The following is a 72,089-nucleotide window of genomic DNA, read 5'->3' as shown; positions in this document are numbered from 1 at the left end:
TCATTTTGAGAAGTTTTACTCTTTATTGTCATGAATATTTACTCTGTTTGTTTTTTATGCAATATACTTTGGTAAATTTCGGTGAAAAGGGGAGTGTTTGCATTACTTTGTCATTGTTGGCAAAGGGGGAGTAGTATTGAAAATTTCATGCACATACTTGTAATTTTTGCAAAGGGAGTAGTGTATATGCTTAGGGGGAGTAATTTTGATTATGGCATCTGTTTTTGTTTTGTAAGCACTTAGATGTCAAAATTTTCCTAAGTGTTGCCATCAATGTGAAAGGGGGAGATTGTTGGTATTTTGATAATGTTTAAGTTGTGATTGTCATTGATGGACACACACTTATTTTATGTATGAGCTATTCTCCACTAGTAATATGTGTTGTGTTGTTCACATCGGTATTATATGCCATTGTATGTATAGTCTTTGTTTGTAGAAGACTATCGATTTTTTGTAGAAGAATCTCACTGGTCGTAACGGTGTGAAGACCTCAAGCGGTATGAAGACCTCAAGCGGAACAAGGACCCCTAGCGACAGTTAATCTTTTTGATCGGAACATTATGTTCTATTTTTTGAGTCTTTATTCATTAACCGGTAATCAGTATGTTGTGTTAAACCGATATAATTGTAAAGTGTGATGAGTTATCATCCACTGACACTTTAGCAGTGTTTCTGTGTCGTGTTACCAAATATGTCTAGATGCATTATACCTAGGAAATTGTAGTCTAATCTTATTGGACTGACATGAAATCAGATTCATATATGAGGACATCATGTCTAGGGTTTTGAAGTAGTTGATATGTGCGAGTATTGTAGAGCAGATTAGGTTTGTGTGAAATAGGTATCTCACTATAGAGATTGTGAGTGCAAAGGATAGAAAACTGAAGTAATGTTGCAATGCAGTAACAGAGAATTGTCAAGGATCTAATCAAGCATTCTATGCTACTTTCTAGATCATTCACTTGTTGATTACTAATCTCTTCAACAAGTCTGAAACCCTTAACTGGGTAGGCCCAACCAAGCCTATTGTAAATCCTCTAACAAGGTGGTTCATAGTTGTGGATATGAAATCCTTTAACAGGACTTATCTCCTAACAGAGATCTGGATTCCTAATAGGATCTGTTCTGGTGAAGAACATTGTAAGGCCTTAACCGGTCTGGTTACTATTCTGCAGATAGTTGACTTGTGAGTTTTACACCGTGGTTTTTCCCATTTGGGTTTCCACGTCAATATATATTGTGTTATGGTGATTGTGCTTCTATGGGTGAATGCTCTATTTTCTATTTGGCTTGTTTATGTTTTAACCGATTTGTTGTTTAAACTACTACACCAGTCTGCAGAAAAAATTGTTTAAGAGTTTGGTTAAGTTTTTAGGCATACTAATTCATCCGCCCCTCTTAGTATTCATCAGAGGCATCGCCCTGATCCAACCAAATTTTTCCCAAATGTTTAGGGAAGTAAGGTATTGTGATTCTAGATTCAATTCCAGAAGGATGTGACAATTCAAGGTGTGTAGGTATGAGAAATGGGGTCTTGAAAGTAGAAATAAGACATAATTAGGGCTTTTGATGAATGAATCAATTGAAAGATTAAAATAAAAAGGGGCACACTTAGGGTAAAAGACCCAATTTTATGATGTGTACAAGGGTGAAAGAAGACTTTGGATTTAGTCAAATTAATTAATTAAATGCTTAAAGGGAAATTAAAATGCAAGATGCAAGACACTAAGGCGGGTGGTAACCTAAGCATGGAATTATACCACCCAATTAAGGGTGTACAATTTACGATGCTATAGTCACAATAATTTTCTCCTAAAATTTGTTAATCAAATATGCAAAAACCTTGTGGAAAAAATATGAAGGGAGAATTAAGAAAAAAAAAAACAACAAAAACCAAATATCCATTTTACAAATCAATGCATAGCTTCCAACAAACAAAATTTTAGTATTTAGTGAAACGAAACATAAGTCTCTACCCTTATGGTTAGGATATGAAATAGATTTCCTCTTGAAATTATTAAAGAACATTTAAAAGTGTTTCATTCATGGCATTGGATGTATAGTTATCTCTAAAATTATATTATCAATTAAATCTAGATTCACAATAGAAGAATTGACATTGAAAGGAATTTGATTATTGTCGAGAATAATACTCTTGATCTCATAGACTGATGGTCTCATAAACATCATTAAAAATCATTCATTCATTATAGACTGTGAAGACTGTAGACTTGATCAAACAAAATTTATCACTAAGAAAAATGTGGGAAAAATAATTTGAAGCGTGGTGAGCCAAATGTGTCTCACCAAATGCGTTCTTTCCTATAATGAAGTAGTCCTAATTTTCCAACCAAACCAAGAAAACATGACGTGCTATGAGCATATGAAAGGATTGTAGAAAGTTGCTAAATGGGTTGAATTATATCTTGATTCTAGCTCATTATTCATCACAAAAAGCATGGAATACACAAACTGTTGGCATTGGAGTTGTCATTGATGTCAACATGTGTGTGTGCAGGGCTAATGAAGTTGCAAAAGAGTTGTTGTGATCAGGTTGAGGGCAGTGATCGGGTTGATTGATGTCATAAGATGGAGAGACTTGCACAGATCACAGTGATCTGATTGATGAAGATTGCAGATTAAGGAGAAGAGATCACACAAAACAGATTAATGTTGCAGACTCCCACAATGTCATATGAAGCGTTTATGAAGTTCTTGTTGGATCTCTTGAAACTAGCAGTAGTGAAAACAACATTTTTTTTGTATATCGACAAAAAATCACTATATTATAATGATCAAGTGTTGTGTTTCTCAAGTGATCATATCAGGATAACTAGCACCGATATGTGTTGTGTGGATATTTGCACAGGAGGTCATATTTGAATAACTATACCGATATCAAGTCACGTGGAGGAAAATGATATCGGTATAAGTTTGGCCGATGTGAGGTCATGAGGAGTCTCTTTGGTGTTGTGTAGGATTAGGATAGCAATACCAAAAACAAGGGCAAAGCCACTTATCGGGTTAGCTAACAAGGGTGGCATAACGATTTTATGTTATACCGATATCACTATATCGATATAGCTCAGCCGAAACAGTAACTTGGAGTACCTATCAGAATAATCTACAAAGGCAGTATAGCAATTTTGTGTAATGTCGATAGAGTAAACTAATTCGATGGAGCTTCTCATTGGTATAAACTATTCCAATGCAGTTTATCACTACATGTTTTAATCATCAAAATAACATATGCCGATATGGAGGAGGTCTTTGGAGTTCGATTTTGGATTAGCTATGTCGATGTTGGTTCATGTTTGGTCATCGAAATAGGTTGTTTTGATGGTATAGTATCCAAAAGCTAATTCGATAGAGATAGTTGTTCTGATGAGTTGCAACTTTGGAATACCTATGCCGATGTAACTTGTGAGTTTGAGTTTTGGGATATCTATGCCGATGAAGGGTAAGCAAACAATATGTCATCAGAGTAACTTGTTCTGTCATTTTGACAAGTTTTTCCTATGTTGATAGTTATGATTATTCCGATAAGTGGTGGTTTGGCATGAAGTTCATTAGTCCAGAGTAGCCTACACTAATGAAGGTTGTCACCACAAAGTTTGAGTATTGGGATATCTTATGCTAATGAAGTTAGTCATCATGGATTTTTCTTATCGGAATACCTATGCTGATGTACCCTATCACCACAAAGTTGTGCTTTCGGAATACCTATGTCGATGAAGGGAGGTTGATAATATGTCATTGGAATGACTTATTCTATCATTCTAGCACATTTTTGCTATGTCAATAGTGGTGGTCATACCAATAAGTGGGTGAGTAGCTTGAGGTCTTTTAGTTCAGGACAACTTATGCCGATTAAGAGTGTCAACATGGAGTTTATGCTTCGGGACAACCTATGGTGATAGTAGACAACAAAGGTGAGTTTTCTCATCGGAGTAACTCATACCAATGAAAGAGACCAAAGGTATCACAAGGTCATCGGGATAAGTTATGAAGGTTGAATAGAGACAAAGTGTTAACCCGATAGTTAAAACTATATCGATCGAGCCTTGAGAAATTGACATTGGGATTAATATGGCAATAAGGGAAATCAAAAGGGGGTTTCTTGTCGGAATAACTCATGCCGACAGAAGAAACCAAAGGCATCAAGTGGTCGTTGGGATAAGGTTTGAAGGCGTAATAGAAGTTGGATGTTAACCCGATAGTTAAAGCTATTCTAATAGAGCTTCAAGGAGATGTATCAGGAATGAGTCAACTCGATACGAGTAACATGAAAATAGAGTGGATCACTATAAGTATTAATAGGCAAACCGATGCATTTGCAGAGCATGCCTCCAAGTAACCCGATAGTCCACATCAGCCTTGACCAAATTTGACGAGACGACGTGGCATGTACGAAGAGAATCAGAGGATGCTTGTTGAAAAGATGAAAGGGTATTTTTGCTGACAAAATTGAAACTTGTGATCAACTTTGCAGTCATGTTTACAAGCCGATAGATTTAGAGGTCCACAAATGTTTTTATTAGGACTGATAGAGTGACTTGGACGAAGAATATGATGATATGTGTGCTCCAGGTGGTCAAAAATAAATATAGGGTTGTTGAATAAGGTGTTGACAGTGTAACGAAGTTTCGATTGATTCAAACAGGGCAAGTAGTCGGTGAATTCATTCTTTGAGGATTTGTAGAAAGACAGGTCTGTGGCTCAAGATGATCAACATGTAGGAGATCAAATCTTACAGACAATTGATGGGATCAGATAGGTAGGTGAAGCAGTTGAGCTTGCAGGGTTGTGTGGACAGATAGCAGAGATGACTATGTAGAGATAAGATAGCCATGAGACAACTGAGTTGGCAGATTTGTGTAAATGTTGCATGTGGAACCGCCACAATGATGGTTGCGATCAAGGCCTCCCAGTCGAATCCATCTGATCTACAACTTAGATTCAAATTTGATTATGAATATAGTTACATGGGTCTTTAATTTTGAATTTCCAACTTGGAGAATGAAAATTGATTGAATGGACGATCACAGTGGAGAGAAGAGTAGGGCAGTGAATGTCATTTGACTGGGGTAGTTGCCTCATAGTGAGAAAGAGGCAAGTTGCAGAAATAGAGTAGGGTGAGCTATAGAGGGAGGATATGTATGTGTGTGGTGTTGTTGATTAGTGAAGGAGGTAACTACCATGAACAGAAGTTGCAGAAGAACATATAGAACCAAAATAGAGAGTAGTGTTGAACTGAGTACAAAGAGCATATAACAAGACCAGAGAACACAGAGTGATGTGTTGTGGCTATAAGGTGCAACACATAGAAAGCTGAATAGAGAGAAACATCATAGAGAGCAGCAGCGATAAGAGTGCAGAAAGTGTAGCAGAAGGAAGGAAGAATAGAACAAAGAGAAAAGAACAAAGCATACGATAGAGAGATGAGAGACACAGAGTGCAACACGTTGAGATTGAAGCCTAGGGATATAGAGTAGAAAATAGATAAGTCAATCTCAAGTGTATATCTGTAAGGTGTTACAAAATCTCATTTGTAACAAGGTGCATAACTTGTTTTATAGTTATATTCATTGTATTCTCTAAGTGGGTGCTCAGAGCTAGGGGTTGGTGCTCGTTGGGTTGGTTCCCTAAAGATCAAGGGTTGGTGATCCTTTGGGTTGGTACCCATTAAAGTTGTAACCAGTGTTTTACCTGTGAGGATGGATTGGATCAGTAGACTCCAGAAACATTTCTCACCGAGGTTTTTACCCACCACGGGTTTTTCTCATATACACTTGTGTTATGTGATGTGCTCTTGTATGTGTGTGCTTATGTGTTTTGATATCTCTCCTCATAGTCTTGGATTGAAGTTATTATGCTTAGATATTTTAGAAGGTAAAATTTTTATTGATCACCACTGATTTACCCCCCCTCTTAGTGATCCATTGTGTTCCAACAATTGGTATTAGAGCCACAGGTTGCCAGTTAGAAAATTTTCCTCTAGCTTGGGTAGATTCTAGTTTGTGAGCACAATGGTTAATTTTGAGTCAATCCTTGCTCCTATATTTGATGGTTCAAAATATTTCATTTGGTCTTGTAGAATGAAATTCTATTTGTCCTCCTTAGGTTATGATTTGTGGATGTTGGTTTTTAATGGTTACTCAATTCTTGCTAGTCCTCCAACTGATCCTGAAGCAAAAATATATATGACTGCAATGCTGAAGGCATGAAGGCTATCCTCAGTGGGCTTTTTGATGAAGTATCTTCAAAGGTCGATAGATGAAAATATGCAAAGAGCTTGTGGGATAGATTAAAGAAAATATATGGTGAAGATCCTACCATAGCTGGATCAGATTGTGAAAGTAACAAGAAGAGAAAATATTGTAAAGGTACAAATGTGAAAAGGAGATCAAATTGTTGCAGCAGTGAGGATGAAAAATAGCTCAACTACTCATGGCACAAGGGACACAAGATGAGGAGAGAACATCCTGCTATGATAAAGTATCACCTTCCTACAGGAAAGGTCTGTTTGGTAGTGATGATGATGAAGCTGAGAGTGATGTTGAGCTTGACTTTGGAGGAGAACTACTATGTACCCTGGAAGAATGGAAAGAATTCAAATGTTATATGAAGTCAACCACAAAGGGACATGATTTGTTGAGGAAAAGATTTGAAGAATCAAATTTGCTATGACATCTAAATTAGAAGAACTCAAAAAGATGAGGACATAATGCAAAATGTATAAATATGTTGCTATTGAAGAACAAGACTGGCTGAATAAGTGTCTTAAAGAGTCAGAGAAAACTACTAAAAATCTGAAGGTACAATTGGATGATGCTAAAAGGATAAATGAAGAATCAAAATCATATTTTGATACTAAGAAGTGTAGGTGTAAAGAGTTAGAGTTAGAAGTAGAGTCAAAGAGAAAGGAGTGTAAGAACCTACAAGATGAAATGGAAAAGCTCACCATAGAACTTGAGAAGTCCCAAGATGAGCTCAGGACAAGAATCAAATATGAGGGTAACACTGAGGATTTGAAAAAAAAACAAAATCACTCCAAGGATACTAATGGTGTTGGATATGAAGTTGGCCAATGCTCAACAAGCAAGGATACCTCCAACAAAGAAATTCACTTTGTTTCCTCATGCAATAATGGTAATAAAAAAACCTTCACAGCCACTGCCCCAAAGAAAGAATGTAAGTGTGTTGCAGCTACAAGGAAGTATAATGTTGATAAGAAGGATAAAGGAAAACTAAATGAAGATGGATTCATCGGAGACATGGACTCAAGAAGGAAGTCTAGAAGACCTCCTGCTAGAAGAAAATCAAGAAATGTTGCTGCTCACAAGACCAAACAAGTTTGGAGACAAAAAGGATTTGAGGAAATGACTGCTACAAATGTACATCCCAAGATCAACAATAGAAGGAGAAGAAGTGGAGAAAACCGATCGACAAGATCTCCACATACTTGGCAAAACAAATTTGTAAGTTATAAGTCCTCCTTCTATGGTTATTGTTTTGCATGCAATGGTTATGGGCATATGACAAGTGATTGTTTGCATGAAGGTCATTGTAAAATTGCCTTTGGATATAGCTATGCATATCTGCATAGATAAGGTTGTGTACAACTACAAATGATGGAAACTATGTGTTGGCAGTCCACATTGTAAAGATGGTTGAGTGGTTGAAAGGATAGAGATTGCAAGAGGATTAATTGATGTTGCTGGCATGAAGGACAAAGATGTAGTGTTGAAAGGACATGTTAGGGTTTCAAGCAGATCCGAAGCAAATATGAACTAACAATTATATGCAGATTTAAATACAAAAGATAAAGAAATAAAACAGGACACAGATAACACAGAGATTTAACGTGGTTCACCCAGAATGGGTTACGTCCACCATACACAGTCGTCCAATCTTTCATATTATCCAGCAAAAATAGTACATCAACCTTACAATGCCTTAAGCATCCCAGCCACTTATAACATGCATTTTTAGGGCAACAAACAAAGTCAGCTTTTTTAGGGTTTTATAACAATGTCGATTTTCATCAACGAAAAACAGCAAATTTTTTTTTTCTCGAGGGCTACCGCCCCCGAACCCCTGCCCAGGGCCTGGCCTAGCCCCAGACCTCGGTGAGGATACGTGCTGAGTGTACAGTACTTTGCTGATCAGTCACCACATTTCAACAATCTCCCATTTGGAGACTGATCAGGCTCCACACCGAACAATCTCCCACTTGGAGACTGATACTACACGACACCACTGTACATGCAACATTCACTGGATAAAACACTAGGACTTGACTGGTATAAATTCCACAATTATCAATCAAGAAGACCAACATAAACTGATGAAGAAATCAGCTTCTCTTGTGGAACTGCCTTTGTGAACATATCGGCAGGATTCACACTTGTGTGAATCTTCTCAAGCCATAACTGACCCTCCTCCAAAACAGTCCGGATGAAGTGGTACCTGAGCTGAATGTTCTTTGTCCTTGAATGAAAAGTAGAGTTCTTTGCAAGATGAATGGCACTCTGGCTATCAGTATACAATGGGCTATCCTCCTGTGTCTGATCCAATTCCTCTAGAAAACATTGTAACCAAATCATCTCCTTGCTGGCTTCTGTAGCAGCAACATACTCAGCTTCAGTGGTTGAAAGTGAAACAACCTTTTGCAGCCTAGAAACCCAACTGACTGCAGTTCCCCCTATAGTAAAAACATACCCTGTAGTACTCCTCCATGAATCAATATCACCCGCCAGATCAGAGTCAACAAATCCACTTAGAGCAGCATTAGATCCTTTGAAACATAATGCCTTCGTAGTAGTTCCTTTCAAATACCGAAGAATCCATTTCACAGTATTCCAATGTTCCATACCCGGATTACTCATAAACCTACTCACAACTCCCACTGCATATGTAATATCTGGCCTTGTGCATACCATTGCATACATCAGATTGCCAACAGCTGATGAATACGGGATGTTAGACATTTTATTAACCTCTTCATGTGCCTTTGGGCACATCTCCTTAGTCAATTTGAAATGACTAGCCAAAGGTGTACTAACTACTTTTGCATCCTGCATGTTAAATCTTTTCAACACCTTCTTTATATACTCACTTTGGGACAAATTCAAGGTTCTATTTTTCCTATCCTGTGTAATCCTCATACCGAGAATTTGCTTAGCTGTACCCAAATCCTTCATAGCAAATGACCTGGCTAATTTCTGTTTAAGATCATTTATATGTTGCATGTTAGACCCAACAACAAGCATGTCATCAACATAAAGCAACAAGATAATATAGCTGTCATTATCAAATCTCTTAAAATATACACAATGATCAGAATGACATCTATGATAACCGTGTTCAGCCATGAAACTATCAAATTTTAAATACCATTGTTGGGGTGCTTGCTTTAGGCCATACAGACTTTTCTTCAACCTGCACACCAAGTTCTCCTTACCTTTGACCTCATATCCCTGTGGTTGCAACATGTAAATTTCCTCCTCCAAATCTCCATGGAGAAAAGCTATTTTGACATCTAATTGTTCACGATGTAAATCATTTGCAGCCACAAGACTAAGTACAGTTCTAATTGAAGTCATTTTTACAACTGAAGAAAATATTTCATCATAATCTATACCCTTTTTCTGTGCAAAACCTTTTACCACAAGTCTGGCCTTATATCTTTTCTGACCTCCTTCCTCCACCTTCAGCCGATAAACCCATTTGTTAGGCAAGGCTCTTTTTTCTGTAGGTAAAGGGACTAAGTCCCAAGTCTTATTTTTCATCAAGGAGTCCATCTCCTCTTTCATGCCTAGCTCCCACTGTTGTTTGGCATCTACCTGCATTGCTTCTTCATATTCTTCTGGTTCACCATAATTCGTTAATAAAATAGAATACAAAGAAGGAGAAAATATTTCAGGGGGTCTACTTGTCCTTGTAGAACATCTAACACTTGCAAGAGTTTGTGGGACAATCTGTTGTTGCTGAGCATCAGGTACTTGTGGCATTTCATTTTCAAGAATCTCATCCAACACCACATATTCTTGTTTGTCCTGTTCATGCTTCTTTTCCTGCATCTATTCTTTATACATAACCTTCTCATTGAATATAACATCTCTACTTCTAATTATTTTCTTATTTTCAAAATCCCATAACCGATAGCCATATTCATCTATCCCATATCCAATGAAGGTACATTTCTGAGATTTAGCATCAAGCTTGGTTCTATTTTCTTTATCAACATGGACAAAAACTTCGCAACCAAAAGTTTTTAGAAAAGAATAATTTACCTTTTTACCAGTCCATGCCTCCTCTGGAATACCACCATCCAAAGGGGTTGAAGGTCCTCTATTTATCAAATAGACAATAGTATGTACAACATTTGCCCAAAAATGTAAGGGCAATCCAGCATGCAATCTCATGCTCCTCACACGTTCCATGATGGTCCTATTCATTCTCTCTGACACACCATTTTCCTGTGGAGTTCCTAGAACTATCTTCTACTTTCGAATCCCATTTAAGGAACAATAATCTTCAAATGCTTTTTTGCAATACTCACCTCCATTATCCGATCTGAGACACTTCAACTTTTTTCCTATCTCATTCTCAACCAAAGCTTTCCATTTCTTAAAAGTTTCAAAAACATCTGATTTTTGTTTTAGGAAATATACCCATGTTTTTCTGGTTGAGTCATCAATAAAAATAACATAATAACAAGAGCCACCAAGAGATGATACCTGAGCTGGTCCCCATACATCTGAATGTACAAGCTCTAACTTCTCACTCTTCTTCTCTTTCCCAACCTTGAGAAATCTGACTCTTTTCTGTTTATCATAAACACAGTTTTCATAGAACTCTAAATCAATCTTCTTTAGTCCTGGCAATAGATTTTTGGAGTGAAGGATTTTCATCGCTTTCTCACTCATGTGCCCAAGCCTATGGTGCCACATTATCAAATATGTTATTGCAACATTTATTGTTGTTGTCCCTGCAGTAACTTTATCTGTAGCAGCTAAGGTAGAGTAAGTGTTACCAGTACACATATATAATGTGCCTACCTTCGCACCTTTAGCTACTACTAATGATCCTTTAGTGACCTTCCACATACTGTCTGAGAAGGTAACTATGCAACCTTCACTACCTAGTTGCCCTGCAGAAATTAAATTTCTTCTTAAATTAGGAACATGTCTTACCTCCTGCAGAAACCAGTCATTACCATTCTGCAACTTGATCTTTATCTTTCCTTTTCCAACAATTTGACAGGCTCATCATCACCCAAATATACCTGTCCAAAATCACCTTGAACATAATCTAGAAAATATTTTCTATGGGGTGTGGCATGAAATGAAGCCCCAGAATCTATTACCCAGGAATCATTAACATTATCCAAACATAAGATTAAAGTATCTTGTAAAGTATTACTTGCAATATTAGCTTCCTTACTGTCATTTTCATTTTTGTCTCCTTCTTTGTTTTTCTGAGACCAACAGTCTTTCTTTAGATGACCAGGCTTTCCGCAGTACCAACAATCTTTCTTTCCTCTAGATTGAGAGCGTCCTTTCTTTGACTTCCCTCATGACTTCTCATTCCCAGGGCCTTTTCCTCTTTCCTTTGATCTTCCTCTGTTCTCCACATTCAAAACACTACCCGATGGTGTTGAAGTCTCACCTGTGCTTTTCCTTCGCATTTCCTCACTTAGGATAACACCAACAATATCATCAAATACCAAAGTATTTTTACCAGAGATAGAGTTACTTACAGCCATAACCAAGCTATTCCAGCTTTCTGGCAAAGAACATAAAATCAAGAGAGCCCTAACCTCTTCTGCAAAGGTAATTACCGAAGACAATTGACTGGTAATTGTATTAAATTCATTTAAGTGCTCCGCTATAGATCCTCCCTCACTCATTTTCAAATTAAACAAACGCTTCAAAAGAAATACCTTATTCGAAGCCGAGGGTTTCTCATACAACTTAGCCAATGTTGCCATCAAATCTACAGTCATTTTTGCTTCTGTTATATTGAATGCTACAGACAACGCAACCCACAATCGAATGGATCCCAGTGCCTTTCTATCTAAAATGTCCCACTCTTCATCTGATATTATGGTCAGTTTCTTTGCCTTTCCTTCCAATGGCCACCACAAGTCCTTTTGATACAGGTAATCCTCCATCTGCATTTTCCATAACTGATAATTCTGGCCATTAAACTTTTCGACCTTGAATTTGGAATCCTCCATTGCTCCCACTCAAATCTGAAAGTCCTGCCAATTTACAGAAAACCTCGCTTTGATACCAATTGTTAGGGTTTCAAGCAGATCCGAAGCAAATATGAACTAACAATTATATGCAGATTTAAATACAAAAGATAAAGAAATAAAACAAGACACAGATAACACAGAGATTTAACGTGGTTCACCCAAAATGGGTTACGTCCACCATACATAGCCGTCCAATCTTTCTTATTATCCAGCAAAAATAGTACATCAACCTTACAATGTCTTAAGCATCCCAACCGCTTATAACATGCGTTTTTAGGGCAACAAACAAAGTCGGCTTTTTTAGGGTTTTATAACAATGTCGGTTTTCATCAACGAAAAACAACAATTTTTTTTTTCTCGGGGGCTGCCGCCCCCGAACCCCTGCTCGAGGCCCAGCCCGGCCCCGGACCCTGGTGAGGATGCGTGCTGAGTGTATAGTACTTTGCTGATTAGTCACCACATTTCAACAGGACATACATAATAAAAGTGTGAAATGTGTAGTCCAAAAGAGAGACCAACAAGAAGACAGATGGAATAAAGTAGGGAAGATGAAGTTATTGGTTATAGTTCCCAGGGAGAGACAAAATGCATATGATGGTAGTAAATCAAAGGCAGAGCTAAGGAGACTTGATCATAGATTTTTTTGTAATGTTGGATCATTTCCAACATATATTGTAATAATGGTTCATCTAGCATATGGGTAGAAGAGGTGCAAACAATCATAAAAGCGCATCGGTTGTAAATGTCTCTTGCTCAAGGGGATCTTATTAATTACTGCCTTGTTCATCCTTCAACATGTGTGTGTACTTCAAAGGAGATAGATCATAGAAGTTATTTATCTCATGGGGAGATCATTTTTCACAGGTCAACAAGAATGAAGATGGAAGAAATATTGCAAGATGTCTCAGCATGGCAGTTGCAGGTCTTAGGGGGAGACAAGTGATTTTGATAAGCACTATTGGCACTACTTCTTATATTGTAATATTGGCTCATCTGGTTGTAGGGAGGAACACTCTCATGTGTCAAGGGGGGAAAGTGATGAGAAGCATTCATGTTGGTATCAGAAGTTATATGGAAGCCAACCCCTGTGCCATTGTTGTCAAAGGGGGAGAGTGAAGATTGGTGTTGACATCAATGCCAAAGGGGGAGATTGTTGGCATTGGAGTTGCCATTGATGTCAACATGCGTGTGTGCAAGGCTGATGAAGTTACAAAACAGTTGTTGTGATCAGGTTGATTGACATCATAAGTTGGAGAGACTTGCAGAGATCACAATGATCGGATTGATGAAGATTGCAAATTAAGTAGAAGAGATCACACAAAACAGGTTGATCTTGCAGACTCCCACAATGTCATATGAAGCATCTATGAAGTTCCTGTTGGATGTCCTGAAGCCAATAGTAGTGAAAACAACAATTTTTTGTATATCAACAAAACCTTGCTATGTTATATTGATCAAGTGTTGTGATTCTCAAGTGATCTTATCGAGATAACTAATACCGATCTATGTTGTGTAGATAATATCTTCTTAGGAGGTCATATCGTAATAACTATACTGATACCGAGTCGTGTGGAGGAAAATGATATCGACATAAGTCTAGTCGATGTTGGGTCCTGAGGAGTTTATTTGGTGTTGTGTAGGATCAAGATAGTAGTATTGAAAATAAGGGCAAAGCCACTTATCGGGTTAGCCAACAAGGGTGGCATAATGATTTTGTGTTATACCGATAGAACAAACTGTTTTGATATCAGTATATAGGTATAGCTCAGCCGAAACAATAACTTGGAGTACCTATCGGAATAATTGACAAAGGCAGTATAGCAATTTTGTGTAACGCCAATAGAGTAAACTAATCTGATGGAGGTTCTCATCGGTATAATATATGTCGATGCAGTTTATCACTGCAGAGTTTGATCATTGGAATAACATATGCCGACATGGAGGAGGTCTTTGGAGTTCGATTTTGGATTAGCTACGTCAATGTTGGCTCATGTTTGGTCATCAAAATAGGTTGTTTTGACGGTATAGTATCCAAAAGCTAATCAGATAGTGATAGTTGTTGTGACGAGTTGCAACTTTAGAATACCTATGCTAACAACTATGCTAATGTAGCTTGTCAGTGTGGAGTTTGAGTTTCAGGATAGCTATGTTGATGAACGGTGAGAAGATGGTATGCCATCGTCATTTTGACAAGTTTTCCCTATGCCAATAGTTATGATTATTCTGATAAATGGTGGTTTGGCATGAAGTTCACCAGTTCGGAGTAGCCTACACCAATGAAGGTTGTCACCATGAAGTTTGAGTATCAAGATACCTTACACCGATGAAGTTAGTCACCATGGAGTTTCCTTATCGAAATACCTATGCTGATGTCCCCTATCATCATGGAGTTGTGCTTTTAGAAAACCTATGTCAATGAAGGAGGCTAACAGTATGTCATCGAAATGACTTATTATGTCATTCTAGCACATTTTTTCTATGCCAATAGTGGTTGTCATCCTAATAAGTGGGTGAGTGGCATGAGGTCTTTTACTTTGGGACAATTTATGTCAATGAAGAGTGTCAACGTGGAGTTTATGCTTCGGGACATCCTATGGCGATATAAAAAATCAAAGTTGATTTTTATCATTGGAGTAACTCATACCGACGAAAGAGACCAAAGGTATCACATGGTCATTGAGATAATTTGTGAAGGCAGAATAGAGACAAAGTGTTAACCCGATAGTTAAAAATATACCAATGGAGCCTTGAGAAATCGACATCGGGATTACTATGGTGAGAAGGGAAATCAAAAGGGGGTTTCTTGTTGAAATAACTCATGCCAACAAAAGAAACCAAAGGCATGAAATGGTCGTCGAGATAAGGTTTGAAGGTAGAATAAAGGCTAGATGTTAACCCGATAGTTAAAGCTAATCTGATAGATATTCAAGGAGATGTATCAGAATGAGTCAACCTGATACGAGTAACATGGAAACAAAGTAGATTTCCATAAGTGTTTATAGTCAACCCGATGCATTTGCAGAGCATGCCTCCAGGTAACCTAATAGTCCACATCATCCTTGACCAAATATGACCAGATCATGTGGAATGTATGGAGCAAATCAGAGGATGCTTGTCGAAAAGATGAAAGGGTATTTTTGTCGATAAAATTGAAACTTGTGATTGACTTTCTAGTTATGTTTGCATACAAATAAACTTAGAGGTCCACAAAGATGCTTATTAGGATTGACAGAGTGACTTAGGCGAAGAATATGATGACATGTGTTCTCCAGGTGGTCAAACAGAAATGCAGGGTTGTTGAATAAGGTGTTGACAGTCTAATGAAGGTGTTGTTGTTTCAAACATGGCTAGTAGTCAGTGAATTCATTAATGGAGGATCTGTATGAAGACAGGTGCATGATTCAATATGATCGACATGCAGGAGATCAAATCTTACGGACAGGTGATGAGATCAGATAGGTAGGTGAAGCAGCTGAGCTTGCAGGGTTGTGTGGATAGATAACAGAGATGACCGTGCAGAGAAAAGATAGCCATGCGACAGTTGATTTTGTATATTTGTGTAAATATGTGGCGCATGGAACTACCACAATTATGGTTGAGATCAAGGCCTCCCCGTCGAATCCATCTGATCTACGACTTAGATTCAAAGTTGGTGATGAATACAGTTTTGCAATTCTTGAATTTTGAATTGTCAACTAAGAGAATGAAAACTGACTGAATGGATGATCACATTGGAGAGAAGAGTAGGGCAATGAATGTGAACTAACTGGGGTAGTTAGCTCACAGTTAGAAAGAGGCAAGTTGTGAAAACATAGTAGGGTGAGTTGTAGCCAGAGGATATGTCTGTGTGTGGTGTTTTTGATCAGTGAAGGAGGTAACCGCCATGAACAAAAGTTGCAGAAGCACATAGAGAGCCAGAATAGAGAGTAGTGTTGAACCAAGAACAGAGAGCAGATAACAAGACCAGAGAACACAGAGTGATGTGTTGTGGTTGTAGGGTGAAAAACACAAAAAGTTGAATAAAGAGAAACCGTATAGAGAGAAACAATGATTAGAGTGCAGAAAGTGCAACAGAAGGAAGGCAAAATAGAACAAAGAGCAAAGAACAAAGCAAAAGGTAGAGAGCTAAGATACACAGAGTGCATCAAGTTGAGATTGAAGCCTAGGGATAGAGAGTGGAAAAGAGATAAGTCAATCTCAATTGTAGATCTTTAAGGTGTTACAAAATGTCATTTGTAAGAAGTTGCATAACTTGTTTTGTAGTTATATTCATTGTATTCTCTGAGTGGGTTCTCAGAGCTAGGGGATGGTGCCCTAAAGATCGGGGGTTGGTGCTCCTTCGGTTGTTGCCCTAAATTCAGGGGTCGGTGCTCCTTGAGGTGATGCCCTAAAGATTAGGGGTTGGTGCCCATAAAATTTGTAACCAGTGTTTTACCTGTGAGGTTGGATTGGAGCAGTAGACTCCAGTAGCATTTCTCATCGAGGTTTTTCCACATCGTGGGTTTTTTTCATATACACCTGTGCTATGTGATGTGCTCTTGTGTGTGTGTTCTTATGTGTTTTGATATCTCTGCTCATAGTCTTGGTTTGAAGTTATTAATGCTTAGATCTTTTAGAAGGTAAATTTTTTATTGATCATCGTTGATTCACCCCCCCCCCCTCTCAGTGATCCATTATGTTCCAACACAAACAAAATATGTGATTCAATTGCAAGGAGGTAATGCTTATGTACACAATTTATAATGCATGGTGATTGTTAACAAGCATTGCCATCCTAAAACAAAACATAACAAATACAAATAAAAATAAAAATGAGGAATAGAAAGGGTGTTATCTAAACTATGCCTCACAATGAATATTGAAAAATTTAGGATCCGCAGATGCAATACTTGTCACAATTACATGGGTGACTGTATTGATTTCCTAAAATCCATACAAACCAAATTTAATTACATTGACTTCTTGAGACACCCATTTCTTTCTTGAAAGGAAAAAAATAAACATAGTTACATAGGCTATGAGAGTCTGTGTACAATCTAAATTTAAAACTGAACGTTGTGTTGCTTATTGCGTCAAATATCTCACAAGTAAAAAACTAAAAAACAGGGCAAAAAGTCTCACCAATGAAAAAAAAAACCAACTTTTATTTTGTTTTAAAGCGTGTCATTTAGCTTTTTTTTCGGGGATATATTCATGTCCTCTATTTTACATTACATTATTTATTTTCACACCTCAGAAGAATTGTTTGGACTATCAACAACGACAATAATTTAACATCTCAATAGAGGTGTTTGGAATCAACATCATATGTTAAATTGGTTCTCTAGAGGGCTAAAATCAATACTTGTAAATTGAATTTGAAGCATCCACAGTAGATGGTGACAGAAAAGTGGTCCTCTGGCCTATGCGCTTGCTACAAAGACCCTTCTAAATGTATAAACATCCATCTATTTGTTATTCTCATCCACTCTCCTCTCTCTTATATGATCATATTTTATTATAAAATAATGGAAATGTTGTGTGACTGCACTTCAATTACAGGTTGCCTCACATGCTACTTCCCCTACGTCAATTTTGGGTAAATAGCAGAGATAGTGGATGAGGGTTCTAAAGGTGAGATTCATATAAATAAACTGCAAGAAAGCAATTTACATTTATTGGATGGAAAGGATGAATGGTTGAAATTTCCATAAAATGCCACTGGCCAGAGGGATTTATGTACGTTGTGCTTTTATACAGGGTGGTGTGCGTGGTGTTATTCATGGTTGTACCGAAATAAGATGCGAGAAATTTATAACTTGTCGGAGAGCCCCTATAACGATTGTCTGGTCCATTATTGTGAATCATGCATGTTGTGCATGTTAGATATTTGGTTAATCCCAAAGACACTGAGAGGGGAGGTGAATCAGTGTCTAACCAGTTAATGAAAGGTTTAAACTTATTTGCAACTTTATAACTGAAATTAATATACCAATAACCAAATAATAATGCAGTAAAGAGAAACAAAAGAATCAACATCAATGCACACCATAACACAGATATTTTGGCGAGGAAACTCGGTAAGGGAAAAACCTCGATGGGATTTGTGACCCACAATATTTACTCACTAACCAATATGAATAAATATACTCAGCACAATAGAGGTCTACACATGCAGGAAGGCCAACTACCTAGAGCTCACTGCTCAACAAAAAAAATGAAGTCTCACTGACTACACAATTGGAAGGTTAAATCCAATAACAATGTACTGCTTCAAAATAGCATCTGCAATGCTGGATTTAGTACTAGTTTAAGCTTTGTTTGATACCTCTGCCAAAAACCTTGTCGGTAAATGATTCTGCTTTCACAGAATAGTCTTCACTTTTCTTTGTTTCTTATTCTCTCTCAAAATAAATACATCAAAGTGCATAAACAACTATCTGATATCATACATACATTTCATTACATTCCTTCGCATACAACTCCTCACAAAATGACCTACAAGATCTCATACATATATGCGTCTTTACAATACATCATGTCAGCTATACAAATATAATTTACATTAAAATACATTTTGCATAAACAATATTATTGCCAAGTCGGATTTAGATGTCGGTATGATCTGTTGCTGATGTAAAATGGATGTCGGTGTGAATAAACCTTGTAGTATCTGTCGGTGTTGGTATGTGATGTCTTTTGCCAATATACCCTGTGAACCATGTTGAACCTTGTTGCCACTTAGTTGAACCTAGTTTCCATTAATGACAACATCTACCATTCTCATCTGAGTGTATAATGCCAACAATCTCCCCCTTTGGCATTGATGGCAACACTCATGAGAAAAATCAAAACTGAAATCCAAAACTGAAAGTGCTCCCCCTGAGAAAATGATCTTCTTTTGTTCACTTGTCACCATGCCTTACACTGTGCATTTTTCTCATTATACCACTCTCCCTTTGACATCAATGACAAAGGATTTCAAAAGTATCAATTTTTTTTAAAAATTACTTAGAACCCTGAAGCTGGTTATGTACAATCTGAAAAATATCTGCCAAAACTATGTTAAGACTCTGCAAAAACTTTGTACTGTAAAAAATTATTGTCTCTGTCTGCCTGATCATCCCAGTGAGATAATGCATCTATTTCTTCGGTGATCTATCTCCTTGAATTGTTGCCTTGGATAGTTCATTCTAGTGTGTTAATAGATTATCCAATCTAGGACCAACTTTATTCTTCAACTCTCGAGTTTTCATCTTCAACCTTGCTTTCTCTCTTTCCAGTTTTTCAATCTTCTCTTCATAAATAGCCATTTCCTTATCTAGAACTGATGTTAGTTCCAAAGAACCAATTATGTTATTTGCATTGTCATCAATCTCTTTCTAAGTTTTCTCTATCTGTTCATCATTGTCTTTTGTTAAATGATGAGGTTTGCAGGCTTCCCTGTACAATTCCTTGTATTCCAAAATGGTGGAATTCAATGCCGGTAGCAATGAATCAATCTGTTTTGTACAATCCTTTATTGTTTTATCAAAGAAATCTTCCTTTTCCTTATTAACTCTTTTTTGAATAGCTTCCTCATTTATTTTATCTATTGACTGAATGTTAGAAGAAATGAATTTGGACAATGTGTCCAATTTACCTATTGAGCCAACAATGTGATCTACCTTGCATGTTGGTGCAATCATTTGCAAAATTGGTAGAGTGTCATATATAGCCTTAAATGCTAAGACATTGCATTCAGTTATCTTCTTTATTGAATCCAATACTACATCAGTGACATTTGTCGGTCTGAAATCCATAGTGGAAGTACTGGGAGAAGTGTTAGGTTCTGCAATAATTTTATTCTCTTCTCCAGATACATGTTCAACCACTTTAACCACTTCCTTATTCACTTTCTCTTCCTTATTCTCATTCTTATTCTCATTCTTACTCTTATTCGGTTCAAATTCAGTTTGTTCTTGTTCTGTCGGTATCTCAATATTTTGTTGAGTGTTAACTACCTTTACCGGTGATTCAAATTTCTTTTTCTCAGCAATTTCTTTATCCAATACAATATTGATGTCCTGAGTGTCAACATTCATTGTGAATAGAAAATTTGACTCGGTATCAACATCATTCGCTTTCACTTCCTCTGACTTCTCTTCAGACTGATTTTGCATTTCTGTCGATTCCTCTGCTACTGTCAGTAGGGTGTCCTGTGCCGGTGGAGGTAAGTTATCTTTTATGGTGAAATCAGGAACACTGCCAACCTTACTCTTATCCTTATCTGCTTTCTGATATACCTTAGTGAAGGATTTATCAACCTTTTGTCTTTCATTTTCTTATCTTTTCTCTTTTTCTACAAAGAATATGTCCCACTTATTTGTTGTTTCATCTGCTATTTCTTTTAATCTGTCAGCCATGAGGCTAACTTGCTGGTGACCACTTGCAAAACAGTCCTGTTAGCTTCCAATATCAAATCATCAATTTCTTGCTTAGACTTAATAGGATGAACCGCTAACAGTGCCTCAACCTTCAATTTCTTATCTAGTTCCATAATAGACATTCTCTTAGCTTCAAGTCTCAGACATAAATCATTTGGAAGAACATCTATAGCTTCAATAAGAACCTTCTTATAAATATCTAGATACAAAATTATACTCTCCTCAATGGTATCCTTATCAGAATCATTAAAAGAATGATAGAACTTACTAAAATTACCAAGATTTCCTTGTTGAGTTATTTCATTGATAATTTATGTCAGTGAAAGAGTATCAGACACCTTTTGTTCTGGTTTCTTCTGTGTAACTTTCTTCTTCTTCCTTTCCACCCTTTTGAATTTTGAAGCCTTATCACTATCAGAGTCGAATGAGGTAGCTAGAGGAGAAATATGTGCTACCGGTTGTTGTTCTTATTTTCTTTTTTGTTCAGCAACACTACTCATCGGATCAAGTTTCAACGATCCCTTTTTAACAACTTCAACATACTTCGAAGCATCATTTATTACTTTGTCTCTTTTCTTCCTCTTCTTTTGCATTTCAACACCTTTTTCAATAGTTTCAGCATTTCCAAAAATATTTTCAGTCGGTTCCGATGGAGCATCTAGGAGTATCTTGGCATAAGATTCCAAGATGTGTGAACCCACTTCATAACCCATCTCAGTTATCCAGAAAATTCTAGGTCTAACTGCCTCCATCCATACTTCATCTCTTTTAATTACAAAGCATATATGTTTGTCACATTTGTCAACAATGCTTTGACCTGGATTCTTTCTCTTTGTCTCATTTTATCTTGAAAGTCCTTGAAATACTCTTTTACCTACTTGTGACCATCTAAACCCATGCCGGTAATTGCCTCCTTTATTTGTTTTCCAACAGAAATATCATAGGCAAAGTCTTTGTGGCCTATACCGGGAATTACCTTTGAGAAATATAGCATTAAACATACAAGTAAATTGCCAAATTTGAAAGTTCCCTTCTTGTCACCTTTAATCTTATCCAAATTTTCTATCAATTCATCTTTCAACCACTCACACAAATCAATTTTAGCATTATTCATTATCATCTCATAGGCACTATGAATGCATAGACTTGAAACAGAATTTAGCCTATTAGTATGTGCCACCTTATATCCAATAACCATACTAGCATATTTGACATTGTTATCAGTTATATCGCTAACCCTAAGTGATCTATTATCTGATGTTGCGTTGGTTAAGTTCATAACCTCTTTGTTTGGAATTTACTTTTTCTTCTCAGGCTTAGTGTCGGTAGAAGGTAAACCAGTAATAGCCTTAATTGCTTCCTTAGTGATTTTGAAAACTGAGCCTAGCCATAAAAATTCACCGTGAACCCTGCTAAGAACATAAAGGGACAGTCTCATCTAAAAATTCAGGAATGTGAAGGATGTCTATGAACCCTAAATCTTCCACAATCTTGCGTTTTGGTTTGACTACACCTTGGTTGTCAATGATAACATTCATGAACATGATCTTTATATCTTGGGACCCTAAATCTTCAATGTTAAAGTGAATGTATGCCCTAGGGTCTTCAACAAATACAACTCCCTTCGGGATTTTTGAAAATGCACCAATGGAGTCATCAACTTAGCTATCTTAGGGATTATCTTAAAGACTGGTCTAGGGCACTTGATATTTTCCACAATAATAGGGTTTGCAATGAATTCAGGAATGGAAGATGAAGAAGCCATGTCGTAAGATAAATACTTTTTAACTGAAAACCTTGGATGCCCTGAAAAATCCTTGTTGCTTCACTTCTTGAATGTTGGTTCTCAACTTCTGCGCTCTACGAATGCTTGAATGTTTTGGTGAATCAAAATAAGAAATTATAGTGCTTTATAACCAAAAAGTTAACTTACAGCCACATTAAATGCTTCGTCGGTTAAGTGAATTTTCAACATATCTATCGATAAAGAAGAATTATGACTTCTTACCACTATCTGAGGGTAAAATGCATGATCTTCAATTAGTTGCCTTACCCCTAAGGATCATTCCATAGTAAGATGAATAATCTCCTATCGGTGCAGGATTACTCTGTTCTGCCGGTGCAGAGCCAGAATCATCATTTCTCTGAACTCTCTTCCTGACCCATTGTTTAGAGAATTCTTGCTTGATTTCATTCACCTTTTCCTTGCCTTTTTCATTAGATCCTTTGTTGTTTGTTGGTACATTCTTGCTTCTGCAAATTTTTGCAATATGCCCAATCTTGTTGCATGCATAACAGGTTACATTGCTTCTTTGAATAGCTTTTCCATAACCTTGCCCAGTTTGAGTTCTCAATTGATTAGATAGATGTCAAAATCTACCAAAAACATAGCATTTTACATTCATTCTGCAATTGTCTGAGTTATGACCATGTTTATTGCATTTGGAACATTGATCGGTGGATGAGTTTGTATTCTGATTATTCCTAAATCTACATTGATTTTCTCTATGACCAAATTTGTTGTAATTAAAACATTTGCCATTGAATTTATAAGAATTAGGTTGCCTTACTGGTTTGCTTTGATCATGATTATTTGCAATTCCAGAACTTTCTCCATGTTTAAATCCAAGTCCAACTGTTTCTCCATCAATTTTTTAACTTTTCAGCATATCATCAAGCTTGTGTGAACTCTTTTTGAATTTATCCTTGTATTCATTGGCAGTGACCAACTCACTTTCCAAAGTGCCAACTTGTCTCATAAGTTCCTCTTTGTCATGTTGCATGTGAATCAATTATATTTTAAGCATATTATTTTCATAACTAAGCCTTAGAGATTCATCTCATCTTTCATTAAGTCTTCTGACCAAATCTTCCACATTCTTCTTTCTAACTTCAATATCCTTACATAGTCTCATGGTTAAGTCTTGCATCTCATTTTTCATGTTAATGTTCTCTTGTCTCAGTTTCTCTGCAATATCTCTGAGAGTTTCTTTTTCTTCATCATCTTGTTTATGTAGTTGCTCATGTAATTCTTTTCTCTTGTCTTGTGCCCTAGCCAATTTTTCTTAAAGTGCTTTGATGAATTCCTGAGTAGTTCTGAGTTCATCTTCCAGTTTGATATTCTTTAATTTTTCTGCATCAAAATCTTCAAGAGTTCCTTCCAACTGTTGTCTCAAACTTTCCATTGGTACCGGTTTCAGAATCTTCCTCAAGTTGTTAGGCTTTTGCAAATAGAGGACCAGGCTCTGATACCAATTGTTAGATATTTGGTTAATCCCAAAGACACTGAGAGTGGGGGGAGGTGAATCAGTGTCTAACCGGTTAATGAAATATTTAAACATATTTGCAACTTTATAACTGAAATTAATATACCGGTAAGCAAATAATAATGTAGTAAAGAGAAACAAAAGAATCAACATCAATACACACCATAACACATATATTTTGGTGAGGAAACCCGGTAAGGGAAAAACCTCGGTGGGATTTGTGACCCACAATATTTACTCACTAGCCAATATGAATAAATATTACTCAATACAATAGGGGCCTGCACATGTAGGAAGGCCAACTGCCTAGAGCTCACTACTCAACAACAAAAATGGAGTCTCACTGACTACACAATTGGATGGTTAAATCCAATAACAATGTACTACTTCAAAATAGCATCTGCAATGTTGGATTTGGTACTGGTTTAAGCTCTGTCTGATACCTCTGCCAAAAACCTTGTCGGTAAATGATTCTGCTTTCACATAATAGTCTTCGCTCTGCTCTACTTCTTATTCGCTCTCAAAATAAATACATCAAAGTGCATAAACAACTATTTGATATCATACATGCATTTCATTACATTCCTTCGCATACAACTCCTCACAAAATGACCTACAAGATCTCATACATATATGAGTCTTTACAATACATCATGTCGGCTATACAAATATACTTTACATTACAATACATTTCACATAAACAATATTATTTCCAAGTCGGCTTTGGATGCCGGTATGATCTGTTGCCGATGTAAATTGGATGCCAGTGTGAATAAACCTTGAAGTATCTATTGGTGCCGGTATGTGAAGTTTTTTGCCGGTATAACCTGTGAACCATGTTGAACCTTGTTGACACTTAGTTGAACCTAGTTGCCATCAATGACAACATCTACCATTCTCATCTGAGTGTATAATGCCAACAATCTCCCCCTTTGGCATTGATGGCAACACTCATGAGAAAAATCAAAACCGAAAGTGCTCCCCCTGAGAAAATGATCTCCTTCTGTTCACTTGTCACCATACCTTACTCTGTGCATTTTTCTCATTATACCACTCCCCCTTTGACATCAATGACAAAGGATATCAAAAGTATCAAAAAATCAAAAATTTACTTAGAACCCTAAAGCCGGTTATGTACAGTTTGAAAAATATCTGCCAAAACTAAGTTAAGACTCTGCAAAAACATTGTATTGTCAAAAATTATTGTCTCTGTTTGCCTGATCATCCCGGTGAGATAATGCATCTATTGCTCCGATGATCTGTCTCCTTGAATTGTAAGTAGTTTATATTGGTTTATTCATGTAGGTAATTTCGGAGAGGTGGTGTTCTATATGCAGGCATTACCCTTAGAGAGGCAATATTACAAATGTAAGTAGTTTCTTATCATTATTGTTGTGTTGATCTTTCTAGATGATGAGTGATCTATGTTTTTTTAATGGATTTTCTTAGCTTTTTGTGACGTAGATTCAAGCAACAATGATTACTTGGTTTCAATTAGTGTATCTTGGCCCATCTTTAGGATGAATTACAAATCAATATAGTCTAGGTAAGGGGTCCAATAAAAACTACAAATAGGGGTCCTCTAAATGGTCAAGTAATTCTTTGGTCCTACTAATAGAAATGATTGTGAGGATGTCTATGGTGACCAATATAGTAATTTGGAAAATTCAATTTCAAGTGTTAGGCTTTCCTAGGTAAAAGGGATGACCCAAAGCCATACCCAAGTAGAGCAAAATAAGCTCAATAGAAAAAATTAATGGTAAAAAAAAGGTAAGAAAATAGAAAAACCTAAAATCTAGCTATTTCAAGAAAAATCTAATTTCACTATTGTTTTCAACCAAATAATCTAAAATTAAAACTAGGTTTGGAAAAGTATTTTCTTGTTTTCGTATCTAGAGATTCACAAAAGGCTAAGAACAACCTATAGTCTCAATTTCCTTATCATAATTTCATCTTAATTTTTGCAATGATTCATTCACATAAATTCATCATTGTTTTCTTGATTTCTCTCATTTTTTTCTATTTTCTCTCCTCTTTTCTCTTCCATTATAAGTAGAAATGACCTTCATTTTTCTCTATTTTGATTTGGTGGTCTAGATTTTTTTCTTTCATTTAACTATATTTATCTTTTCTATTACAAGTCATCAAAGTGAAGTGACACAAAATGGCTAAAGAATATAAATACCATGTCATCATCCTTATTTCACACTTAACTTAGTTTATCATTTATCAATAAGAACTTGAGTTCATTTGTCGCTTTTGGTTTTGCATGTTACTAGGGAACAACATGCACAAAAAAGGTCCAAACATAAGATGAAAACAAAGGTAAGCGCACAAAACTATGGGTCGAGGAATGCTAAACTTGAAGAATAGTACCTAATTTTTATGTGGAAAACTACACCTAAGAGGGAAAATAGGTAAGTTCCTAATAGTTGCACAAGCTTCTATGACAGTTTGATGATAATAGTAATTAAATGTATGAACCACATGGTTTGACTTACCCATTCTCTTAAAAATTCCCAACTTGATAATAGTGTCCTTGCCTTTCTTAATCTTTTTTACACCTCATTTAACCTTCAAGCTCAATTTTAGGTATTTGCACAACACTACTAAAATAAATCTAATATTAAAGGGTTTCTTGGGAGATTATAGATTCACATAGGTAAGCTATGTTAGGTTTTAGGATCACATAGAAACCTACCCAAGAAAAAGGGTTGCAGGATGTCTAGTAAGGGTTGCCAGCCTATAATTGGTGTTTCAGTTTTCTGGCAAATGTATTTCTAAATATCAATGCAAGAGAATGCACAAAAACCTATATCTCTATCAGTGCATTGCAGGATTATGGGGATTTTGAGGACCAGATGGCATCTTGCATACTCGTCTCTATCTGTGCATTGCAGGATTATTCTGAGCACAAGAACTTCAATCGATTCTCTCATACATTTGGCATGGCATGGTACTATTGATGTTCTCTATTTATAGTGAAGATTATATATAGACCATGTCGAAATAAAACTCTTTTTCACTCAATGTTTATGCTTGAATGGAATGGTAGCGGTCAGGCAATCGTAGGGTAGGATCCACAGATGAAGGGCTTTTGTCTACTATTTCTTTACCCACATTTTAATTGTAAGCTTAACAGTCTTTTATTGAAAGCATTCATACTAGCATTCTGCTATCCATAATGTATGATGTATCATTTTCCTGGTTATATTAGTGTATTGCTAGTATCTGTGAGTTTTGAGCACACTAAATCATGTGTTAAAGATTTCATCAGATCATTATTTATATGTTATTGACGCTGAAGGTGTATCCCTATATGAAATCGGACGGGCTAGCTTTGACAATCGATGGTTGGCAACATCCTAAAATAATGCAAGATGATTCAAGGAGTAACAACCGTTGATTCTGGTGGTTTTTTCTCAATACTTTTACAACTGTTCAATTATTTTATTATTCACAAGCACGACAACCCTTTCCGTTCGGGACGCATATATTTTGGCTCCAAAAAGATAGTATGGATTGACTAACACGCGTGTTAGTTGCGGGTTTTACACCGTTGATTTTGCAATTAACGATTGTGATTGACTAACCTGTCACTAACACGTTGTACGAAAGATCTATTTTGGAGCTAGAATAGCCGGGCCGAAGCTATTTTGGCTCCAAAACAAACCTTTCGTACAACGTGTTAGTGACAGGTTAGTCAATCGCAGCCGTTAATTGCAAAATCGACGGTGTAAAATACGCGACTAACACATGTGTTAGTCAATCCGTACTGCCGTTTTGAAACCAGAATAGACACGTCTGAATAGCCGTGGCCCTTCGTTCGCAGCTATCTATACAACTGTTCAATTCTTTTATTATTCGCTGGACAACCTTGTCCGTTCGCAGCTATCTTTACAATTGTTTGCAAGAGCATTGGTTTGAGCTCTTTGTTTGCAACTCATACTCAAAATTATTTTTACCTTTTCGCTACCTTCTGTCAATTAAAAAAAAATGTGACCAGGTTTCCATGATATGAATGCAATTGTTTTTTTCGTGTTTCCGACTGCTTTTCCATGCGTTTCTCACTACTTTTTCCTACGATATTTAAGACCGACAAGGTTTAGACCTATGTTACCAGAAATGAGAAACGAGAAACGCTACGACATGACAGCGTGACGAGAAATGGAAGTTTAAAAGGTTGCGTATAAGAAACGGATAAGAAACAGATTTTTAATATATATATATATATATATATATATATATATATATATATAATAAAATTAATTTTAAAAATAAAAATTATAAAACATATATCTCTATAAAAATTTTAAACATTCTTTGATTTCATTCTTTCATTTTAAAATAATTTGTATTAAACATTTCACACAATAAGTATAATAAAACCAGGAGGACAAAAATAAATTTGTGTGATACTTAACTCGGCTTACAAAAATTGCAAATTAATGTAAACTCCAGCTTGAGCTTTATTCGCATTTATAAACTAATGTAAACTCCACCTAGAATTGGAGAAAAGATAAAAATGTCTAATTTTTTATTTAAATTTTAACGACAACTGCTAGAAAAATGAAAAACACGACTGAAACGACCGTCTGTAATGGGAAACCCGTTTCTGCCGTCAAAACGCGAAACAGAAGTCTCCCATCGCGTTTCTGGTAACTAGGGTTTAGACTGGTCCCAGTAGTCAAAATAGCTCGAATAACTTTAAAAATAATCCACCCTGGCGCTTAGAAAGGTGAAAATTTTCTACTCTAATCTAAAATTAATTACTCATCGAAATAGCATTCATGAGTTTCATTACATATTTAATTAGTTTTAATTTTCATTTTCATTTTATATAATTGAATTAAGTTATATTTTTTTTAAAGAATATTGTGAATATATTTATTATTCTATTATATTATATTTATATTAGAAATTATTGTATTTAAATGTAATATAATTTTTTTTATTTATTTTATTAAAGATCGAGAGTAAACAAAATACAACCAGTTGTAGATAGAGGAGGCTACACCTCAACCACCAAAACCAATGAGGAACTGTATGACATTACTGAAAGCAGTCCAAAGTCAAAAAAGGACAGTATAAAGGGGAACCAAAGCACTACTACAGAATGTGATTGAATGGATCGATCCAAGTGGTCCACCCTTGGGCCCCTTCCATCTAGATCACCTTTTTTCGATCCTGGATCTGAGACAACATGGCAATGTGGTCAGCCTCGGGCATCCCATTGTTGTTAATCTCTTTTTACAGCTTCTTTAGAGCCTTTTCAAAGGAAGACTGATTGTTCGCGAGCCTCCTCCACTCATAGCCATCCTTCATCTCATATATGAACATAGTGGCGTGACCATCTTGCAGGAACTGGAGGAACTTATGCCTTTTGACATTCATCAAGAAGCAGACCTGCGAAGCAATTTAAAAAAAAGTGAGTCTACGAAGAGACTCAGTAAGACATCTGCCATTGCCATTAAATTTGTCCTCATTTCGCAGCTTCCAAATGAACCAAAGAATATATGAAGATAAGATAAACCAGAATAAATTAGCATCCTTTTTTAGTCCATCAATATAACCAGTAATAATGTTAAAAATATCCACATGATTAGGAATGTAAAAACCAAACATTAACCAAACCTCCCTGGCAAAGGAGCAATAAAAAAAATGTGTCTGTCGGTCTCAGGTACTCTGCAAAGGGAACACATATCAGTACTGAGAGGATTTCTCCTTAATGGAAGTCTGTCAATAATAAGCTGCCATTTAAAACATTGAATTTTAGGGGGAATCGAGCTTTTCCATAGACGAGTAAAGCACTTATACCAAGAGTTGTCAGGCAAGTTCAAGTACCATAGGATGTTGACATGGTTAATAATAGAGTCATCATTGGAGATCAAGTCATATATGACACGGAATTTAGCATTGGGTAGGAGAGAGCCATCTTTCCATTTGAGAGTCAAGAATCAGTGAGAGTCCAGATCAGTACTAGAGGGCAGGGCAAGGGTAGCACATGCATTCTTTATCATATGGTATGTTCTTTTTTGGGTGGGAGGCAGATTGTAGGAAGCGTTGAGCTCTTCCCAGCTGATTAAGACACCGTTCTCAAATAAGTCCTCAAAGACCCTGATGTCGGCTCTGGCCCAAAGCTTGGCTGAGAAGCCTTGGGTGAGGGCTAAGGGTTTATTAGCACGAAAGAGGTTCCACCAAATTGACCTTTCCCCATGAATAGTACCATTGATGCTAACACTAAGACTGTCAATAAGATGTCTAGTATGCTCCCAGGCTTTCCAAATGGACTTAAAGACATATGAGCCTTGCATGGAAACATGAAAGCTACCTGTCACCAGGTCAGCAAGGGGAAGGGATTTCTAGGACTTAGCATTCTTAGGGACACCTCTCTCGATATTGTTTCTAATCAGGACTTTCCAGGGTTCCATGCCATCTAGTGAATGAAAAATCCATTTCACAGCAAGGGAAATACCTTGGATCTTGAGATCCTTTAGCCCAAGGCCACCCATTTTCTTAGTCATATGACACCATTTCCAATTAACCGCATGCATTTTTTCCCCACCTTTGCCATCAAACCAAAGGTACTACCTTATGGCTTTCTGGATATCAAGGATTTGATAATTATTGAACATCCAAGCGGAGGAGTAGTAGACACTATATGAGGAGAGAATTTTCTGACAGACCTAGATTTTTCCAGCAAGAGAGAGGAACCTATTATCCCATCTATCAAGTTTTTTGTCAATCTTATTCTTAATCCACTGCCACATCTCATTAAGAGAGGGAGAGACAAAGAAAGGGACACCGAGGTATCGGACAATTTTGTTGGGGCCTCCCTATTGAAACCCATAGGGACTAAGCCAGTCAGGGGGTTTATCTTTCCAGCCAAGGAGGGTAGACTTGGCAAGGGATATTTTAGCTCTAGACATAATACCAAAGGTTTTAAGCTTTTGAACAAGGTTGTCAATATTCTGGGGTGAAATTTCAAGAAATAGGGCAGTATCATCTGCAAATTGGATGTTGAGGAGGTTGGAGTCATCAGGGAGCTTAACTCCTTTGACACAGGGGGTAGAGAATTGTCCCTGAGAAGATAGTATAGAGCATCTGACGCAATGACAAATAAAGCAGGTGCAACTGGACATCCTTGTCTGATAGACCTGCTAAGTTGAAAATTTTGAGATAAGGATCCATTGACTTCAATTTGAGTCGAGGCATCCTGGAGAAGGACCTTAACATATTTACAGAAGTTAACCAGAAACCCAAAGGCTTGTAACATCATGATGACAAAGTCCCATTCCACACGGTCATAGGATTTTTCAAAATCCTGTAAAAACATAGCAGTGTCTTGGTTAGAAGCCCTAGCCCAATCCATGGCTTCCCAGCTCGTGATGAGGTTCTCAAGGATATATCTACCCTTGATAAAGCCTGTTTGGGTAGGGCAGATGAATTTAGGGAGGAGCTTTTCAAGTCGAAGGGCAACAACTTTAGCCAAAATTTTGTAGGAGATATTGAGGAGGGTGATAGGCCTCCAATTCTTGATTAAAGCTTTATCCCCATCCTTGGGTATCATCTCGATGATCCCCTTGTTAATATTAGCACCAAGGGTGCCATTATCGAAAGCTTCAGAGTAAACACCATGCAGGTCATTGGCAATCCATTCTAGATTGGCCTTATAGAATTCAATAGGGAGGCCATCCGGGCCCGGTGCTTTGTCAGATTTCAGGGAGTTAATAGCAGCAGTGATTTCCTCAACAGATACCCTTTGGTTTAGGAGGATGGAGTCTTGAGGGGAGATCCTAGTGGGGATCATGGTTCTGCATTTATCTCTAATGTCCTTAGCATTGGCATTATCTTCAGAAGTGAATAGGTTTTTGTAAAATAGTTCAAAAGCACCTTTGATACTGGGGAGGTCAATAATTTCCTTGTTGTCAATAATCAGCCTATAAATCTTTTCCTTGGACTATTTATGCTTAAGTAGATTAAAAAAGAATTTGGAGCCCTTCTCCCCATATTGTAGCCAATGGGTGCGGGCCCTTACCATAGCTCTGTTGGCATTACATTAAGTTTGTTGGTATGATGATATTGAGAAGTTTGTTGGAGATTGATGATATAATTGATAAAGGATGATTATTGTCTTAATGATATTATTTTGTCATTGATGTCAAGCAATTGATTTTCTGATTCAGTATGATGTTGCCATATCTTAAAAGTATGTTTTGATGAGTATAAAGATGTCCATAAGTGACATAGAAAGAATGTGAAAAGGAAGGAGAGTAATAATTTATTCAATGGGCAACTATTACCAAGTTAGACAGTGATGAGATTATGTTATTTTGATTGTTTTGATACCTATATATGTGTATTCGAAGATTGAATAAGGAGGAGAAAAGATTTCATGTAATAGAATGAGTAAAGGTTTGATACTATTCTATTTTACCGAGCAAGGAGGCAATCGGTAAATTCCAAGGTTATCGATGTCGGTTAAAGAAGAAAGAAGTCACTGAGTGTCATCATCAAGCAAAGCTACTGAGACAGTAACCGAGATGAATACAGAATGTCTACCGAGTAAAGTTCAGAATTAACCAAGCATCAACCGAGCAGTAACAGAATGCATTGGATGAATAAATACATTATTAAATAAAGGATGCCAATGAGCTGGAGATTTATAGAAGATTGGAATGTCGTGCAAGAAGTTTGTTAAGGATCAACGACAATGAAAATTCAAGAGTTAGATCTATAGCACAGATTAAATGGTCATAACCGAGCACAAGTACCAAGGAAGGAATACAAGTTTCAAGGCAAGATAAAACATTTTTTAGTTTGAAGGATTCAATGAACCTAGTCAAGTTTGAAGATCTGATGGCTAATATTAATCATGGGAAATGTGATTAAGGAGATTAAGTGGTTAGGAATTGCTTTTTAATAAGGAAAACTTGATGAACAATGTATGCGAGCAAATAGAAGAATAGTGATGTTGCTGAAGTGATTACAGAGTACAAAAGATTGAAGATCTAATTGAAGAACAGAGTGAGAAGCATAGCAAGGTTGAAGATAAGTCTTATGACAAGATTATTTTGAGCACATAGAGTCTGCCATAACATTTCAGATGTGAAGTTGCAGATATATTTTATTACTGTTATTTATTTTTGTAAGTGACAGGAAATCTCTTAACCGAGTGGACCTAACAGTCTTATTTGTAAATCCTCTAGCAAGGTAACATTCTAATTGAGTGTTTGAAATCTTTTGACAAGGTCACTTCTAACAAAGTGCAAGATTCTGATAGATCTGAGAGAAATACCTTGACCGGGTCACATATAGCAATGTGTTTATGTAATCTTTAACAGGATTGGCTTTTAACCGAGCATACTCTAGAAGAGTATATTTTATTTGTGGGTCTGAAATCCCATAGTGGTTTTTCCCTATTTGGGTTTCCACGTTAAATTTGGTGTTAAATGTGTTTTGATGTTTCAAGTTTATCAGTTTATGAGTTTGAATGAATTACAGTCATAGTTGCATGTCAAGTAAGTTTTACCGAGGTTGAATCTGATTAGAACATTGAATTGTGAGTTTATCTGATTCACCCCCCCCCCCCCCCCCCCCTCTCTCATTTAACTAACAAGCCCCATGAATCTTGACTTGCTAGAGTTTTCTAAGAGCTTCCCTAGCATGTGCAACATGAGTAGCCTTGATAGTGCAACTAGGGTTGTTTTGGATGTCAAGTTCTAAGGAATGTAGTTGGCTGGTGAGAGATTTTTCAGCAAATCTGAAGTCTTTTGCCTTTTTCTGCCCTATAGTCTGTAGGGTTTTGTGCCAGGAATTCACATTAAGGTTCCATGTATCAACATGAGAAGAGAGGAGCTTGTTCCGAAGGTTAAGGAGTCTGATGAGATGTAGGGCGGTCAAGACATCCTGATCCTCGAGGAGGGAAGTATTAAGCAGAAATTTACTGGACTTGTTGACATGGGTATTCACAACATTTCTAATATTAAGAAGAGCCATAATAGGGCGGTGCTTGGACAGGGTCGTAAGCCAAATAGAAACAGACCTACCTTGGGCATCAGGGAGGAAGGAGAAACTCTCTTTATTAGCATAGAAGTGATCCAGTCTAGAGTAGATTCTATTCTCTCCCTTTTGATAGTTGCACCAGGTGTGCCAAAGGTCGAGGGGAGAATGTCCAAGATCCTCCATTGGATCAAACGAGGATTTATGTAGTTTCAACCTGTTCCAGTGCTCTCTTTCCGAATTGTTCCATGCAAAAGGTAGGCCACTAGTTTTGTCGAAATTATTTTCAACCATGTTGAAATCCCCTGCAATTATCCAGGGAATGTCTGGGACAAATCTAAGCCAATCCCATAGAACAATTCTATCTCTATAATCATTAGCAGCATACACAGAACAAATCCCAAAATGAGTGCCTTTCAGGTTGATGGAGCTCCAGACAGCCCTATTATAGGGGGAGATACCCCTGTCAGTAATGAGACTGGACCACTTGGGATTGATAAGGAGCCCAACACCACCCTTGCCTCTAGGGTGATTAGAACAAACTTTAATGGCATCCTTCCAAACATAATCAAGTGTAGTTTCAAGAGTAAAATCAGTAGCTTTTAGTTCTTGTAGTAAAAGAAAATCTGTATCCTTATGTATGTCAAGGAATATTTTCACGATAAATTTATTGTCGGGTGACTCCAACCCTCTCACATTCCATGAAATACACTTCATCATTAATGAGAGGGGGTTAAGGAGTTGTCGACAGCCTTATAGCTACAAGGATTCATGGGAGTGTCAGGGATTATGGGAGGATTAATCCCTTCTTCTTATTCTTGGATCCAAAAGGTCTCCCTTTTTTCTTAGCCATAGAGATATGATCCAACAGGTCTTCCTCCTCCTCACTAGGGGAGGATCCAGTCAGGGGATCAATGATCCCTTCCCCATTCTGACCTAGGTGACTAGATTTACTAAAATTTGTGCAGGACTCAAATGTTGTATTGAAGGAAGGAAGCGTATTAGGGAACATCTCAGGAGCAGTTGTAGTATTAGCAGGAATGATTTGGATAACGCAGGAGTCATCAATTTCATTAAACACTTTGGGGACACTGCATTTGTTAGTAGTGTTATCGAGATCCAGAGGAAGTGCTAAGATGGGAATTGTAGAGGAGGAACTTAGGGGAGTTCCAGGTCTATGAGCCATTTTAACAGAGCCAGACCCAGAGTCCATAACAGTACTGCCAAGGTCGGTTCCCTCAAAATTCTTAATCATAGACTTGACCTTTGAATGGTTTGAGTTTTGACAAGCGTCCGAAGAGTGGGAGGAGGCATTTTTCCTAGAGTTACTCTGTTTATTACCAGATCAGATTTTTTCAGTCACAAGTTCCTGAGCATTTTTCCTTCGCCATTTCTTACTGATAGCTAATTGAAAGCCATCGACAGAGGGGGTTTCGCTAGTGTCCATGGCAAAGAAAACAGGGGGGTGGGCATGGGTTGGAGGGGGTTGTCATTGGAGCAACCCTGGCTAGGGTATCCGTTATTCAAGCTCGAGGCAAAGTTTCCAACCGCCCCTTTAAATGGATTATTCATAGTAATTATGGGGGGGTCGTTAGCAGGCGTGGAGGTGGTATTGGTTCCATTTACCAGTGGTGGCATGGAGTCAGTGTTTTTAAGATTCTGGGGGTCAACCTTAGAGGGGTCGGGTTTATTTTCAACATTTCTTTTCTTAATAATAGGGTAATTTTTACACTGGTGCCCTTCTTTCTTGCATAGAAAGAAAGCATTTAGCCCTCCTAGAGTTTCTAGAGGGCATGAATATACTTCGTCTTCAATCTTAAGATTCAGAGCATTGGGTATATCAATTCCCGACTTGATTGACACCAGCATTCTGGCATCAAGATGGGGGATAAGTCTGTTTGAGTCGTCCATCCTGACAAATTTGCCCACAGGTTCTATGATTTGGGGTAAGAAACGCCATAGGAATGGCAGAACGTTTTTAAGCAGAAGCCACCTAGGGCATGAGAGAGCCATAATTTCCTCATTGATGGCTTCAGGTGACAAAGAAAGGGCACAAAAGGAAGTGTTCCCTACGACCCAATATTGTTTTTTCAGGAACTCAACCTGTGTTTCCTGTGAGGTAAAAATAATAATAAACAAACCCTTCTAAACTTTCCTATAGAACAAAAATCTGAAGCCAAGTTTAATATTCCAAAAATTATAAAACCAATCATCCAAAAATTTGCAGGGGGGGCATTTTTCAACATCTACAACGACGAAGAAGATTGTTGTGTTTCTTAATCTATTCTTCTCAGATAAAATTTCTTTAGACATAGCATCATTAGGCGAAATGGAGAGATCTACGGAAATGGCCGAGGTCTTACCTTCTCCGTCGGGTCGAGCGAAGCCAACCACGAACTTAGCGTTCCTATCGTAGGTAACGCCATCCCTAGGGCCTGCGACGGTGTCTGAGAAGGATTTCTTTGGTTTCGGCAGTGAGAGGCTAGGGTTAGGCGGCGGGTCTGGGATAATAATGTCCTCAGGCTCCATTTAAGAGCCGAATGAAACACTCACGCGTTGGTGTACAATCTTAAATGCAAAGGGAGGTAAAAAGACAACTAGCAGAAATAAATTTAAGACAGGTTTGAGGGAAGAAAGCTCAAACCATGTGGAGGAGAGTGGTCTCCTCCACCACCTTTACTGGTGTACGCCTACGTGCGTAGGGGGTGTCCACATCAGCAGGGTCATTGCGTTCAGACTTTCGCATTCAAACTTTCGCCGAAAAAACGATCACAAAAATCTATAAAAAATATTTCATATAATATAGTGCAATATATAATTAATTTATTTTATATAATAAAATCAAATTATATTTTTTTTTTTTGCTCACTAATATAATTTATTTTATTGGAATCCAAAAAGAAAGTCTTACAACCAAAACAACATCTACCAAAATATTCAGAAGTCTCAATAAAAGTACCCCAACACACCTCCTCGTCAATTACAAAAAATCCCTACCACGAAAGCCAACTACAGTATCAACAAAAAGCTACCTACCCAACATCCCTTCTAAATTAAAAAACTAACTAATTTCATTAGAGTCAACAACAACAAATTGACAAAAACTACCCAGTAATTGGGAGAACAACACTCACTGTTTATGCCTTCTTCGCCAACCCATGACCACCCTTGTAGTGCTTTCCACTGCCACCTTTGGCTTCCTTGGCTGCAACACCCTCCGAGCATTCCCCTTCGCTTCTATCTTGGCAATTGCTATCATTACATCGAGCTCTTTTATCTCCACCACCAATTTGAGTGCGTCCTAGTTGCGCCTTGCCTCCTCCCTGCAATGTAACCTGCATAATCCTCTCGTCCATCTTAGGAAAGGAAACAAGCCTGCATTTCCTCCACCTTCTTTCGTCTCCATCTCCTCCCGCACCTCAAACCCAATGCCTGACTTTGCTCATTCCAGGAACGAGTCCATTCCTACCAGGAAGTCCTCATGAACAATCATCTCCATTACCTGCCTCATTGTTGCCGTGGACTCTCCCAACTCCAAACCCCATGCCATTATGAGTGAATAGATATCCATCATCGTTTTATACTTGTGTTTAATTAGGTTGATGGCTCCACCCATAATAATAGCCACACTCTGTGCCAGTAATTCATCCGAGAACCTGAACATTCCTTTCAATCTTTTGATAGTGACTTCCCCATAAAATGGATATAATTGCTTCTTACTCCGCAAAGTGAAATTTGCCTCCATATCAACCCCTTACACTGATTCACCACGTGCCCTGCTCTTGATTGTATCCCTCTGCAACAAACCCTCTGCAAAACTCGGCTTTCTTCACAATGAAACCTCAGAGGTTGATAATCAAATTATATATTATTATTATTATACTTATTATTATATATGAATTACATTATTAGATATTATATTTTAAAATATAAAATGTTAAATACAAATATAAAATTATTATATTCAAATTAAATTAATATAATAAATTTATATTATTATGTACATTTGTATAGTTAATTATATATAGCTATTATTAAAATTATATTTATTTTTATTTTTTTATGGGTATATTTATATTTATTGTTGGTATTGGCAAAATGTAATGGTTAGTTTGTGGTGTCGTGGTTCTTGTCTTCTTGGAGTGTTATTGTTGAGTTCTCATTTGATCTCTCTGATTTACGACGTCACTTTCATAGCTCCTAGTCAAAAGCATTTACCCTTTGAAAAATTTGGTTTTATTTATTGTTCTCTATTATATACTATATATTCATTATGAAATTATTTGAAAACTATTTATTTAATAATCATTTAAAGAACATAAGACAATATTTATCATATTTCTAAATATCAAAATTAGAATTAATGGTGTAATCTTTCTATGCCTCCACCTCTACTTCTCTTTCATTTAATTTAATCTAATATATATTAAATTATGATATAATTTGAAAACAACTAATTTTATAATTATTTTTAAAATATAAGAAGAACTAATGGTGTAATCTTTCCATCCCTCCATCTCTCACTCTCTTTATCTCTCGCTCTTTCCATCTTTATGCTCCCTCTCCCTCTACATCTTTATCTCCCTATCATATATCTCTTTTCTCTATCTTTACCTCTATCTCCTTAGCTCTCCCCACATCTCTCTCTCTCTCTCTATTACTTATCCCTATCACCTCCTATATATTCACATCTCTCCCTACCACTCCCTCTTTCTATATCTTTGTACTTCTTTCGCCTCTCTCTATTTCTCTTCCCCCTTTCTATCTCTCTTTTTCCATATCTCTCTCACTCATATACACAGTCCCCATTTCTACTGAAATGATGAAATCAAAATGGATTAAATGAAATGGTAAGAGAAATGCCCTATATTTATACACCATTCCTACACATGAAAAGAGGATAGAATGACTTAGTTATGGCATATATATTGAGTTGATATGATGTTAGCGTTACATATTAATACTTAACAAGACTGGTCTCACTAACATATCTTGGCCCTATAAAGGGTATGAGGTACAAACTAAAATAAGAGAAGAAAAAGCCCAAAGGTATACAGGATGTCATTATCCCAACGAAACCCATAGCAAAGAAGTAGAAAGAGGTGCAAGTCAAGATTACAATCTCCAACAAGTGGAAAGAAGTGCAACTAAGATCTAGCAATCAAATTTCATTTGGAATTTCTTAACAAATGAAATTCTCTAGTATTTAGTTGGTAGATATAATCGATGTGGAGACTAGGATATAAATTTTTATTTCAAATCTTTGATAAATATTTAGTTTTTTTTTTCATTTTAGTTTATTACATTGTATTTTGTATTCTGGCTTCTAGAAGTTTTCTACCACGAATTCTATTTTCCATTCATGGTTTGAGACAATTATGGCCTAATTGTTTTTCAGATAATGTATTTGGCAAGTTAAATGAACAATTTTGTTTTTAGTTGTTGAAAGACTTCATGGTTGTTTTTTGTTTGTTCTATGATTCTAGGTGGTTTTATATTGAAGAAACAAATGTTAGATGATAGATGATTTCCTAAGATGCATTTGAATTGATAACATCTCTTGCAAGTTGGTTTCCCCTCTCTATGGAAGTAAACATTTGAAGTGAAAACTTCTCCTCCTCTCTACCCATCTCTCCATCAATTGAGCTCACGTACAACAAAAATGTATGAAAAAAAATAGGCCAAATTTTTTGGTAATTGACCTTCTACACCTTTTCGAAATACCCATTGCACACAAAGGTGCAATTGCTAGTATAGTTATTTTTTGAATATTTCATATGCTCTAGTTGATAATCCGTCAATTACACGATCCTAGCTCATTAAGGTAAGGGCTCTTAGTGTCATTGGGGATGGGGTTTTATTTTTAGGGTTTTGGGGTTAGGGTTTGTATTGTTGGCGTGAGTGTTCTTTGAACTCTTCTTAGGGAGATTTACTTAGATTTGAGAGGAAAGTAGAGTGATTAAAAATCATTTATTATTTTACAGATTTTGCTTAAGATTTTGAATATCAGCATTTTGTTTTCTTTTAGAGATCTGCTGAATCTACAAAAACCCATCCCATCTTAGTGAAATTAAAACCCATTTTTCAAAAACTCAATATACTGAAAGCAATGCCCATATTACAAATACCCATTACTCTGAAATGAATGCCTAGATGGAAGACTCCCACTTTACTCAAACTAATGCCCACATGGTAGAAACCCATCATATTCAAACTAATGACCACTTGACAAACACCCATGGTAGGTACCTGGTGAAGAGGGTTTGGTTTCACAGGTCGTTCACCTACTAGAGTGGATGGGTTTTCAAGAGCCATCTATAGTTAGTCCTGAAAGTTATTTTATACTCTTTTCATGTCTTGGGAAAGCTGGAATGGCAGAATTTTTGTGGGTAGTGTTTGAGATTACACCAGGTGGAAGAGAATTTCATTCTGCCAATGTTTATAATGCAATGATTTTTGGCTTTGCATAATGCTCCAGGTAAGAAGGCATTTTTTAAGTTAATACAACTATAGATTTTTTCATTGTTTTTAAGAAGAACTTCATTTGCTACTGCAGATAAACATTTTAGGTTTATTGGGATCCCTTAAATTACAAATGACAAAATAAGTTATAAAATTTTGTTTGAGATTAGATGAGATTACTTAAAATACCCTTTTCGCCCAGTTTGTAGGTGTTTATCTACTTTCTAAGATGATTGTTTCTATAGGCATCCATTTTAAAATCAATTCTGCAAGGTCTATTTGATTTGTTTTAATTGTTGACTTCTTGCATTTGATTATGACTACAAGTGAAAATTATCTTTAATTCTCTTCTATTTCATTTAGGTCAAGCCTTTCATAAATTTAATGTTTTTTCAAGACATTTCTTGGTGAATTCATTTTCTGGTTTTATACAGGACTAATTAAGTTACCGACATGCAGTACATGGGATAATGTTACTTTGGATTTTTACTTGCAAAATTGAAATATGTTGAAATTTTTCATAATTAACTGGAATAATGAAGTTGAAATGCAATCAGTGATTCAACAATATACTTCACTCTAGAATCTAGAACTTCGCCTAACCTTTTATATGTTCCAATATATTTCTTTTTAACCATTTGAGAAGTCTAATAAAATAAACTAGTTAAGAAGGTTCCTAATATTTGATGCACAAATAATAATATTTGGTTGCAACTTATATAAATTTTTTCTTTCAATAACCATGTATTAGCATTGTAGTTGGGGTCTTGTGAAGGGATGGTTGGCATAGTTCTTTGTGTGCAGATATGACGATGCATGGAGATTATTTGAGGATGCCTATTCTATCAATGGTTGGCACAAGAAATATTATGTTACATTTGAGGACATGATTAGAGGACTTATTTGATGGCTTTTTTTGTTTAGAGATTTTTTTAAGGCTTTGATTACTCACATTTCTTCAGTCTTCAATACATATTTTTTTGTTCATTCATGTTATTTGTCACAATGCTCTGTTTTACTTGTACTCATCTTCTTTGTTCAATTCTTATTCATTTTCTAATCAACACCTAATCTCTATGGTATTGGAGATTGTTTCTGCAACGCATATCACAAACCTATATGTAAAGGCTAAGCGTGGAGGTTTTTAATGCCCCCATTTTAAATGTCTGGAATAAAGGCTATCTTTATATTTGGCTTGATGCCCTCATTTGACTCCACATGGCATATGAAAATATGGACGGTTAAATTGAGTTTTAATCATTTTTGTTTCTAAATCATCTTAAGTGCACCCACTCCCCTTAGATTTAGATGCAAATTTTGTAAACTCAGTCCTACATTCTTTGGCAAGAACTTTGCTTCTTTGGAGCTCTTGTTTCTATTAGATATTTAATTGGTCTAATTTGATTAGTATTCCATCATTTTCACTCATGATTAAGAGTTATTTCTGATCCTAATTAAGTCATGTCTCCTTTAACTCTTAATAAGCTATTAAGTGATATTAATCAACTCTATAGTATTCTAATAGTCATTTATCCAAAATTCGAAAGATTTAAACCTTTTTAAACTTATCTCCCTTAAATTTGAAATTAAAGAGATTAATTTTTTATATTGTATCAAGATTTTTCTAGAAGCTTTGAACTTCCTATTCCCTTGATTTAAAAAAAAAAAAAATTACCTTAGAGAGTTAAGTCTTTTATATTGCAGCCTCCCCATACATATTCTTATTCTCAACACAAAACTCTATGATCCTTTCTCCTTATGTATTGAAACTTCAGGTTCTCATATCTTCCAAGTAATATCTAATTCCCAAACCTAGAACTTCTCTACCACCATTATCATAATAGCAAGGTTCCAAAGAGGATTCCAATAAAAGTTATCTCTCCAAGGACACAAGCCACCACTAGTAGCTCCAAAATATTATGTGAAGCTTCTTGATATTATAGGTTTTTAATTTATTTTTTAAAATATTTTCTTAATAATGAGAAAATTTAAAATTCTCTAGGAATAATAAGTTTGTGTTGTCATTACTTGCTTATAATATGAGTCATTATTTTATTTAGAATTAGATTAGATTTACTTCTTTTATATAGAATAGATTTGTTGTAAATATTTCTTATAAAATTCCTTTTACCACCTTGTAAGGAATGTAAAATTAAGCCCTAAATTCCATCATGAGAAACTTTTAACAATTATTTGTTTTGAAATTCAAATATAAAAAATGAGATATTTAATATTTGACCAAAATTAAAAACTTCTAAAATCCCTTTAGCTCATTTAATTTATTTTAAAATTACAAATAAATTATTTTTATTTTTTATTTTTTTTGATCGGTAATATTTTTTGTATTATATTAATGCAAAATTTTAAGCAGAAATGTAGTCTCCCATAGTCCATTTACATACTGTAGGCAGCAAATCCCCATACTACCCACAACCATACAATGTCTTCTAAAAAACCATACAACCTATGCAAGTCCAAAAAGACCAGTTCAATGTTGCTCCTGCCAAACCCAAATATTACAAAAATAGTTTAGTTTTAACAGTTAACTATTATCAGAAAATTTGTAAAAGCATATAAAAACAATGGCCATATGGCCAATCACTCATTGTTGCCCTGGCTCTCCTTCTCCCCTCCCTCCTTGGTGGCCAAATTTTTACCTCTTGTCGCTTCATATTTCATCTTTGGGATGCAATCCAAACATCCGAAATCGGGGTCACCTTCCAAGCTCGCCAGCAACTGAACAACCCATCCTTCCTCAAACCTGTCTCTCAGATCTTTACCAGCTTCCATCTGTGCTACCACCTGTAATGCCTTCGGGACTTCGTCCACCCTAATTAGTTTCACACATAGCTTCATAGCTTCCCATCCAATACGAGCACACATTCACGACATTGTTCTTTTATTTCATCCTCCGGCCAACGGACAAAAAGCAACAACTCCTCTTGGTCATCTCCCTCCTTGATACGAATGCCTACTTGATGCACAACCCAATCCATAAGTGAGTCGAGATTGAGAAAGTACTCCCCATCAATCAGTTTGGTCAATGTGAGTCTAATCTTCTGCACCTCTGGCTCAAACTCGCATGCTCATGCCAGAATCAAGGAGTACACCTCCATATTCATCCGGTATCGATGATGGACATACACCACCTCTTCTGCAAGCATGAGGTGATTTGTACTCCACTGCTTCTCCGCCTTGTAACAAAAAATCCCCTACATCCTCTTCTCCATCACCTTGCCCAGGAATGGCACCAACTTCGTATGTTTGTGCAAGGTGAAGTTTGCTTCCATAGTCACCTACAAATTGAAACTGCACCAGCTTCTACAATGACAATGTCATAAAAGCCACACAATAGTGCAATCAATAAAAAAACACACAAACACTAGCTCGCAAACCAAAGGGAAATAAATTCCTCCGCCATCGTTTAGGATGAGTAATAAATACAGAAGTGATGGCATAAATGCCATGAGATTGCACGGAAGATTTGCTGCCATCCTCCACCCGCACCAAAATGTGCGACCTGCCAAAGATAACTACCACATTCAAGGAGAAAGCTCCAACTTGTGTGGTGTACTTGCCAAATAACTTCCCTCGCTTACATATTGCAGGCTACAAATTCCTAAAAGACTGCATTTAAGACCACCTCCAGAGTCTTCCATCTCCTTTCCACCACTTGGTCGTATAGTTGTCCATATCACATCCAATATTAGATAGCAAATTTGCCATTGCATTTTCTCCTCGCCTGACATGGGAGACACGAAATTCCACAAATGATTTGAGCTTCTCTCATATCGTAGACACCCAGCGGTTTATTTTCCAGCATGGAGTGTTGCCTTTAGCAATTGTGTTAATAACTACTTGAGAATCTCCTTCCAAATGCAGTCATTGGACTTTCATATTTAAAGCCAACTCAATTTCTAGAAGTGTCGCCTAGACCTCCGCTTCATTATTTGTACCACCCTGCAAATGTTGTGCTCCTTTGAAGAGGATAGACCCGTTATCATTCCTCGCCACCACCCCAACACCTGAGATTCTCGGATTTCCTCTTGAAGCACCATCAAAATTGACCTTTATCCACTCTTTACTAGGTGGTTCCCATTTAACATCCCCTATATCAGAAAAAGGATCAACCCCCGAGGACCCATTAATAGGTTAAACCTATTTTAATTTTAAGAAAAAGATAAAAAGAAATTATGTTTTATAAATTAAGCCTCATTTAAATCAAAAAATGATAACAAAATGAAACAAAATCCCTCAATTTTTTCATTAGGCAACCTATGAACTTGCAAACAAAAATAACTTGTCTCTCTTTTCAATTTCCATTTTTGGTTGGAGTTGCTTCAATCCTTGTGAAGTTGCATACCTCCACAGGTGGAGAGGAAGAAGGCCACTCTATCCTCTCACTTGTCATATATATTTATAATTCTTATATTATTTTTTATTATATAAATTTATTGACTTGTATTAATTATTTTAGATAAAAATAATTTAATTTTAATAATATATTTATCAATTAAAAATTAATTAAAATAATTATTTTTTTATTCTTTTAATATATTTATTTTTCTAATTTTTATATCTGAAATATTTATATCTAAATTTATATCATAATATTAAGCATTCAAGTTTGCTACAATAACAATGATCAATTACATTGTGTTTCATTATGTTGAAAGCATGCGCTAACATGTTGCAAGATTTCACTTCATCGTGTCAAGCCTTGTGTGAAATTCCACAAAACGGTTTCATACTTGAGGTATTATCTTGTCAATTTAGCATTTTGTTACTTGTTTAGCCTTTGTCCTTGCAAGTGCACACACCCATAATTATCTATTAGGGAAGTAGAAAAACTAACATGGGGTTTAAATTAGGCAAGCCCTTAAATGACACAAAATGTTTTTCCATTTTCTTTTTGTGTAGGTGCAAATTCAATAGTGAGAACGCCACAAAAAGTATAGTAGATAGTGATTGATAACTGTATGCTCAGATTGTGGTACCTACAAAAGAGACACAAACAACACAAACACACCAATGAAACATTATGTTAGAGGATTCAAATGAGAAAAACATATTAATCAACCAAAAACTCTAAAAGCATCTCATTGTTCTCTATCTCCAAGGATCCTTCAAATCAAGGTGGCTCTCAACTTGGAAGACCACTTGATCTCTAGGATGACTACCTAAATAACGAGATATATGTATGATTCTAAGATCTAAATGGAATGCAACTAAGATCTTAGTGATATGCTAAATGGATATGAAACTAGATATGTTACCAAAATGAGAAGATTAGTGTGAGATTAAGCTAGCATGAGAATTTTATGAAGATGAGATCGATCTAGCATGGAAAAGAAACTAGCATGATATACTAAAACATGATGAAACCTATGCTATAATGCCACTAAGATGATCTAAAATGCTAAGAGAAGACAATGGAGCTCCTTAGTAACCTGCACAAAACAATTGAGCTATAGATTGGATGCAAATGAAGATGGATGAATTGAAGAAAGAATGAGCTATATTTATAGGCAAAATAGAGAAATGGATGGTTGAGATTGAGAAATCTCAACAAGGGCTAGGATTCAAAGCTATCAATCCATGGGAGGAATTCAATCCAATCCCAAGTTGACAAATGTCAGCTTGAAAGGGCTTGAGAGGAGATGTAATAGACATTAAATGCATGAGGATACATGGTGGTTACCCTAGGAGGTAAGGTTATGGTTGGGTTAGTGAATAACCAATGGATAAAGCCTTTACCAAAGGGGTAAACTCTTGTGCAAGGTTCAATAGGATAACTAGGGTCGAAGCTATGAATGCTTGATGAGACCCCTGGGTTAGATGAGGGTTAAGTTAGAGAGAAAGTCTCTAACCATGAGGGGAGGTTGAATTAACCATTAATGGTTAATAGGACTTTAGGGGACAAATTTGTAAGAGTCCTTCCAAATTTGGGGAACTCAACAAGTTAACTTGTTGAAGAAATGAAGCCTTTAATGCATTTAGAAGACTTTCTTCCAAATTTGAGAAGTGACCTCCTCAAGTTTAGGGAAAGGACATGGTTAGGATATTAGACATGATTAGGATGGGATTAGGAGGTTTCTAGAAGGATAATTAGGAGGCAAGTGGGAGATGTGGGATTTTGCAAGTGGGTGAGGGAAAATAGGATTTAATTAAAATAAAATTGATTTACTTCAATTGTTGGTTGCAACTTGCATTTGATAGATTTAAATAAATATTGATTTATTTAAATGTGAATTTTGAATTTTTGCAAGTGGGGGGATTTATAAATAAATTTTGATTTATTTATTTGCAAAGGGGGTTTTAATTAAATGTGGATTTAATTAAAAGGAGAAAGGGGATAAATGGATATTTTTAATTAAATGTGAATTTAATTAAAATGGCTAGAGGGGGGGTATTTAATTAAATGTGAATTTAATTAAATGACATAGATAGAAGAAGGGAAATATTAATCAAATCTTTGATTTGATTAATAGGATAATTAGAAGAATAGGGATATTAATTAAATCTTAATTTAATTAATATGTTGATTAGGGTTAATTACATGAATAAAATTCACTTAATTTATTGTGCAACTTTCAGGTGTCTACATTTTGGCCCTCTTTGAGTCAGTGTGTCACCACATGTTGATTCAAAGAAAAACGCTCAATTTATCGTCAAAATTTTCCGATATGATGTTATCGCCAAAGTCAATATGATTTCCTGGATATGAAAATTTAATTTTGATATGATACGTTGATATGAAATTGATTGGTCAATATGGAGCTGATATGAGACTGATATGGAGATTCGATACGATACTGTTGTAGTCAAAATTGTCGATATGATGCCCCAGATATGAAGAATTGATTCGATATGAAAAGTCAATATGAGACTGATATGAAATTGATGTGGAGATTCAATATGATAATGCCCCAGATATGAAGAATTGATTTGATATGAAAAGTTGATATGAGACTGATGTCGATATGATAATGCCCCCTTGGGAGATCGTTCATGCACTAAAGGCATGAATGATCTCTCAAAAGAAGAAGAATGCTATTTGAAAGATAGAAGAGTGGATAGTTGTTGGCATGCATAGGTTTGATAAGATTGATCATATTGAATGGATTGATAAGATTGATTCGATTGATTGGATTGATAAGATTGAGATCAAGTCTGGTTTCAAGAATGACACCTTCTGTATAAGACAAAGATGATCAAAATGTCTGATTTTAGGAACAATATATCTTGTATAAGACCTGATCAAAACGTTTGGTTTCAAGAAAGATATATCTTGTATAGGACACGATATAATAGATCAGATGAAATGGATTAATAGAATTGATAAGATTGAGATCAAGTCTAGTTTCAGGAATGACACCTCCTGTGTAAGACAAAGACGATCAAAACGTCTGATTTTGGGAATGATATATCATGTATAAGACTTGATCAAAACGTCTGGTTTCAGGAAAGAGACATCCTATATAAGACATGATAGATGAGAGTTGGATGAATGATGAAGATATGAAAGTGAAGAAAGATTTCATGATGATGCGATAAATATGCATGCGAGGGATGAAATGATGAATGTGACTAGATGATGATGATATGCTACTAAATGCCATGATATGATAATGCAACTAAATGCAAATTTTAGGAATAATCTGAAAAATGCACCTAAGCACTTAACAATGATATGAAACCTGATATGAAATGCACTCTCATTCTTGATATTGTCACCTTTTCGATCAAATTAGATATGCTTCCTTTTTATCATCATTGAGCCTTGATTTGTTGAAAGTTGATACAAGCATCATGGTATAACTAAACCATAATGACCCGAGTATAACTTACATGGATTTTGATATTGCAAGATGACCTGAGTGTTTCTTGCGTAAAACAGACAAGAGTTAACCTTTGTCCTATACAAATCGGAAGTATCCTCAGTGATATGTCATTGGATCACGTAGTAAAACAAATTTGCATAGTTAAAAGGCTTCACTCACAACCAACAAACAAAGAAAATATCATACTCCTTCCTTGCTTCTCTCATTTCAAGACATCCTTTAGTCGCTTGGGAGATATGATAAGCAAAAATTGAAAAAAACCATAGATAAACATGTATGCTATCCTATATATTTTTGTCAAATAAAACATCTTGCAAATACCTCATTGTTTAATTTTAATCAGTTCATGTTTCTTTGTGTTGGTGTAAATAAATATTCATTTTGAATATCATTACACTTTACTTAAGTTAACTTAGGATAATGCATCTCTTCATAGTTTGGATTTGAGACACTTAGGGAAGTGTGCACATAGGGATAGAGCTTGTAGGAGAAATTCCACCTTTTGTGGTCTTATTTTGCTGTTACACTCCACATTCGGTGGGTCATCCACCTCTTGTGGAATATTATATTATTTCTCCTACCTACCCCTAGTATTTCTTACCTACCCTTGTTTCTCATTGAGCCACATGTCATAATTGTGTGCTCGTACATCCATATGGCCTTGCCTATATAAGCAGGCCTATATTCATTGTATTGGTTAATCCAGTTGATCATTTGCATATTGATGAGAATACAGTTTGTTCTTGTCATTCTATTGTCTCTCTTTTTATGCTTTTCATTGTGCCCTTGATCTTGGCAAAATCCTACATGGTATCAGAGCTATTGGGGCTTCATTGATTAGTTTTTTGGAGACATTTTGGAGGCTTCTATTTTTGGATTTGGGGATCTTCATTTTTTGGGGGCGTCATACAGTGAATTGGACATCACCGTTGAATCCGGGAGGCCGTTTCCATAAATTTCGACTATAAAGTCGACCTATTTTGGTGAGAAATTTTTTTTCCCCATTTTGGCTATTATCGTACGGATTTCGAAATTTTTTAAATTATTTTTCAAAAAAAAAGAAAGTCGAAATTTTTTTAAAAAAGCGATAAAAAAAAAATCAAAAAAAAATTCAAAAAATTTATTTTTGGTTGTTTTGGGGGTTCACAGACCCCCCCATACTGCGCAGTACCTTGCGCGTGTTGCAGGTTGCAGGAACGTACCTGCGTGTACTACTGCCACCGCTGCAGATCTCCCCCGTGCCGCCAAGACCCGCGCCGCTGTGTATCTCCCACCGCCGGCCCCCTCGGCTCTCCGGCAACGCTTCCCTCCTCTCCGGCGTCCTCTAAACAGGCGGACCCGCGCCCGCCACGTGGTAGGTGGCCACTGGCCCGCGGTCGACTATCGTACGCTCAGTCAGCTACCATGTCATCCGCCACGTAGAGCTAATAGAGACCACCCAGTCAGCAGTCCGTACGGTACGGCGGCCCAGTCAGCTGCACAGTCACCGCGCCCAGTCAACAGTCTGTACGGTATTGACACCTAGTCAACAGGGAGGCAAAGTTTTCGCGACAGTCATATGGCCGTCAAATTTAAGATAGTAAATTGCTGATGTCAGCGCCACATCAGTAGACTTTTGAAATTTTTCAACCCCTCTCCATTGAGCTTTTCAGTTTTGTAGTCCAACTTTGAATGGCCATATCTTGCTCATTTTTGCTCCTTTTTTTGTGCAATTTTTTTTGAAATGGGCTAAAATTTCATGATCTTCGCAGTGGTGTGGTTATTTTCTGATTTTGGTGCACAATTTTTTCAGAATTTTTGGATTCTCTCAGCTATACCTGTCCAATCCTCAATTTTGCAACTTCAAAGGCCTCGTTTGAGCTCATACGACCTCCTTTTCAGGTGCCGTTTTTTTTCAAAGTGCATGTTTTTTCATCTACTTTCATAATCTATGATCAGATTTCAGATATTTTGAGTGGACATTGTACTTTCAGATATTGGTCTTATTTGGCCTATTAGGTACTTGTAAAGTGCTTGGATCTTAGTTTAGATCTCTTGCATTATCAGTTTGAGTCTCTTTTGGCCTTATTGAGGCAGTTGTAAAATTGTAATTAGAAGTCCACTTTGCCATTTTTTGCAAGTGGCCCATTGTATACGCACTAAGTATAAAGTGCCAAATCATCACTTTTGGGTGGGGTTCTTTGATTGAGTGAATTTGGGGGGGTCTTGTGTGATTGTGCCTCTCTTTGTGCTCTTTCCATTTTTGTTGCAATGAGTCCTCATAAATTTCCACCTTTAACTCCACATAATTATGCATCATGGAAAATTAAAGTATGGAGTAAATTAATGGAAAAGGGTCTCACACATTACATAGATGGAACAATAATAGCACCACCTGATCCTAAGGCTGATCCAAATGCTCAATTAGAATGGCTCACAAATAATTGTATGGCTCTTGGAACTTTGAACAAGTATGTATTAGATGACCTCATTTTTCACATTGAGAAGTGTAAAACAATCAAAGAGGCTTGGGATATGTTTCAGAAATTGTATGGTCAAGTTGATGAAATCAGAGGCTATCAGATTGACAATGAGCTCACCAACTTGGATCCCAAGAGTTTTGATACAATCCAAGATTATGTCACCAAAGCAAATGAGCTAAGAGCAAAGCTTAAGGATTGTGGAATTGACAAAAAGGATGCTCAGTTGATATTCAACTTGTTGGACAAGCTTGCACCAGAATATGCAGCATTTGTGTCTAGCTTCCAAACTCATGGTTTGACAGTGGGGAGTTCCTATGTTATGCCTTCATTTGATGCTTTCACAGAAATGTTGATATTGGAACAATCTAAGTTGTTGAACATGGGGCTTCTCAAGTCTTCAAAGTCCAAGGATTTGGTGGCTAATCAAGGGAATCAAGGAAGTCAAGGCAAAGATTCCAACAACAAGAAGAAGCACTCTAAGTCTAAGCCACACCAGGAAAAAGGACAATCATCCTCTCCATCACAAGGCGATTTTTCAACCTCTTCCAAGAAGGGGACAACACCTAAGAAGGATAAACCAACTTGTGCATATTGCAAGAAGTATGGTCACGATGAGCATCGATGCCAGGCAAAGCAAGTTGATGAGTTAACTAATCTTCTTAAGAAAAACAACATCAACTTGCCATTCGCCTACACAAAGAAGGATTCATCTCCTTCCTCTTCCTCACAGTCTAAGGGAAAAGGGCAAGCATTTGTGGCTACAATAGGTTCTTCACAGCAATGGATACTTGACTCGGGTGCCTCATATCACATGGGTTCTACAAAGGAGCAGTTTTCTTCATTGGAGCCATCTAAGGTACCTCACATTTACATAGGTGATGATACTCAAGTAGAGGTTGAAGGGAAAGGTTCAGTTGACATGGATGATGGAACATTTGAGAATGTTCTCTATGTTCCTAACTTGTCTACCAACCTTCTCTCTATCTACCAAATCACTCACTATGGGAATGGGAAAAAGGTTGAGTTTACACCAGATTCAGTTGTGGTAAAGGAACTTGATGATGATGCCTTGGTAGCAGTGGGACAAGTCAATGACAACTCAAGGCTTTATTCATTCTCCCATTTTGTGCCAAGTTCACCTTCTAGGGCCTTGCTTACTCATTCAAATTCAGAAAGTAAGTTATGGCATGAGCGGTTTGGTCACCTCAACTACCGCTATCTTCAGCAGCTCAACACTAAAGACATGGTCACAGGTCTACCTTGAATCAATTTTTTAGAGGGTGTATGTTCAGGTTGTTCCATGGGCAAGCATCCCAAAGAGAAGTTTGATAAGGGGAAATCTTGGAGAGCTTTGGAAGTTCTTCAACTTGTTCACAACGATGTAGCAAGTCCATTTCCAGCACCTTCATTTAGTAAGGCCCGCTATGTTCTCACCTTCATTGATGACTACTCCGGCTTCACTTGGGTCTACTTTCTCATTCATAAGAGTGAAGTATTTGACAGATTTTAGGACTTCAAGACTCATGTGGAGAAGCAATCAGGGAAAGTGGTCAAAATTCTTCGCACAGATAATGGAAGGGAATATGTGAACAAAAGACTTGAGGATTTTTGTACATTTGAGGGGATTGATCTTTAGCATTCTGTTGCATACACTCCACAGCAGAATAGGGTTGCAGAACGCAAGAATAGAACTCTCAAAGAAATGGCTAGTTGTATGATACATGCACGTTCTCTTGATCCCACCTTTTGGGTAGAGGCTATCAGTTGTGCCACACAAATCCAGAATCGGGTTCCTCACAAAGCTTTGCAAGGTATTACTCCTTTTGAGGCTTGGGCTGGTAGGAAACTGATTGTGAGACATTTCAGAGTCTTTGGGTGTCCAGCACGGGCTCGCATACCTCCGCAGAAATGCAAGGCATTGGAACCTCAGAGTCGGCCTTGCATATTTGTTGGATATCCCGAGGGTGTTAAGGCATATAGATTGATGGATCCTGAGACACATGAGGTGTTCATTGAGAGGAGTGTTCACTTTGAGGAAAGATCTCCTAGCTTAGCCTCTCTACCTCCTCCACCTTCCTCCATTGTGGATAGTGATGTTAGTGATTCAGATAATGAGCCTCCTTCAACTTCGACTCGCAGGGTTACACCTCCGCAGGGTCCACTTGCAGTTGAGGAGCCTCGTTCTCCACCTCCACCTAGACCTCGTTGGGCTCGATAAACACTTGAGTCTGCGGGTTCTCTTGTTGGGGATCCTTCAGATACACGGAGAACTCGATCACAACATCAGGATCTACCACATGCATTCATTGCTACCGCTTCTGATCCATAGACATTTAGGGAAGCATAAGGGGTTCCTGTGTGGGACCAAGCTATGGAGGAAGAGTATAGTTCCTTGATGAGGAACAACACATGGGATCTAGTCCATCTCCCTAAGGGGAGAAAGATGGTTTGATGTAAGTGGATCTATCAGACCAAGTTTGCAGCGGATGTAGTGTGGATAAGTATAAGGCTCAGCTTGTTGCGAAAGGTTTCTCTCAGGTTGCAGGTGTTGACTATACTGAGACCTTTGCACCCGTAGCCAAGATGAACTCCATTCGTTTAACACTTGCTATTGCTGCAGCTCATGGTTGGGCTGTACATCAGATGGATGTGAAGAGTGCTTTTCTTCATGATGATCTTGATGAGGAGATTTATATGGAGCAGCCACAGGGTTTCATCCAGGATACTTCCTTGGTTTGCAGACTAAGGAAATCTCTCTATGGCCTTAAGCAGGCCCCCAAGGCTTGGTACGCCAAGATGGATTCCTTTCTTCTCTCCGCAGGGTTCACCAGGTGTCATTCCAATCTGAATGTCTACATTTTGCGACAAGATGACTCTCACTTGATACTTGTGCTCTATGTTGATGACTTGATCATCATAGGGAGTACTTCATCCATCATTAGTAGGGTCAAATCTTCTTTGCATGACAGATTTGCTATGACTGACTTGGGTCTTTTGCACTACTTTCTCGGGATAGAGATTTCACAGTCACCTTCTGGGATTACACTATCGCAGCCCAAGTATGCACTTGATCTACTTGCACGCTTTCATATGGCTGATTGTAAGCCTACCTTGACTCCCTTTCTTTCAGGAGTCAAGCTTGAGGCTCAGTGTTCTTCTCCACCAGTTGATGCCACTTTGTATCGTCAGCTTGTGGGTAGTCTCATCTACTTGACTCATACACACCTTGATATTTCATTTGCAGTTGGCATGGTTTCTCGCTTCATGCAGGAACCACATGAGCTTCATTGGAAAGCTGCCAAACGCATCCTTCATTATATCCAGGGTACACATCACTATGGGATTCACTATGCAGCAAGTACAGGACTTTGCTTGGTTGGTTACACAGACTCCAATTGGGCTGGCGATCTTGATGATCGTAAGTCTACTTCTGGTTACAATTTTCACCTTGGTTCGGGCCCCATTTGTTGGCAGAGCAAGAAGCAACATGCTATTGCTCTCTCTTCGACTGAGGCTGAGTATCGAGGCGCTGTTAACGCAGCGACTGAGACCATTTGGCTCCAGCAGATTCTCACAGAGTTTGGATTCACCACTCCACGACCGACAGTTCTACATTGCTACAATCAGAGTGCTATTGCAATCTCGAAGAACTCGGTCCAGCACCAATGGACCAAACACATCGAGATTCATATGCACTATATTCGAGAGCTCATCCAGGAGCAGGTCATTGATTTGCAGTATTGTCCTACCGCAGAGCAGGTTGCTGACATATTCACCAAACCTTTCACCGAGAGTAAGTTCCAGCAGTTGCGAGCTCTCTTGGGGGTGCGAGATGTGTCATTAGGGGGGGTCAGCTGACTTCTCCTTCCTCCCTTATGGGGGGGACTTTCTCCTCTTTGAGGTTTTGTCCTTCTTCTTTGAGAGTCTTTTGTACTTTCATCTCTCTTTTGGGGGGGATTTTTTTCCCACTGGGTTTTCTCCCTTTTTCCGTTTGTGAGAGATTGCATTGCATGGTTTTGCTTGCTTTTGCATTTTGTACATGGGTACCTATCATGGCCTAATAGCCGGGACCCATCTTGCATTGTTGACTTGAGTCTTCATTCCCCTAAGTTGCACTTAAGGGGGGGTGTTGGTGTAAATAAATATTCATTTTGGATATCATTACACTTTACTTAAGTTAACTTAGGATAATGCATCTCTTCGTAGTTTGGATTTGAGACATTTAGGGAAGTGTGCACATAGGGATAGAGCTTGTAGGAGAAATTCCACCTTTTGTGGTCTTATTTTGCTGTTACACTCCACATTCGGTGGGTCATCCACCTCTTGTGGAATATTATATTATTTCTCCTACCTACCCCTAGTATTTCTTACCTACCCTTGTTTCTCATTGAGCCACATGTCATAATTGTGTGCTCGTACATCCATATGGCCTTGCCTATATAAGCAGGCCTATATTCATTGTATTGGTTAATCCAATTGATCATTTGCATATTGATGAGAATATAGTTTGTTCTTGTCATTCTATTGTCTCTCTTTTTATGCTTTTCATTATGCCCTTGATCTTGGCAAAATCCTACACTTTGTTTTACCATTGATTGTCTTGATCTTGTTTTCGTCTTGATGTGTTTGTTATGATCGATTGTCTGCTTGAAACCCAAAGGTGATATGCCCCCAGTGAGGTTAGGATTTTACCCCACTGTAGATACTACTTACGATATGGAACATGTGCATTGACAACCAAGTCATGGTGGGATATGATATAGATAACTATTCAGATAATTAAGGACAATGACTACGCTAAGTATGTCCAGGATTGATAATCATAAGACTAACTAGAACAAAATCCAAGAGTCATACTGATCTATGTCATTGTTTTGATTTATTCGATGATTGATAAGAATGTCTTCAAAGAGTGAGTACCCCTTATAAGATCGATCTATCTGGTTTTGAGTGTACCTTTCCCTATGCAAGACATGTTGATGTTGATAGATTTCGAGTGATAGAATTGATTAACAAGACATGTGATCAGTTTGATTGCAGACTTCGAGAGTTTTCTAGTTGTTGATTTGATTTGATGGATGGTCCATGTTTTTATGCTTTGATTTTCAATTTTATTTGATTTTGGCGATTTTTTTTATTTTTAGACATTTTTTATTTTTGGAGTTTTTTGGATTAGAAGAAAGATGTATTTGTTTGCCCCAATGTCTAGCAAGGCAAGGAATGGATGAATGAATTATTGAGGTGAAGATGAATGGGTGAAAGATGGAGGTATCTTATGAGGAGACATGTCAAGAGCTTTTTGAAATCATTTTTGTCCTTAGTTTTGATCAAGATTAAGGATGGAAAAGGGGATATGGATATAGATAGGATATGGATAGGATAAACAAGATCATAGATAGTGAGGGATGATGGAAGCAATGAATAGGTAGGATAAGGGAAATGACATAGAGGGTATGGATAAGGTGAAGCAAGATCATAGATAGAATTTGATGATGGAAGCAATGAATAAATATGATATATGGTATGGATAAAGTGAAGCATGATCGTAGATAATGATGAATTTAGATAGGGTAATGGATATTGGAGGAAGGATAATGGGAGACATGGTAGGAAGAATAGAGTGGATGAAATTTTCCCCCAAGCATAGAGGTTTCCATTAGCAAAAAGGAAATATGTACAATTGTCACAACATCTAGAACCACTTGAATAAGTGATCTTGAACTTTTCAAAGATAGAGACCCAACCCACACTTAGAACCTCCGAAAAAAATTCAACCGAACATATCTAGTGACTAGGAAGCATACTCAAAAGGGAAGAAGAATCCCAAACTGGATCAAGATACTTAGTCTTTTATTACCCTTGTGTGTGTAACTGGGTTCATTCCAACTCATATGATCATTGTGTTCTTCTGAATCCAACGTGGCTAGCTACATGAGTTACCCTGACTTCAAAATCATCCTGGATAGAGCCTCGCTGCCAGCAAGTGTCCATAGCCCCGACAAGGTTATCGATGTAATATCACAAATATTGCTCCATTGCTAGCCAGGCATACATAGCCTCGATGGAGTTATTTGCATGTTCCCATAACCAAGCCTTTTGATATTGCATTATTTCATTGCATTTTTTTCTTCTTTTTTTTTCTTGAAATTTCTTATCTTGATCATGCTTTTGATCTTTTGATATTGTCTTTTTTCTTTTCTTATTTTGATTGCATTGGCTTGTAAGTAATGAAACTTACATGGGTCTAATAATTACAGTGGTGCTGAAGAAAGATTTTAGATTTTTCACTAGCCATGTCTGAACAACTAAGAGATCACAATGATTTAGAGCAATTGATTAAGTGTATGAGATATAGTAATCAAAAGATGTCGGTACCAAGATATGATAAAGGGGTTCTTTTCTAGATTAAGTGTGTATCCCAACCAAAAGAAAATGTTAAAGAGGAACAACCTCGGATTCTGAAGTGTTTCATGAATAGATATCTAGGAAAAGGACTGAACATGAGATTCGAGCATGGGTAAGCATGTGACAAAATGACACAAATGCCTATCTCACAGATGAAGGATTTATGCAAAGGATTGAATGAAAGTGATGGAAGGATAGAAAAGAGGTGTTGGATAATAGATAGAATGTTTGAAGATTTGTTCAAGGATAGATGGAAATGTATTCAAGATGAGTGTTGGTACAAAACTTGAGAAGTGATGGAGGAAAATTGAATTTCGGGACATAAGGACCCAACATAGATAAAGGAAATGATGGAAGAATAGTTTTGGAAATATGTTTAGATAGATGGTTGAAATAAGTTCAAAGATGGTGCCTTTGTTGATCTTTCTTATGCATCATTTGAGGTGACGGATTGGTGGATGGAGGGAGGTAAGGACCCAAGATGGATAGAAGGGATGGAGAGTTTGACTTTGGAATGAAAGGACCTAAAATGGATTTGGATGATGAAAGGATTCCTTGATCTTGATATTGACTTGGAGTAGGATCATTTGAGTTTGTGATTTTCTCTTGATTTTGAATTATATTAGTGAACGAGATGGAAGGGATATCATGTTCTTGCTTAGGAGGTGGATGTTGAATGGGACTCTAGATCATCGTGGATGGAATACCAAAATATTAGGGTATCATCATAAGATTCCTGATAGGTGGGATCTTGATAACAAAATGGGATTAGATTGGAGAACCATGATATCTTGATCTTGATTTAGGCTAGGACTGATTTACTTTGAACAATCTTCTTCTTTTGCAAGTGACAAGGGATGGTCACATGAGTGATTAAAGTTTCAGTTTGGATAGGTTGATGTTGTTGACTTGATGGATACTCCGTTTCAGATACTCAAGGTTACTAAGTCGAATAGAGGGTTTGTTCGATAGGCCCCTATGACAAATCACATCAAATGATATGGATAAAGTCTCTCGATATGGAAACTTGATTTGACTAACTTGAATACCTAGCTAGGTATTGTTGTCGTTGAGATAGTTGGATGATAAACTCTTGATCACTTGGTTTTGTTACTCCTCTAGTTGATTGGATGAAAATATTACCTAAAGATAGTTGAAATGTTGATAACCACCTAAAAAGATGCTTTGTTGGATTTGAAAATCTCCTCCACTTATGACTTCTCCTTGTTTTTGAACTGATTTTGGATGTTTTTGCAAGATATTTTAGTATTTATGACAAGAATACATAGCACACATGAAAAATAATGGTCATCCTAATGCTAAACATTGAGTGTATGTTCTTTTGAGGATGTGTTCAAATCCCTGATGTTTTCTTAGTTTGGATCACAATAAATACACATCAGATAGACTCTTTATTCAAGGGTAATTGACAATATCATAACCCACTAGTCTCGATACTCTGTCAGCTCAAACAGCCTTGTCACCCCCTAGAGGGTGCCCGTTTTTTTGCCTTTTTCCAGAATTTAACCCAAAGTGAATTGCTTCACAATTGGGTAGTTATCTTGGGAGATATATGGTGAGTAATCTTGGGGGCAGATTCTTCCCCACTCTTGCACTATGATATTGCCAATGTTTGGCAACTGACTCAGCTCAAAGTCTCTATTGCTATGGCTTTTAGTAAAGGCTTTTGTTCAAAGATACACTTTGAAGTTGCGCAAGCACAATTGAGGCCTATAGCCCAACAAAGTACCAAACAAGATGTAGTCACACAAGTTTGATTGAGACCTCAAGGCCCTACAAAGTGCTTGATATGAGATAACTCAAAAGAGATAACTCAAATATGCTCTGTCCCCCGAGATTTTCATCTCAAAAGGTGATTTGATTATAGTGAGTTAGAAGACTTGGCTTTAGCCATACTGACTTGGGTCGTTCTCTTCTCACTATCCCCTCAAGACGTTCGGGAAGATAGACCCTCTAAAGGTTGTAAAATGCTTGAAGGTAAAGAAAGCATGAAAAATATTGGGTTTGGCTTTTTGGTCACCCAATTAAGGGGAGAGCATATACCTACCACTTTTGAGACACGAAATACAAGTATTCTTTTTAACCTTCAAAACAATGATTTTCTATCCTCTATTTGGAGATATTGCTCCAAACAAGCATAATGTGGATTGTTCTCTTTAATCTTGCAAGTAAATGTTGATTGTGAAATTTAACCTTTGCAAGAAAATAGAAAGTTTTTCTTGTTCTTTTTAGAACCCAAATTGAAATGTGAACTTTAACTTGCAAAAGAAATGTTCGAAGTTTTTTGTAAATTTTATCCTTGCAAGTGTGGTTCTTTTTAATTGGTTCTTTTTAGAGCACCAATTGAAGATTGTGAGGTTCTTTTAACCTTGAAAAGAAATTGAGTTCAATTTTAACCAACTTTAGGAAAAAAAGTTAGAAAAACTAAAATCAAATCCTAATTTAAATCCTTCAACCTTGCATCAAATTGTTAAAACCTGCAAGAAGAAAAAGTTAGTGAAATATCAAATCTCTTGGTGGGCTTGCACAAGCCTAATTTCAAATCTCAGTTACAATTTTTTTTTTTCACTCCTGATCCTGAAATGCCCTGAAATTTGACTGTCTGAAATTGGGAAGATCCTCCAAAAACTAGATTTTGCATTATAATTCTTGGAGGTTTGAAACCCCTCTCAAACATCTTGACAATATATATGGAATATAACTCTATTTTCTCTTTCTTATACTTAAATGTTATATTCCATATATATTGTCCTTCCACAAGCCTAATTTCAAACTCGGGTTGCAATTTTCATCCTCTGTCTCATATGTGCGAAAATGGAGATTGGATGCGCTTTTTCATATGCGCTAAAAGACAGGTCAAATGCGCCCAAATACAGATCAAATGCACCAAAATACCTATTAAATTTGCTAAATAAAGTTACATATGCACTAAAATATCTGTCATATGTGCCACATAATTGTTCATATGCGTGGAAACATAAGTGAAATATGCTAAAAGAACTGCTATATGCGCAAGAAAAGAGATCATATGCGCTAAAATATGATTAACATTTATGGGCGTGAACCTATGGAAAAATGTTAGAAATTTGGAATTTTCAAGGGTCTAGCCCCACGGTGGGCGCCAAAAATGTATGCTCAAATTGTGGTACCTACAAAAGAGACACAAACAACACAAACAACACAAACACACCAATGAAACATTATGTTAGAGGATTCAAATGAGCAAAATATATTAATCAACCAAAAACTCTAACCGTGTCTCATTGTTCTCTATGTCCAAGGATCCTTCAAATCAAGGTGGCTCTCAGCTTGGAAGAGCACTTGATCTCTAGGATGACTACCTAAAGAACGAGATATATGTATGATTCTAAGATCTAAATGGAATGAAACTAAGATCTTAGTGATATGCTAAATGGATATGAATCTAGATATGTTACCAAAATGAGAAGATTAGTGTGAGATTAAGCTAGCATGAGAATGTTATGAAGATGAGATTGATCTAGCATGCACAAGAAACTAGCATGATATACTAAAACATGATGAAATCTATGCTATAATGCCACTAAGATGATCTAAAAATACTAAGAGAAGACAATGGAGCTCCTTAGTAACCTGCACAAAACAATTTAGCTATAGATTGGATGCAAATGAAGATGGATGAATTGAAGAAGGAATGGGCTCTATTTATAGGAAAAATAGAGAAATGGATGGTTGAGATTGAGAAATATCAACAAGGGCTAGGAATAAAAGTTATCAATCCATGGGAGGAATTTAATCTAATCCCAAGTTGACAAATGTTAGCTTGAGAGGGCTTGAGAGAAATTGTAACATGCATTAAATGCCTAAGGAGACATGGTGGTTACCCTAGGAGATAAGGTTATGGTTGGGTTAGTGGATAACCAATGGATAAAGACTTTACCCAAGGGGTAAACTCTTGTACAAGGGTTAATAGGATAACTAGGGTCGAAGCCATGAATGCTTGATGAGACCCCTGGGTTAGATGAGGGTTAAGTTAGAGAGAAAGTCTCTAACCATGAGGGGAGGTTGAATTAACTATTAATGGTTAATAGGACTTTTGGGGACAAATTTGTAAGAGTCCTTCCAAATTTGGGGAACTCAACAAGTTAACTTGTTGAAGAAATGAAGCCTTTAATGCATTTAGAAGACTTTCTTCCAAATTTGAGAAGTGACCTCCTCAAATTTAGGGAAAGGACACGATTAGGAGATTAGACATGATTAGGATGGGATAAGGAGGTTTCTAGAAGGATAATTAGGAGGCAAGTGGGAGATGTGGGATTTTGCAAGTGGGTGAGGGAAAATAGGATTTAATTAAAATAAAATTGATTTATTTCAATTGTTGGTTGCAACTTGCATTTGATAGATTTAAATAAATATTGATTTATTTAAATGTGAATTTTGAAATTTTGCAAGTGGGGGGATTTATAAATAAGTTTTGATTTATTTATTTGCAAAGGGGGTTTTAATTAAATGTGGATTTAATTAAAAGGGGAAAGGGGATAAATGGAGATTTTTAATTAAATGTGAATTTAATTAAAATGGCTAGAAGGGGCTTGGGTATTTAATTAAATGTGAATTTAATTAAATGACATAGATAGAAGAAGGGGAATATTAATCAAATCTTTAATTTGATTAATTATAGTCTAATTAAAAGAATAGGGATATTAATTAAATCTTAATTTAATTAATATGTGGATTAGGGATAATTAAATGAATAAAATTTACTTAATTTGTTGTGCAACTTTTAGGTGTCTACAATAACAACAAACTTTGAATGGATGAAAAGCCTCAAACTAGGGTCCCCAACACCCCTTCCCTACCCTTCTTAGCTATATTTCTAGGAGACAGTAGTATAGAGCCTCATTATTGTATTTTTTATCACCATTCAAAGCCCCCAAAATCACTAGATTAGGACTCACAGTGCCTGTATCTTGCCTTGTCTTCTATAGATTTCAAATCTAGAGTTTCCTCTATGTATCTCTATTTTTGATCTTCCTTACTATTTTAGTTTCTTCATTTTGTATATATTATTTATTGTTAAATTCAATCATTTTATCATCATGAACGTAGATCACATCAACACACTTCATTGTCTCATTTCTTTTGTAACAAAGGAAAAGAACCCAAGTGCCTAGCTCTAATTTCATAACTGTAGCTTCCAATGTTATGAAAGGAGTTAGGATATTTTGTTTGCATTGATTGACATAGGATCTCATTTCCAATCATATCATTTTGGTGAACTCAACATGTCTTATGATTGTATATACTTGTGATTTAATGACAACCATTTTTGAATTTTATTGCTTAAATGTACTTGTACTTAATTATTTGTTTAATTAATTGCATCATTGTTGTTTCATATTACAATTACAATTAATCTTATGTGATAAAACAAAACACTATAAATAATTATCTTTGCCTTTTCTTATAGCTTTCTTCCCTCCATTTCGTTTTAGGAGCACTTGTGTGTTTTTGAAGCTTATACGTGTTTATGAGTTTTATAACCTAATGCTCTGAATTTGAGGTTCATGTAAGAAAAAAGTTACTGACTTATGACTTCACATGCATTGATTAGTGTTGGTGTTGATCTTGAGTTGCATGTTGACTTGTTCTCATCATAAAACTCGAAACAAAAAAATCCATTAACCCAACACCCACCTTGCCTACTATACCTAAAACCAATTTACCTCATGATTCCCATGATGTGGATGTGTTAGTACAATATTTGCAGTTTGGTGTTGTCATTAATGTCACCTCAATATTTTTTCTCATTGATGTCAACTTGAGGTCATTGGTGAAGTTGAAGATGCTGACAAATGACATGTATGATGAGACATTTGAGAGATATGGTTTGATTCATGTTTTGACTGGTCACCATGATTGAAGATAGTTCGAAAGATCACCAATTGTATCCATGGTAGCATATTAGTTTGGAAGTATGGTAAGTATATGGTGATACATTGTTAAATATATTTTATGAATTTGTTATGGGATGCAGTTGTATTTCTCAATGGCTACATGTTCAAGGAGTCAATGGATTAATATTTGAGATAGATTCATACTTGCTTGCTTAAGGAAATTTGTCCAAGGCATTAACAGTGCACCTTTTCTATGTCTAAGAGTTGGTATTTTGGTTTGTATGCACATTCCATATTTTGGTTATGCGGTTATGGACTAGAGAAATCATCTTCAATTTGCCCCACTTCACAATTCTTAATTCTAGAAATATATTCCAAACCTTGATTTGGTTTTCTAGGTTTAACCATGTATTACGAGCCTATTAATGAGATATTTTATCAATTTATGGTTCGTATAAAATATGAATGGTTTTGATAAAAGGGTTGTCTAAACAAGTATACAAGGTGAACACCACTGCTAAGGCTTCTCTATTTTTCATAGTTTTTCTTAACTAGCACAATTTTCTTATTGGAAAAAGCAACCAGATGATACTTGTTGGCTCTGTATTGCAATATTACCAATCCTATTGTAGTGATAAAGAAGAGACATGAACATGGAATGAGTATCTAGTCTAGGAATATTCTAGTATTAGTTTTTTCTATTCTATTTTTAATTATATAAAATAAATTTACTAATGATCCATCAATTCAAATTTATTGTTATTATTTTTCTTTGAAAGGTCTTTAATGTAACCAAAAATAATTACATGGTTTTCATCAACTAATGGTAGTACAACTTATGTAACCCAAGAATGTTTTAATTTGTTATTTTATTTGGAGGTGACCTATTTAAAATGATATTTATCTTTAGAGGATCTACCATCATTACTCCTTGCAAATAATGTGTCCTAATAAGGTGTCAAAGATGGTTACAAATATGTATTTTGTAGATTAATGTAATTATAAGATTGCAACACCTTTCAAACATTAGTATTAGTTCTTGAACATGATATTTTAGCATCACATAACAATATCATGTATGAAATCCTTAAATGCCTTCACAATGATTTTGCTAAATATTGAGGGTGCATTATTTACATCAATTGATATTATGTATTATCCATACTTTCTTAGAAATTTAGTTTTTGTTTGATATTATTTTAATACATATTAGTACATGTGTAAAATAATTTGTGGATGTGTAGAATTCTCTATTGGAAACACTTTTGAAGACTTCTTCTATAAATGATGTTAAAAAAGGATGATGTGCACAAGCCTTGTTAGGTTAGACTCTAAAATCTATGAATATCCTTGAACTATCATATAACTTATTCAGTCAACAAATGTTCTCTTGCACAATCCTTTTAAGTTCTCTACAATCCATGAATATCCTTCAAGATTTATAAGACTTATCTAGTTAACAAATATTCTCTACGAATTCAATAATACCTAAAACCAATATTATGGCTATTTCAAATTTAAAATTTTCTATCAATTTTTGGGTTGATCTAGTAAGGTCTTTCTTATGAGGTTTAGTGTATATTCATTACTTTGTCTTCCACTTCTATTCCTTTCAATTTTGTAAAGATTCTCAATAGTAGATTTTCATACTTCTTGAATTTTTATGCATAACGACTTAGATCATTATAGTAGCAATCTAAGTTGGTCTTTAGTTTCTTCATCTTTTATGGTTGTCTCTATTGTTATTGTGGTAGCCTACTCTATCATATCGTTGAGATAAAATTATTATTTTATCTTGTATAAGGCTCCTCATTTTTTATATGGTGTAGTTCTCATGATATTTATTATCCATTTGTCTTTAGATTTTCCTCCATCAAGATTCGTAATAGCCATATGTTGTATAACCAATTAAGGCATTTGCAACTAGTCCATGAGCTTTATCAATGCCTCTATCAATAAATTACTCTTCTCTATTCATTCCATTGACCAATGGTTCATATGCTTTTGCAACTTACATGGGATAATTATATCTTTAATGTATATCCCATCATTGGGAAATAACATGTAGTAGAAACCACTATTCTTCTAGGGGCCTTTCCATGCTTTATCATGAATGCGGTGACTCATTTTGTACTTTTTTATTATTAGACATCTATTTCTCATGTGCCCTTTTCTATCATATGTTTGTCCTCCTAGCTATGAGACAAGTATCACTCTTCACATTTAAAAAAAATAAAATTAATTATGATTTTAACTTTTCTAATTCCAATTTTAATTTTTCTATTTCTTCTATCCCACAAGATTCATTTTTATAACATTCAAATTCGATTCTATTTATAGACTCACCTATCTCACTATATATGATGAATATACTACCATCTACCACAACCCTAATTTGTATTTTTAACCTTAGAGATGTAAACCATTCCATATTTGCCTTTTTGTTAACACTTCCTCCAGCCTTTTTGAAAATTGCATTAAAACTACACTATTTAAAATAGTGAAATACAATATGAATTTGTTTCATGATCACTGACTTAGGTTCTTGGGTGTCTTAGAGCTATCGTCCATTTTAAAATAGACAAATTTGATTGCAACAACTCAATGGGTGCAATGCATCTCTTGTTCAACAGGCTGACAAAGTTATGCATTTGTATAAGTATTAAAATATCCAATTATCTAAAGCTCATCAGAGCAGAATATAGATAAGAAGGCCTCTCAAACAATTGACAAACTTGGTACCATTATTTATTGAAAATCTGAACATTGTACATTGACAAATAAAAGATATTGATCTGCCATAGAATTTGCATAATTCCATGTCTTTCTATTGAGAGGAAGAGTGAGTGAAGGTGATCTAGAGAGTTGTTAGGGTTGTTTTTAGTATCAAGAGTGATATTCCTGGGATAGTTATAAAAGGATGTTGGTGTGATACACACGTCTTCTTCTATTTTGGGATTTTTTTTATTATTGGTAGCTACACATTCATATTCTTGGACACAATTTGATTTGTTTATAATAAGCTATTATGTGTTTTTTTGCATGTCTAAAACTTCTTTATTGATTTTCTTTTAATATTACATATGTAAAATTTATTTGTCTTTATAATTCTTAATTTATACTTTTATATTTTTAGTCCCGAGTTTTTAATATTGTATTCTTGAATAATATAGAATTTGGAATGTGTATTAAGTGTTAAATTGTATTGTAACAACAAGAGCATGAAGCTCCATTGAGGTGAGAGGTATCCATTTCGCACCTCTTTGACTAAGAGTAAGGATTGAGAGGTATTCATTCTGTCAAATTCACCTGGAGCATGATCTTAACCTCATCTCTTATGATGTCAAAGTCTTTGCACTTAGCAAGATATGATTCCTAGTGGGTTCATTTAGAGCCATTCAATTTCACCAATAGACCAAGGACCCATTGATAAGAATATATATATATATATATATAGACATTGTGAATGTGATTTTAATTATCATGCATAATATTGATTAAAGAGTGTGCAATTTTAAAAGGGGCTAAGAAAAATCTAATGTAATATAAATTGTTTGTTTATATTTAGTTTATTATTGAGAATAGAATTAATAATAATTTTATTTTAGATTTATAAATACAAGATGAAGTAAAGATAGACAAGAGGATGGAGTTGTCACTCAACTTCTCTAGTTCCACTTGTCATTCTTAAGGAATTCTTCTTCATTTAACCTTATAGTAATTATTGTTCTTAGGTTAGGCACTACAAGTTAGAAGTAGCATTATGTCCAATCCATTGAATAATTGAAATTGGGAATATTTTATTAATTACTGATAGATTTTGGGAGATGTCCATAGTACTATAGGTATCTTTCTATCCTTATTCTCATTTAAAACCTTGGTTTTTTTTTTTTCCAATATCATTATAAAGGACTCAATCAACCAATTTTCTTAAGGTGCCATGGTACGCTCTTGCTATGATTTATCATAAATATTTCTAAGAATCGTTAAGTAGTTTGATCAATAATTTTTTTTCTTCGATCATCAATAATGTTTAATGAATATTTAAATCTTGTGATAATATTTTCATACATAAACTTAGCTGCTATCTTAGAATTATAATCCTTTGTTGGTTCTACTTCTCTGTCTAGTTCAATATTCAATACCAATTATAATGAAGTGTGCCTTAGTTTTTTTATCAAGGAGATAAATGGATCTTATTAATTTAATTTCCTATTTTTTGAATGGTGTCATGACTAGTGTTTGTTGTATCAAAATTCATCTCTTGTAACTAGCCTTCCAATTCTTTGACAAAAATTAGTTTGTTTATAAGTTATTAAGAGAAGGGTACCACTAGCAGCCCACCTTAACTTTGTGCACCCTAAACTTAAATTTATTATTTTAAAAATAAATTAATTTTATTTTACTTCATAAGATAAATCTACTTGCAAAATATGATAACTCGTAAGGGTGTTAGGCTCCCTTCGAGAGTCTCAAAACAAAAGCTTCTTTCAAAAAATCCATGACATTAATTTTGTACTAGTATATCAACACATTTTTTTGATCAATGAACATCATTTTTAATAGGTCTTAGTAAGTTAGCAGAGCCACAACTACCTCATGGCACAATGCACAGGTAGGAAGGATGTTGGTTTGCATTGTAAAGCCTTTTCAACAAACACATTTTGGACATGTTTCTCAAACATCTATTCTTTCAATTCAAATGCCTTGTCTATGCTTTCATTTTGCATGCATTTTTACAATATACGTTGATACAAAGAAAGAGGGAGAGTGGAGGGTCATGAGAACACATTTCGTTGAGGCATTTATTCAAACATTTGACATGCCTTGTCTTTTCTTCCACATTTTGCATACATGTCTACCATATAGCCAATAGAGAGGGAGAGGGAGAGGGGATGCATGAGACAACATTTATTTTAGGCATTTTGTCAAACAATTCATGCACATTTTATATGCTTCCACACAAAGGCCTGTAATTTGATGGTCTATATTAGCATAAAAAAATATTTGAACATATAAATTGACATGCTATATTTTCATAAAGTTATTAATAAATAATAAATAATTATTATAAGTAATACAATATAATATTCTAATTTATAATATTAATATATATTATTTTATAATATTTATTATATACAAACTAATTTAGAATGTTTTAAAAAGATAAGATATAACGATTTTTAAAATATTTTAATATGAATTTTAAGAATAGTTTTTATTTTTTATATGAATTTAGAAAATTAGTAAATTTAATTTTACAAATATTTTTTATTTTGAAACTTGTTATAATAGATAAAATTATAATTTTGACATTTATTATTAATAATTATTAATTGATTATCACTTAATTTTAATATATAATATACATGATTCTATATTGTTTATTATAAGTATAATTGCGCTGGCGTATTACACTCACATAATGGATACGCAAATATGTGTTAATAAAAACTAGAAGCATTAAATTTGACATGTTTGTTACACTTAAATGCATGAAAAGTAAAAAAATAAATTATTTATTTTCTCTTCTCAACTACTACTCACTCTAAGTTTAACTATTAATCAATTTTGCCTATCTCCATCATACTAATAGTTAACTTCTAATTATATCAATCTAATATTATACTAATAATATAAAGATGTAGATTTTGTAAGCATTGGTGAAGAGTTTAATAGAAATATAAAAAAATAAAATAGTAATATATCTTAATAATAATTTAATATTGATTACCATATCATAATATAATAATATTTTAATTTTTTTGTAAGTGGAATAATGAACATATATGATATCTTTTGACGTACTTTACCTATATTTCTCTAAAGATAGGTATACTAGTTTAATTACACCGAGAGAGAAGTATTACACAATATATGAAAATCTTCATAAATAAAAACAAAAGACATTTAAAAGAAAAAAAAAAAACATTTATTTTTCTTTATTATTATTAGATTTTATATTTTTGTTCAAAGAAAAAAGCATTTAAAATCTTATGAAATTATTGCATTCATTCAATTCTATTTTCCAATTAGTTCAACCAATCAACATTTGGAATTAAAATTTTTGAACAAAAAGTCTATACTTCATATTTATTTTATATTTTATGAACTTGTAAAAATATCATTTTTCTTTATTTCTATTGGTTAGAATTTTTTTGAAATAGAATGTAATTGTAAACAAGATTATTTTGAATATTTTTTAAAAATTTAATTTTTTTGTATAAATCATTAACTTACCATTATATGTATATGTATATGTATGTATATATGTATGTATATGTATGTATGTATGTGTGTGTGTGTGTACAGACACACACACACACACACACACACATATACATACATACACACACATATGCATACATATACACATACACACAATGTGTGTGTAAGATTTTTGGCTCCAATACTTTCCTCTAACATGGTGCCCAATCTTGCAAGGTAAACATTACATTAAGTGTAATAAATGATGAAATATCAAGAGACACTTGTTGCCTCTTCCACTTGTGCCCATTTGGAGAAGCCCAAGGGCCACTCATTTGTCCTCTTTCTATGTCATTAATCATCCCATTCTAGGTTTCCACATGTGGAATAACACAATATTAAATAATTGTGTTTGCGACCCACCTTTACCATTTCTAGTGGAACCCATCACTCCATATGAATTTATTACAAACAATAGTGAGAATAAATATTACAAAATATTTTCCCAATACACCCTAACCACCCCAAGATACTATCCAAGGATGTTGGAATTGTGCACAATATAACAAAGGATTTACAATGTAGATGACACTTCAATCCTAACAAAAAAATTCCACTAAGAAGAGAGGCCAAGCATGTATTATCTTCAATAACAAGATTACAATACATCTACTTCTATCCTTCTTCAATATTTTTAATATAATAGAACTTCATTAATCCTTCGACCCGCAAAAAGTAGTTATATTCTACTAATCCAATCCACCAATTTGTAGAAGACCTAGTGTGAGATGACCATTGCAGTTTCCAAAAACAAGAGGTGAATACCCCCTTTAAAACCCTACACCCCTTTGGACAACCTATAGAATTATTAGAAAAAAATAATAATCACATAGCTCCTTGACATGGGTGCCTAACCCATAGCTAGTCCTATCTAGTCAAACCTAAGTGCTCTATAACTCACCAACAGTTTCGATGGCTCTACAAATAGATCATGCAATAAAATGAACATTTGGGTGCCCCACTAAGGAATCCATGCAAACAACAATAGTCAACATGCATTGACATGCAATAAAAGATGCTCCCAATTCGCAAAGTGGATGCCTAAGTAGAATATTTCTCCATTGTGCTTTGTAACTTCCATTGACACATGTTAATCTATTTGGAATGCTTTTAAAATTTTCTTTAGGAAAAAATATTAAATATTTTGATTCTCATGTCCCTTAACACACTTCCTAAGGAACACAGAGACACATAAGAATAATATAAGAATGCAAGGCTAATGTCACCTGTCCTAACAATCTCTACCCTAGAAATCCCACATGTTGAGGTAATTCAAAATCTCGTTAAGGACAAAATTACAATAGAGTTTCCTCAAAAAGTATTGTCGGGTCTCATTATTATTGCATGAAGGATGGCAAAAAACCATCCACCACTTATCCCAACAATTATTCCTTATCCATTGTATGGATACATTAGTTTGTGGGCCAATGAAAAATGCACATAAGTTATATTTCAATATTTGTTTTGTTTTGTTTGGTCATGAGATAATTTGTCTACATAAAATTGTCTTTTTTTTTCCCATCTTGTTTGACCAAGTCTTGGTTTGGCCATTCACATATACTATGTGAGAGACCATCAATTCTAGTGAATTGGCAAGGGTGGACCTATGAGGGTTTGTTTCTACGGGATCTCTCAACCTTCCATTTATTGCCTCAAGTTGTTTCTTGTTGTTGTTTGTTTGACCTAATGTATTTTCTTGCATTCTTAGAGGATGTCAAAGCATTTTTGGAGGGCTTTGTTGTTGTTGTTCTTCTTCTTCTTCTTCAACAAGGTTTGACTAAATTGGTGAATGATGGTTTTGATCAACTTGTGGTGCATTCACAACTCTTAGATATTAAATAAAATCAACTTAAAAAAAAAACCAAATCTATCTATTTAATCAAAATTTTACACTAAAAAGATAAAAATACTTACCTCTTTGACCTCGATGATGTCATGGTGGCATTTAGGTGGATAAAAAGCAATGAAGGGGGTATTTGACAATGTGAACATGCTATAAGAGAGTTGTAGATCGTGAGTTTCTTTAACAGACTACGTTATCAAAGTGTTTTTTTCTTTTAAGGTCGCCCATCTTTTTGCACTTACCTCCTTATAATTTGATAAAAAATGTAGTATAATTTTCCCACACTCCAAATTTAAAATTTGTGTCAATTGTGGCCAAATGAGTTGTTAAGTATAGCACATCCAAATTTTATCAAGAGGATTACAATTGTTCAATTTTAGATATTGCAAAGTACTACACTAGTTCAACATCTCATCTTATAAGCGTGTGAAGGTTATTATTAGTAGATGACATGAATTGATACAAATAAGTCTTTGTAAATTGAGTTGCATGAAGAGTGACACAATTTTCAAAGAAAGAGATGTAACTATTTATTGCCATTGTGCTTTATTGAACAACATATAAAAGTTCATATGTAAAATTTCTCAAACTTGTAATACAATAAATAAAATATTGTGTATTATACATAAAATATTCGACAAGTGATCAATTAGTGTTGCATGTTATATACATAACCATTCTATTGATCTATTGAGTTGTGTATCATAATCTCATAGTTGATCTATTATGTTGTGTAAAGTCACAATCCTTTAATTTTATATGATCCACTGGGTTGTGTTCAACCAAATCTTCTGATTTCAGTTGAACTACTATATAATTGCTAAGCTCATATTAGCATTAATCAAGGTGATAAAAGGAATGCAAGAAAACTAGTGTAGCATTGTAAAATGTTGTTGCTCACAATTTTCATGCTTGGTTTAACACCCATTTTGGCATATACAATTAATCATAAGAGAATGTATCTATCA

This window comes from Cryptomeria japonica, chromosome 11 (assembly GCF_030272615.1).
Source record: "Cryptomeria japonica chromosome 11, Sugi_1.0, whole genome shotgun sequence".
NCBI classification, from domain to species: domain Eukaryota; kingdom Viridiplantae; phylum Streptophyta; class Pinopsida; order Cupressales; family Cupressaceae; genus Cryptomeria; species Cryptomeria japonica.
Note: the sequence above shows the minus strand (reverse complement) of the source record.